The sequence below is a fragment of the Cuculus canorus genome, chromosome 21 (assembly GCF_017976375.1).
Source record: "Cuculus canorus isolate bCucCan1 chromosome 21, bCucCan1.pri, whole genome shotgun sequence".
Lineage (NCBI taxonomy): Eukaryota > Metazoa > Chordata > Aves > Cuculiformes > Cuculidae > Cuculus > Cuculus canorus.
In genome coordinates this window covers 8889854-8960111 of record NC_071421.1, presented here as the reverse complement: position 1 = coordinate 8960111, position 70258 = coordinate 8889854, and the positions used below count along the sequence as shown (strand labels likewise).

Below are 70258 nucleotides of genomic sequence, written 5' to 3'. Positions count from 1 at the left end.
CAGAGCTGTTTGGCCATGCTGATCTGCAGCTCCACAGCCTCAAGGCTCCAGCACCTGAGCCACCAGGGGCCTGCCCAGCGTGGGGTCTGCTCCCAGCTGGCCACATGCAGCACCAGTGGACCATCAGTGCTGCAGATCTGCCGTTCTGCTTTCCCATACGGAATGAGGCATGTGGGGACACATGAAGCAATTTGTCTCCCTCCTCCGGAAGGGTTGCAGAGCCAGGTGGTAAAAGGGGTCACGAATTGCAGAGCTCAGGAGGAAAGGAGAGAGCAGAATGAATGTGTGAGAGCTCAGAGCCCTCTCTGGCTGCCTGGTAGGAATGGCTCATCTTGCCTTGTGATTCCCAGTGCACTTTGTGCTTCAGAGCCCGTTTCACCAGAGTTTCACCAGAGATCGTCCTCTCCCAGAAAGATCCAAGTGGTTCAGTCATGTTAAATGCTTTCAAATTCTACCAAACTCCCCATCGCTGAAGATGAGGGCTCACATTTCATAGAATCACAGAATCATGGAATGATTTGGGTTGGAAAGGACCTCAAAGCCCATCCAGTTCCACACCCCTGCCATGGACAGGGACACCTCCCACTGGATCAGGGGGCTCAGAGCCCCATCCAACCTGGCCTTGAACCGCTCCAGGGATGGGGCAGCCACCACTGCTCTGGGCAACCTGGGCCATGGTCTCCACACCCTCACGGCAAAACATTTCTCCCTAAGATCTCATCTCAACCTCCCCTCTTGCAGCTCAAAAACTGTTCCCTCTCTCCCTATCCCTGCACTCCTTGAACAAGAGCCCCTCCCCAGCTCTCCTGTAGCCTCTTTCCATACTGGGAGGCACCAAGTCTCAGGGCAGAGAGGGACAGGAGCAGGAATGGGCTGGGGCGCCCATGCACAGGTTGGCCACAACGACACAGGCAGTCGACAGAGTAAAAAATAACTCCAGCATCTCTCTTTAATGCTATTTAGAATAACCTCCCTCTCCTCAATGGTGAAATTCCCAAAAGACAGGATCAATATTTATAAACGCTGTGACTTCCATCGCGTGGTGATTCCCAGGGCGAATCAGTGGGTCGGGCAGGGTTGCTGCGGCCGCAGCCGGGTCTGCATGCGTTAATGGTGTCGGTCGTTCGTGCTGCTCCTAGGGAGCAGGAAGGGCCAGGGCAGCCAGAGGAGGAGGTCTGGGCTGTGCAGGGAGGCTGCTGGGTGGGGGCAGCCCAGGCAAAGTCTAAATTTTCCTCCCACGTGGAAACATAATGAAGTTTTGAGGAAATTTGGTGCCAAGGCTGACCCAGTTGGGTTGAAGTTGCCAAGTAACGTTAGCCAGTGGCAAGTTGTTTTCCCGGGTTAGGAAGGGCTGTGGGCTTCTCTGTGGCAGCAGAGGGAGTGTGGGACACCTCCCAGACCCAGGAGACTGTCCCTATCCTCCTGTGTCCAAGAACCAGTGCTTTCCTCTTACCAGGATCCTGTCCTGCCCACATGGAGGAGAGTCAGAGTTCAGTGCCTCAGCTTTCGTGGAGATGACCAGTGCTTAAGCCGATAAGGAAAACTGCAAAGTAATAGCCATTTTGGGTCAATGTGAACTGCATTTTCTGGATTGGAAATTTTCCAAGCCACAAATCAGCCAGCAGACACGGTACCTGCCCAGCCCTGATCAGGACAGCTGTCTCTTCCCACCAGGCAGAGCCCCCATCCCCTCTCACTGCAGCCACAGTAGCACAGTGTGTTTTCTCGGGTAACGAAGCTGATTTTAATGATGTCTTTCCTTCCTCTCACATCTCACCATGCCCTCCACATGCAGCTGAGTGTGGGCTGCTGCAGAAAGCAGATGGGGGTTATATTTAACACCCAAACTGCCTTCACGGCTCAATCTTCAGCACAAACAAATGTGTCAGCAGATGGCAGGGACAACAAGCTGTGGCATGAGGATGGAGAGATGATTACCAGCAGCTCGAAAAAATGCTTTTCCCTAACAAAAATGATTCTTCTGCAACACTGCTTCCCAAAATATCCTCTTTGGCATTTGGACTGGGATATCCAAGGGATGGCATATGGGCTGCAGGTTGCTCTGTCTGCATCAGCTTGAGATAGGTCCCACCTTGCTGGATGCCAGTCATTATAGAATCACAGAATGGTTTGGGTTGGAAGGGATGTCAAAGCCACCTCCCCTCCCATTGGATCAGGGTGCTCAATGCCCTATCCAGCCTGGCCTTGAACAACACCAGACTTGAGGCAGCCGCCACTGCTCTGGCCAACATGGGCCAAGGCCTCCCCACCCTCACAGGAAAGCATTTCTGCCTAGGATCTCATCTCAATCTACCCTTTTACATCAGAACCTGTCCTACTTGGCCCCTGTCCATGATAAAGTACCCTTTTGAGGTGTTTGGGGCACTTGGAGGCTGGGAAGCATCCTCCTTCCAGGGGCACAGATTTACCTGTGTGGCTGAGTGATGGAGAACATCAAGCCTTTCTCCATTCTGCAGCTCAACCCTGCTTCCTGGAAAGGAGCTCACGATCGAAACCACGGCACTACCTTGGCACCATCAGGGGGCAGCAGTAGTGGGCAGCAGAGAAAGTAAAGCATGGTGGTGGGGTAGTCACCACACTTTCTGCTCCCAGCCAGCAGCAGACACTGGCGTGCAGCAGCCTGTGTGCACTGAACGCCAAAGAGGAGACTTGCAGGAGTCTGTCCCAGCAGGGATATGGTCCATGCAACAACTGGGTTGGGACGTGCAGTGGGACACGTGCCACAGGGGCAGTTTGGAGGGAGAGCAGCTAAATCCGCAGGCGAGCGCATGGCTGGAGCCCCGCCAGCACCTGCCACCCCTGGAAATAGCTCTCACGGAGAACTGGTTTGCAGGCATGGAGTCCTCATCCCTTGTGTTATTACGCAGCACACGATACACAAAACATGTTGGCAGCGGTCAGCCTGGGGAGAGCTGCAGCAAGGGAGGGAGCGAGATAAATAGGAAAACAAATCAGCACCTAGAAACAGAGCAAACGGACAACACGGAGGGACGCAGACCACTGGGGATGCTGGATTGCAGGCAAACCCATGCACATGCATGGAAGGAAAATCAGGCTGTGAGCAGAGCTGGCCACCAGGAGCAGAGAGAGGGGAAGGAAAGGATTTATTATCTATACAGGGATATGATTTCTAGAAGAACAGACTCTTCAGTCCAGGAATGGTGTTTGAAGCACTAGAACAGCTGAAAGAGGTGTTGATGGGTGCTGTCATCAGAAAAAACTAGAGTACGGAGATACTGTTTTTTGCCTAAAGCCAGGACACAGGAGGAGAAATAGATACTTGATTGTGGGGTGGGGAAATCTGCATCAGCGTGGGCAGCAAAGCAGAGGACGTAGGGAGATGCTGAGAGAAGCAGGAGAAATGTCATGACTTACAGTTACGAGAAATGATTGATAAGGAGTGCCAGTTGCACACATCTGAGACACTGCTGGGAGTGATATACATCGGACACAAGGGAAGAGAGGGGACAGAAAACTGTGGGTCTCTGGGCAGCAGCGGAGGAATTGCTCTGTGCTCAGTGCAGATTTCAGAGCAGGGATTCTGCCAAGCAGAAAATCACTGCTTTTCTAACAGAGCATCCACAGAGAGGAAGGGGGATGTGCTCAAGCAGAAAGGGAGCTGCTGACTGTGTCCTCTGGAAGGGGTTAAACTCACTGCAGTGCATACACCGAGCAACCCCCATCTCCATGAGGAAGCCCCTGCTGAGGAGCTGTGGAGATCAGCTCTGAGAAAACAGAGTTCAACTAAAATGAGCTGGGCTTAACTTGCATCACACATGCGACACTGGCACGGCTGGAAGGAGAGGCTCAAGGGTACCCAAGAGAGGTGGGGACTGAGGCAACACAATCACTTGTACGAGCAAGGCAGGCAAGATCCCAGAAACTCAACAGGACAGGCAGCAGCAGCTCCGACCAACAGGTGAGGGCTGAGTTCCGCGCCACATTTAGGGTGGGATTTTGCTTAAAAGAGGCCAGGCACTAACAGCAGGGGACCGAAGAGCTGACATCATAGACAGATGCTGAGGCATGCTGAGTTGAGGATGAGGGCATGCCTGGAGTGGTGCCAGGCCTGGATACTGATGCTCAGCTGAAGACAAGTGCTGTGCCCCATCCTGAAAGGAATCTCTGCAGCTTCCTGAAACTCCAGCCTGCCTGTGAAAAGACTGGAAGAAACCTAATCACATTGAGTAATGGACCACAGACATGTGATTGCTGCAATAGAACCACAGAGCCCAGGAACTGGACTTTTCAGAGGCAATTGGACTTTCCAGAAGCCGATGGAGAAAATGCACTGAAGATGTACTTTGGGAAGCCAATGTTCTCAATGTGTTCTGCTCAGACACTAGGCCACCACGCACAGCAACAGAGTGGGCAGCCTGGCATCCTGTGGGAACCTGCATAGAGATATCTTTCCTCACATCCCACACGGAAGGGAGCAGGAATGGCAGATGCCAAGGAGATGCTCCCCATGGGAATCATTGCAATAAAAAGCAACTAAGACAAAAGTCAAGGAAGCTGGTGAATGAGAAACTGCAAGAGAGCTTTAGGAAGTCGACGTGGGTGCCAGCAGTCCACCTCTTAGATGAAAAATCAAATTGGCTGGAGAAACACAGTGGTGAAATACTTCAAGCCCTTTTACAGCCCCTGCTTCTTAACGTGAAAGTCTCCTTCCCCAAAACACCTCAGCAGACTGAGTTTTGAGGGTAACTTAGCTGGAATAACTGAGCAGCCTACAGTCTACAACCCAGGGATGAGCTGGCAAAGGCAAGAGGATGGGGCAAAGTGGGGGACAGAGACTCTTCTGCCACAAAGCAGCTGCTCCCTGGGAGATGGGGGAAGGCCTGAGGGGGAGAGGAAATCTGGAGTTTGGGACCTGGAATGCACACTTTGCTTGGTAACTGTCAGTGGCTCCTCTGGGACAGCTTGAAGGGGTCGTGCATGGTGTTCCGCTCTGTTAGTAATTACTTTATGCCAGCACATATAAATAGCTATTCTGGCACAGCTTCCCAGCAGTGCTGCGTGCAGTCCTGCTGAGCCACTGTGGTGCTGACCCTCTCAGAGCCCAGCCTGCTCTGCCAGCTCCTTTGGAGGCCGATACCAGGAACACCAAGATCTGTGTTTGCAGATGGACAGGCTGCAAGTCCTTGCATCAACAGCACTTTGGAAACTTAGAGCATCTGTGCAGGTGAAGTGTATTTCCATGGGAACAAACTCGCTGCTTCCCCCTGAGAACTGATTGCACATCCTATCCCTTTCCCTGAAATCAGCCCCTCAAGACAGAAGCTCCGGGGCTGAAAGAGCGGTTAACTAGATGATATTCAGGGTCCCTTCCAACCCAAACCATTCTATCATTCTGTGATTAGAAGCGTGGAAGGGAGCGATGCTTGCAGGAAAAGGAAGATGAAAGAATCTCCATCACATGGTTTTCTCTGTCAAAGGGTTTGTCCGAACCAGGGTGTTTGTGCCAAATCCCTGGGAGCAGCCAGGTTGCCAGTGGAAGCCTGAGTCCTTGCAACACTGATGTGCAACTGCATGGTATGACATGAAACAAATTTCTCACCCCAGAAATCTGCCTCTTTCCAAACTCCAACAGTGCCCTCAAGTGCTCAAAGGAGAAGCCGCAAGCCAGGGATGGAGTTCGCTACTGCCCAGGCTGCTGTGCAGAGGAGAGGTTATGACCCAGGAGGGGAAAGATGGGGTTGCATGGCTTTGAGCTCAGCTCGCTGCTGTTCCTGCAAGTACTGAGCAGAAGTAGCTGCATCCCCTGTCCTACTTCTATTCCCCTGTGTGGGCAGTTCTGTGCCATGTGACAGCCCAGCGGGCACCAAGTGATGCTCCAAGAGAATCCAAAGCAGACCCGTGGTTTGCATTCCGGGAAAAGACGCACATGGCAAAAGCTTTTGAAAACAGTGTGGTTTGGATCCCAACCAGCCAGACCTCCTGGACTCATCTCTCCAGGAGACATGACCTCCTCTGGAGAGAAGACTGAGTCTCAGTATCCCAACTTCAGAGGGGGGATTGTTTCACCCCATCTGACTCCCTGCTGTGAGTTTTCCAAGCTGTGTGGACAGTTTTGGCACAGCAGGGCCGTCCTCACTCCTTCAGTGATCTGCGTCCCAGCAAAAGGGGCTCTTCCAGGGAAATGGACATACGGACTCTTTGGGTCTGTGAGAGCTATGCCTGCTCCCAGCGAGACAGTGGGAGTTGGAGCTACTCAACATGCTCATCTGGGCATCTTTGCATGATGCATAAGTGATCCTTGGCACAATGGTGTACTCAAAACCAGCTCACCTTGCTCAGGTCAGTGAATTGCCTGTGGCTTCCCTGGAGGGTGACCTGGTGGAGCTTTATCCTATGGTCCTACATTGGAGAACACCCCAATGGCACAGCTCCATTCGCCACTACCAGTTGTACTAAGGCTTTTTTGAGGGACAACAGAGCTTTGCCATGATGGGAATTGACAAAGGTATACTGGGACGCTGTTCTTGTCCTCTGTTTCCTCACCCATTTCCTTCTTTAGGGAGGTTATTCTTATCCTGGATCACAGCATTGGCTTGATTTGCACTGCATGACCCCAAACCCCGTTGAGTTAGCTGCAGAGGGCACAGAACCAGGCAGGCAGGAAAGAGAACATCTGAATGTGATTTTGTTCCTGCTGCCGGAGTATTGTGGGTCCATCATCCTGACCACCTCCAGCCCCTGAAGCAGAGCCTGCCTGGCTCCTCTGAAGGCACATTTGCTGTTCTCTCCTGTCACTTCACATCATGCTACTGTCCTGTCACCTCCACACAGCACCATCCTGCACCTCCTAGGCAGGAGACCACAGCTGCTCTCTCAGCAGGCTGCCTGCAGTCCCGTTGAACTGCAGACGCTGCCAAGGGTGCTGCAGTTTTGGCTCTGGAGCTGGTTTGAGCGAAGAGCCACCCTTTTGTCAGCATTTGCTTCACTGCCTTGATCCGGGTGGCGATGGGCATTCAGCTTTCTCCACTCTAATCCTGGTGAAAAGCTGCTACCACGGGTGCTGGCTGCAAGTGTTGGCTGGGAGAACCACAGCACAGAGCCAAAGCAGGCAGGCTCAGAAACACGGAGCCAAAACCTTATGCCCCCTTTTAACACCAGAGCTGCAAGTTCCTTCCCCAAGGACCAATTCCTAAGGTACCAGAGACATCAGGGCTCTTCTGTGCTGTCCTAGACTTTGCAGGAAAGGGTTTGCAGCTCTAGAGAAGGCACTTGCTGCAATGCAGAGCTCCTGCTCTGCTGGGGTTCATCACTGCCCCAGGTAGCACGAGATGGCCCTGCCAACCAGCGCAGGTCTGGCAATGATGAGGATGCTCTTCCTAGCAGAGCAGGCAGCACTCGCTGCCCTTCTCAGCGCTGCTCCTCTGCAACTGCCAGCCTATCCATGCAGCAGATGAGGAGCAGGTTTTTCATCTGACCCAGCCTGGCCATCACCTTCAGGACAGCTGCTGTCAGCAGACACAGAGCTAGAGCCAACAGGTACTTCTCAAGGACTCAGCACTAATGGATATTGATCATCACCAGCCTGGGATAAACCCATTCAGATCTGAGTCCAGCGCTTTCTCACAGAGACCTCTCCAGCACAGACAAAGAAGCACTCACAGGAAAACTAGTGGAGCAGGAATTGACAGCTGGCACAGAGACAACCAGTTGCAGGAGACTGGCAGAGGACTGCAGTCTGAGCAAGTCTTCCAGGAACCTCTTTCCAAGACTCCTCAGGAAAATGCCCTGCCCTGCTCTTCTTGCATCCACCAAAAGTGACCTTGAAAGCTGCTGCTGTGATGCTATTTCTACTCTAACAGCCAGAATAGCTGCCTGCACCACACACAGCTGAGGATACCAACCAAGAGGCATTTCCCTGGCAGAGTGCAGAGGCCCCAGAACAGTGCACCTCATCATGATGATGCACGTTGCTAATTAATGTCTATTTGTTTGCAGACTGATCTGCCCGATTACACACCAGTCTCAGAACATCATCCTCATCCCTGTGGAGACGGCTTGACAGTCGCCAGAACTCTCAATCTCAGGCACTGCCTGCAGCTCCACTGGGCCACACACAGCCTGGTCTCAAAGCTTCACCACTAAGGATATCGTTCCCCTCACCTCCATGAATTTATCCCAAAATTAGCACTTGTTTATGCAAATGAGTAAGCTCATTAGGTCTCCCCCTCAATCCATCAATAGATGGCAGCAGGCAGCCCCCTTCCAGGCAATGCCTGAACCTGCAGTTCCCTGCAGCCTGGCCAGTTTCTTATCTTTCTTCTTTTCCTCTTTTTTTCTTTTTTTCCATGCAAAACACAGCTAAACTTTTTCTGCTTCACCAGTGACGTGAGTCAGAGCTTCCTCTGGCACTGCAGAGCTGGTCACAAAGGGGTCAGCAGCACTCAGGTGAGTGTGCAGAGAGCAGAGAACGCCCACTGGATGGGAACACACAGCAGAGGGGTCACATCTGCTCCGGCCAGGGCATGATCCGTGCACACCTGTGACTTAGTGAGGCCAGGAGGGACACTTGGTGGCCTCTGGCTTTTCCTGCACCGGCTGGTTGGGTCAGTGCTGCTCTCTGGGGCCATCTGGAAGCTCTCAGAGCTGAAACGAAATGTACCCAGAGGCCCTCTCTGAGCTACAGGCTGGGTCAGATCACGCACACGGAGAGTAAACACGCTGAGAGCTCGGGGAGGAACTGAGAGAACCCCTCTGCACCAGTGTCTATCTATGCACACTGAGGTGCCCGGGAGAAACAGGGAGAATCCCTCCATGCCAGCATCCATCTGTGCACATCAAGGTCTCGGGGAGGAACTGTGACCCTTGCCATGGGCATGGATGTTTTCCACTGGATCAGGTTGCTTTAAGCTTCATCCAACCTGGCCTGGAACCCCTCCAGGGATGGGGCAGCCACCACTGCTCTGGGCAACCTGGGCCAGGGCCTCCCCACCCTCACAGCAAAACATTTATCCCCAAGATCTCATCTCAATCTCCGCTCTTGCAGCTCAAAACCATTCCCCTCATCCTGTCCTTGAACCTCGTGATCGAGTCCCTCCCCATCTTTCCTCCTGGAACCCCTTTCAGAACTAGAAGCTGCTTTAAAGCCTCCCACAGCCTTCTCTTCTCCAGGTTTAACAGCCCCAACTCTCTCAGTCTGTCCTCATACAGGAGGTGCTCCCACCCTTGGATCATCTCCGTGGTCTCCTCTGGACTCTCCCCAACAGTTCCATATCCTGCTTGTATTGAGGACTCCAGAACTGGACGCAGAGCTCCAGGTGGGGACTGATGAGAGCGGAGCAGAGGGGCAGAATCCCCTCCCTCGCCCTGCTGGTCCCACTGCTTTGGATGCAGCCCAGGACACGGTTGGTTTCTGGGTTGCGAGCGCACGTTGCCGGCTTATGTTGAGCTTCTCATCCCCCGGCAGTCCTTCTCCTCAGGACTGCTCCCAAACCATTCTCCACCCAGCCTGTGTTTCTGATTGTGTCAGGCACTGCACCCAGCTCTGCCCGAGGAGGACGATGCAGACAAGGCGGTTACCGGGGCTGAGGGGGCGTGGCCACAGACAGGGGCGTGGCCATAGGCAGGGAGTGGACCACAGTAGGGGCGTGGCCACAATCGAGGGGTGTGGTCACAGACAGGGGGTGGGGCCACAGAAGGGGCAGGGCACAGACAGGGGCGTGGCCACAGGCAGAGAGTGGGGCACAGCAAGGGGCGTGGCCACGATAGATGGGCGTAGCCACAGATGGGGCGGGGCCACAGAAGGGGCGGTACACAGACAGGGGCGTGGCCACAGGTAGAGAGTGGGGTACAGTAAGGGGCGTGGCCACAATCGAGTGGGCGGGGCACTGATGGGGCGGGGCAACAGACAAGGGGTGGGGCCACAGGCAAGGGGGGGTCACAGGCAGGAGGAGGGGCCACAGACAGCAGAAGAAGGGCAGTGGGCGGGGCAAAGGTGGGGTGGGGCACAGAGGGCGTGGCCACAAGCAGGGGCCAGGGCACGTACAGGGGAGGGACACAGATGCGGGATGACCACAGACAGGGGCGTGGCCACACACGGGGAGTGGCCATATATACAGGGCGGGGCACAGGTAGGGGCGAGGCACAGGCAGATGGGAGTGGCCACAGCGGCGCTCAGCCCTCACTGCGCGTGCGCAAGCTCCCGCGCCTGTACTTCAAGATGGCGCCGCGCGGGGGTGGGGCGGTCGCTCGCGAAGCTTCATCGTTCCGCGCCTCGCCGGCACCCGTACAGGTAACCATGGCGACGGGGCCTCGCGTCCCCAGCGGCCCGGCGGGACCGGCCTCGCGCCCCGAACCCATCTCCGGCTCCCCCGCGTCCCCCCGGCCCCGCTGCTCCGCCGGAACCGCGCCTCTCGCGGCACGAGGAGTTGTTCCCGTCGCAGAAGTGCGATGGGTTGATTTGTGTCAGAGTGGAGCTCAGTTTGGTCTGAGGGAGTGTGGCTTTGACAGGCAGCGGCCCTGGGAGAGCAGGATTTCTTTCCAACAGTGCTTTTCCAGACCCTGGGCGTTCTTTGGACTGGAGAAGTGTGGCTGTGCTGATCTCATGAGGTTCAAAAAGGCCAAGTACAAGTTCTTGCACCGGGGTCGGGGCAATCTCCGATTTCAGTACACGATGGGCGATGATGTGTTTGAGAGCTGCCCTGCGGAGAAGGATTTGGGGTGCTGGTCGATGAGAAGCTCGACATGAACTGGCAATGTGCACTCGTAGCCCAGAAAGCCAGCTGTATCCTGGGCTGCATCCAAAGCAGCGTGGCCAGCACGGTGAGGGCAGTGATTCTGCCCCTCTATATCTCTCTTGTGAGACCCCACCTGGAGTACTTTGCCCAGTTCTGGAATCCTCAACTTAAGAAGGATATAGAGCTGTTGGAATGGGTCCAGAGGAGGTCTGCAAAGATGATTCGAGGGCTGGAGCACCTTCCCTGCAAGGACAGGCTGAGAGAGTTGGGATTGTTCAGCCTGGAGAAGAGATGGCTTAGAGGAGATCTTATAGCGACCTTCCAGTACCTGAAAAGGGCCTACAGGAAAGCTGGAGAGGGACTGTTCATAAAGGCTTGTGGTGACAGGCGAGGGGGAACAGGTGTAAACTGGAGAGGAGCAGAGTTAGACTGGACATTAGGAAGAATTTCTTCATGAGAGTAGTGAGGCACTGGAACAGGTTCCCAAGGGAAGTTGTGGCTGCCCCATCCCTGGAGGTGTTCAAGGCCAGGTTGGATGTGGCTTGGGCAGCCTGATCCAGTGAGACGTGTCCCTGCTCATGGCAGGGGTTTGGAATTAGATGCTCTTTAAGGTCTCTTCCAACCCTAACTATTCTATGATTTTATGGTAACGGCCTGTGTTTAGTGTGATCTGTGCTGAGCAGAGGTGTCTGCTTGTGTAAACCCCTCTGTTTGGAATTTTCTTCCCATCTGAAATGCAAGGGCAGGCAGGGCTGGAACCAAAGCTCCAGATCTGGGAGAGATTTGACTGTTGTAAGGTTCATAATAACGTTAAAATAATTCTGATACAAGAAGTAGTTACTGTTAGAAAAAAGGATATATTTTGATTCAAGCTAAGGTAAAGTTTCATCTAAGGAATTGTGTTTTTTGAAAGTTAGAATGTCCCTCTGATACCATGGTTTCTTTGAAGCAGTGTGCAAAAACTCTGTTCATTATTGGGAGATGATAATGTCTTGTGTTCAGTCTGATCTGTGTTAAACAGATGTGTTTTCTGTAATCACCTCTGTTTACAGCCTTTCTCTATCTGAAATGCAAGGTCAAGCGGAGCTGGAGCCAAAGCTACAAATGTGCAAGAGATTTGACTGTTGTGAAGTTTGTAATAACTTGAAAATGAGTCCTGATACAAGAAGTAGTTGCTGTTACAAAAAAGTGGAATATTTTGATTTAAGCTAAATCAGAGTTCAGTTTCATCTGAGTAATTGTGGGTTTTTGACAGTTAGACAGAATGTCCCTCTGACAGCATATTTTCTTTTAAGCAGTGTTTCCTCATATATTTTTGATTCTTTGGAGTTGAAAACGCTTTGTGTTCAATATGATCTGTGCTGAACAGCTGTGTCTGCTTCTGTAATCCCCTCTGTCTGCAGTCTCTCCCCATCTCAAATGCAAGGTCAGGCAGAGCTGGAGCCAAAGCTCCAAATTAGCAGAGTTTTGACTGTTGTGAAATTCATAATGGCAGATTATAGCTCTGACAGTGTGGTTTTTTTTCAGACAGCGTTTTTCCAGACACTGTTCATTCTTTGGAGATGATAATGTCTTTTGTTCACTATGATCTGTGCTGAGCAGATGTGTCTTCTGCAGTCTCCTCTGTTTGCAGGCTTTCTCTATCTGAAATGCAGGGTTGGGCGTAGCTGCAGCCAGCTCCAAATGAGCAAGAGATTTGACTGTTGTGAAGTTCGTAATAGTAATAACATTAAAATGAGTCCCAGTACAAGAAGTAGTTGCTATTACAAAAAGCAGAATGTTTTTTATTTAAGCTAAAGTAGAGTTCGGTTTCATCTAAGTTTTTGTTTCAGTTTCATCGTTTTTTGAAAGTTAGACAGAATGTCAGAATGTCCCTCTGAGAGCATATTTTCTTTCTCTGACAGTGTTTGCTTTTAGACTGTGTTTTCCAGACACTGTTCATTCTTTGGAGATGATAACGCCTTGTGTTCAGTGCGGTCTGTGCTGAACAGAGGTATCTTCTTCTAAAATCATCTCTGCTTGGAGTCTCTCCCTGTCTCAAATGCAAGGTCAAGCAGAGAACTGGAGCCAGCTGCAAATGAGCAAGAGATTTGCCTGTTCTGAAGTTCATAATAACATTAAAATGAGCCCTTGGAAAGTAATGGAATATGCATAAGATTTCTGGGAAAATGTATACATCTGCATGTAAGTGGGAAATATATTCTGTAAGCAGCCTTTGACTCCTTGCATGTGGTTGATGGGGATCAGTACCTCCTGTTGCCCAGGGCCTGATAAAGGTTGCTTGCTTTCTAAAGCTCTGAAACATCTTAGAGAGCTGATTTGCTGGCATTTCTGTATCACCAGGAGCCAAAGCCTGTCTGTGGATGCTGCTCCCCGAGTTGCATCCCGGGCTGTGAGCCTCATGGGAAGGATTTAAAGGCAAGGGGAGAGGGAACGACCTCGCTGCTCTGTGCCTTTGGCTACATGTGAGTGTGTGCTTTCCCCCATAGCATTGCTGCAGTCTTAATGATATCAAAAATGCTGTAAAATCAACTCTCTAGGACGTTTTGGAGTTTTAGAAAGCAAGCATCCTTTATCAGGCCTGGGCAGTGTGATAGACTGATCTCCATCAATCATGTGCAGCGAGACAAAAGCTGGTTGCAGAATACATTTCCCACTTACATGCATGTGTGTAAATTCTCGCATAAATTTTATGCATATTCTGTTACTTTCCAAGGACTCGTTTTAATGTTATTCTGAACTTCACGACAATTAAAACTCTTGCTAATTTGGAACTGGCTCCAGCTCTGCCTGACCTTGCGTTTGAGATAGGGAAAGCCTGTAAACAGAGGTGATTATGGAAGCACATATCATACTTCACCCAAGATGTCATTATCTCCAAAGAATGAACAGTGTCTGGAAAAACACTGCGTAAAAGAAAACATACTGTCAGAGGGACATTCTGTCTCTCTTTCAAAAAATATAATTACTTAGATGAAACCTTATTTTAGCTTAGATCAAAAATATTCCAGTCTGTAATAGTAACCAGTTGTTGTAGCATTAGGGCGATGCGTGCGTGGGGGCACAAGGTGTCTGGTCCTGGAGTGGTTCAGGTGTTGCAGTAAGGAGCATTTGGACACTGGGAGAGGAGAAGCTCTCTGACCTCCTGTGGAGGGGACAGACACCTACTCTGGGTAAGGAATTTGGGCATAAAAATGTGAGGCTTTTTATGAAAAGACAATCTCTTTAAATCTTTCCCTGGGACTTAAATATGCTACTTACAGCTGTGGCCTTCTCCGTAAGACCAATGTGCCTTTGCGGCGATGAGGGCTGAGTCAGTATAGATGAGATCAATTTAGAAGTAGAAGTCAATGGCTTTTAGAACAGAACTGCCATGTAAATCAGTGATGAAGGATAAAAATAGATCAATTTGGCATGCGACATTATGCGTGAATAAAGATATCACAAATGAATTATGAGTGTCATCTTGGGCAGGCTAATTAAAAGGCGTTTCTTTACCCTACTTAGCTCTGGCTTATGTGTTTCTACTCTTGTTCTGAAGGTCCACCACTAAGCTAAGTTGCCCCCCAAGCCTTAGACAAACAGGGCACTGATCAGTTCATACCAAAAATAAATGCAAGTGAGAAGAAATTAAGAAAGTTGGGGACAGGACCTCCTTTGCTTTGGACTCCTGATCCTGTATGTGCGTGGGGATGAGTGGGTAGCAGACAGACCCACTGAGAGACAAATAAACATGCGTATGAGTGCACATTTCCAGCTCATGCTTAGCTTCCCATCCCTCAGCACTGGAAGTCCTTCTCTTGAGGGCTGCTCCCAATCCATTTTCCACCCAGCCCGGATTTGTGCTTGGGATTGACCCAACCCAGGTGCAGAACCTTGCACTTGGCTTTGTTGAACTCCATGGGGCTGACACAGCCTCACCTTTCGAGCGTGTCCATGTCCCTCTGAATCCATCCCTTCCCTCCAGTGTGTTCTTCCCCCCCCCCACCTTTACACCAGGTTTACAAGTTGCTCTTGATAAGCTCCGTTCTCCATCTGTGCATTGTGTTGCAGAACCTGTGCAGTGCTGGCAGCAGAGGGAGCGCAAGGCTGTCACTTTGTGCCATTATAAAGCAGAGAGACTGCATCACTTCAGTTCTTGGCCATGCAACAAGAGTTGCTGGCTTTTTTTGGAAAGCTGTGAAAAGCTGCCTGTGTGTGCAGCCCATGGAAGAATTTTAGGCGTGGAACACAACTTCAAGCTGGCCGCTGAGGTGCTACAAAGCAGTGCAGGGAGTAGCTTTTGGCATTATTTTGTGAATGCACCTTGTAGAAGCCCTTATGGCTTACGGCAGCAAGGGGTGTGTAGGATCCTCTTGCAAAGGCTGTGTTGCCATTCATTTTTTTTCTGTGCCTTGTGATGGACTGGCTGACAATGGGAGGCTCTGTGGCCTCCTCGGAACTGCCAGGGGGGCAGGATCTTCTCTCTCCAACTCTGGAGCAGCCTCTGCAGCCTTTAAGAGTGAAAGCACTCTGTCCTAAACTTTGATTATTTTTTGATGAACCTGGTGCCATGGGTGGCTTTAGAATCTGTTGAATCTAGATTGAATAATTATGTGAATAATGAAGGGAAGTAGTTTAATTTTGAAACTCCATTTCAGTTATGTTGATAGAACTGGGTATTGCTGTTTCCTCCTCTGTGAGAAACATTGTTGCTATTGACTGATCCTTTTCCTGTTCTAATGTAGCTCAAAGAAGGAGACATGATCCCTTCGAACTGTGAAGGGGTGCGAGGACAGAAATACCTGGGAAAAGGAAGGCAGTGGAAGTATTGGTTACCTGCTGACAGAGGGGTTCCCAGTTCAGCCCAGTCTCCTTGCTGGATCTCCTGAAAGCCGTCTAGGACGTGACTTGGAGATGTTACTCTTTAGTAACAGGTGATGGGACAAGAGGAAATGGCTTCAAGTTGTGCCAGGGAGGCTTAGATTGGATAGTGGGAAAAATGTCTTTACTGAAATAGTAGTGAAGCCCTGGCAGAGGCTGCCCAGCGCAGTGGGGGAGTCTCTGTCCCTGGAGGGGTTAAAAAACCATGCGGTCGTAGACTGGGAGTGTTGTGTTGATGGTTATACTGGATGATCTTGGAAGTCTTTTCCAACCTCAGTGATTCCGTGATTCTATGAAGGCAGACAAGTTCAGGTAAGACACGAGATGTGGGATTTAACAGTTAGGATAACTGAGACAGTGGAGGATCCGCCCTCTAAAATCGAGTTCTTGTGACTGAGCACCTTGCTGGAAGAGAAGCTTTTGCCATACCCAAGGTACTGAGTCCAGGAATCTGGGAGGCACTGTCGGATGAGGGATCAGATCGCTGGTAGTGGTTTCAATGAACACCTGGAGAGTGCTCTGAGAAGGGGCAGCTGCCCTGGGGATGGGTTTGCCCAAGCCCTTGTTAAAAATGTCTCTTCTCTTTGGCAGATCCTTGAGTTCTTGTAATTAAAGAAGCAAAATGTATTTAAACAAGAATGTTCAAACATTGAATTGCTCAGGACATGTTTTCCAGTGTGCTGAGTTGCTATGATAAAGATGAGGAGGTGCTGCGAGGTGGCTCAGAGCTTTCCTGCTTTGAGACATCATGGGCAAACGTGTCTTCCATATTGTTGCCAGGAACAGAGGGAGCAGACGGTGCTGCTGCTTCTTCTACCCTGACGTGGTGGAAGTGATAGGGTTTGTGCAGAAGGTTCTCAGTCTTCGAGGACATCCATGCTTCTTCCTTGTCCTTTTGTAGGAAGAGCCACAGCAGTCCCAGTCCCAGTTCCGTCTCAGATCCTGGAAGTCCTTCAGCTCCGGGGATGGAGTGGGTGGACTAGAACTGCTATTACATTGAGCCTGGCAGAGGAACCAGGTCTCTCTCTCTTCTCCCACGACCAGCAGCAGCTCTGCTGATGGCTGCCTGATGTCTTCTATTTACAGCGGAGTGGGAGGAGAGCAGAGCCTGTGTGTTTCATCGTCTGGGAGTGCAGGTGGCTGGCTCTGTGAATGGGTGAGGAGGCGGATCTGCTGCATGCCAGGAAGCAGAGAAGAGCTGAACCCAGATGCCCTTTGGTGGCAATGTGCCTGGAGAAGCTCTGGCTCCTGGGAAGCAGAAGGGTGGGGTGTCAGCGACTGCTTAGGTTTCCCTGCCTTCCAGAAAAGGACCCACCTCCCCTGTGCTCTTGCTTTGGAGGTTTCAAATGAGAGCAGGACACCTCAGCTATGAGGCGACGTTGAAACCGCCTGATGATTGAGTAACAAGTCATGCCGTACTGCTTCTTGGAAGCACAGGGGAGCTCTTGGCTGAGCAGGAGAGCTCTTGGGCACAGGTGGCACCCACCAACTGGTTTCTGAGCCATCGGTGGCTTTGGTGTGAACTGATGTCTCCTGGCTCCTCCTGTGCTCCCACAGCCACTGCAGATGGTGCCGTGCAGCAGGGCAGCTGGAGTCCTGTCTGCGTGTGGGCAGGAGGTTCTGCTTCTCACATCTAAACTCCAGAGGGGCTGGTGCCTCACGGGAGCAAGATGCCAGCTCAGCCTACCCAAGCGTCTGCTTGCAACTTACAATTTGATGCAGGCTAGGAATTGCTCAGAGCCTGCTTCGGACAAGGCAGAGCTTCAAGGTGATGTGTGAGCACTGGCTGATGGAACCTTGTGCCGACAGACAATGTTACTCCTGTTCCCTACGAGAGAGTAGGAACCTGGGTACAAAGATGTTAAGGAGTTGAAGGTCATGTAAATCATGTCCATCCAGGTGCTCTTCCGCTAGCTCTCCTGCTGTTTTGTTTTAGCATCATTGCCAGCACCAGTGTTAGGCATCCCTGTGTGTAGACAAGGCAGCAACATCTTTATCGTGTCTACCTTAGAAACCCCGGATATCCTGCTGATAACAACTTTGTTAGCAGATGTCCTATCTATTCTCCCTCCTGTGGTCAGGGCTGGGAGGAAGTGGAAGGGAGGCTCTGGTAGATGGGAGCAGGGCTGTGGACTTCTGCAAGAAATCACAGCTTGGGGGAAAAGACTCACAAGTGGCTGAGCTGGGACTAGGGTGCGGAAAAGGGAGGTGCTGAAGGCCTTGGACTTCAAGCAAGCTGCTCTCTCCAGCGTGCTCATGCCCCTGCTGATCTGAGCAGTGATGTGAGGAGGTAATGAAGTGATCCCAAACCACTTTGCACGTCCAAACCAACACCTCTGATTCTCCTGTTTGGTCTGAGCAGCTTGGCCTGCACTGCTTCCCAGACTCTTCAGCAGCCTGAATTCAGCATCAGTGCTGACCTGGAGAGCGTTTGCACCTTCTCGAGCTCTATTCAGGAGTTTCTTCTCCCTGTTTATAACTCCTGGGACTCAGCACTCGTTTCCAAGCTCTTTCTGAAGTGTATGTTTGCTCTAGTGCGATCAGCGGCTGAATCTGGGAAGGGTGAGTTCAGGAGAGGCTGTACCCCTGTACTCTTCTTACTGCGACTACCGAGCTGCAACAGAGCAAGCTGCGAGGAGGTGGAAGTGGAAAAGAAGGTTTTGCTTACTCTTCTTTTTGTCTTGCTACTGTCTGAGCAAGGTGCTAGTGGGATCCTCTGCTTTGCCATCAGCTGCGCTTTGTGAAGCAGCGTGGAGACCGCAGCAAGAGGAGGCTGGGGACTCTGGTGCCATGGAGCTCCCTGGTTACAGCTGGCAGCTCCTGCAGCAGCTGAGTGCCCTCTGCAAAGAGCAGCAGTTCTGCGATTTCACTGTCTTCATCTGGAATGTTCATTTCAGAGCACACAATGTGGTTTTGGCTGCTGCCAGCCTGGTTTTTAAATCCCTGTTGGACAGCATGGACACCATCTCCATCGATGCTTCTGTGGTGACCCCTGAGGAGTTTGCACTCCTGCTGGAGATGCTGTACAGTGGGAAACTCCCACTGGGGAAACACAATTTTACCAAAGTGATCTCCATGGCAGAGAGTCTGCAGATGTTTGATCTGGCTATTAGCTGCAAAAACCTCCTCAGGGACCTCATCAGCTGCTCAGCTCAGGACCAGGTAGTGCAAGAAGTCTCCGTCCAGGCAGGAGGCTCATCTGGAAACCCTGCTGAAGCCAATAACCTGCCCCAGACTGGAAAACCTGCTGGAGGGAAAACTCTTCTCCCTCAGAGAGTTTCCCCATCTCCTGGCCCTGTGGAAGCAGAAATGGAAGCAGATGTTTCTCCTTCTGGCCAGAAACTTGCCATGAATCACACCTGGATTCACCAGGATGCGATGCTGAGCGACTCCAGAGCCCTGCAGGAGGATTCAGGCTCTTGTCCGGATCAGCCTGCCCGTGCTGAGCAGAATGGTGGTGAAAGGGGAGCCTGCTGTGCCTCTTGGGCAGAAAGGAGGAGCAGGGGGTTTAGGTGAGACTTTACAGACCTGGGCACAGCATTACCTCTTATTTGCAGCTGTGTTGCCCCATGTTTTACCCTCACTCCCAGAGGAATCTTTTCCTCTGCGTTTATTCTTTTTCGCTTACCTTGGGGTGAAGGCAGCACTGAAATGGACCCCTTTTCAGCTGGGCATTTATTCCCCGGCACTGTGCAGTTCTCTTCTTCGGCCTTTGTGGTTGCTATGCTCTCCACACTTCACTAGGACTGTATGAGCAAAACTTTCCCTACCCATGTGTGGGATTGCATCTGGTGTGCACTGGCATCCGTGTTAGTGCTGGATGGGAGACTGATAAGGCAAAACATGGCCCAGTGATTGAACAGTGCTGCTGCTACCTTATCCCTTAGAGTCTTGATCAGCATGGGAGGAAAACAGACTGTACTGCGTTTAAAATAAATGTTCCATTTATAACCAGCGTTAAATAAACTGTTGGTTCTCCCCCCAGGCTGCGCGATGTCTTTAGAAGGGATTTGTGAATCACAGTTTCCCTATCAGAGCTGATGTGCTGGTGACAAACTGATGCCTTTCAATAACATCCAGCTTTCTGCGAATCCCTTCAATTACCAAATAACTCATCTTGTTTCTCTCGCACAGCAGCGAAGAGCAGAAGCTGTCAACTGGATTTCTTTTTTCGATATGAAAGTGTTTTCGCTAAGGCCCTTTCTGATGCCCAAGCTGTGCTGAAAAGACTGGAAGAGGGCAAAGAAATGGATGCCTCTCAGAAGGAGGTAGGTGTGTTGAGCTGGGGATGTGGCACAAGGTTTTTCTTCCCCTTGCTGCAGGCTGGAATTATTTGTCCCTTCTTAGGAAATTGTTTTGTGGGAAACTGGGGCTCTGGTGCCTAGTTGTTTGAAAGGCAGCATGTGCTCACCTGAGCAGCACCCCGGAGAGATGCGACTGGAAAAATGAGCTGCTTGTGCGTGTAGGTAAAGAAGTAACCGTCCTGTCCCGATGACATCTCTGCTGTGTTGGAGGTGAGATCCAGTGCTGATTTCTGTCCTCATGTTGATGGCATTTGCTTTGGGAAGTGTATCGACTTGTAAAGGGCTTGCATACCAGATCCCAAAATAGACTTTCTGAGCCCTGGGTGAGGGCCTGTCGCAGAGCATCTGCTCCGCTCTGCTCGTGGGAGCGTTGGAGGGAGTTACGGGTGCCAGCCTGCTGCTTCTGCTGATGATGCCTCGCTTCAGTCATCACTGATGAGCAATGCTGTTGGTTGGGTACCTGAGCCTGGGGCTTGGCTAAGGCTGAAGGATACTTTGGGCTCTGAACAATGGTAACTGCCCTGCCGGCTCAGAGCTGCCCTGGAAACAGCAGGCTACATCCTGGTTGATGTGGCAAGGACACAAAGCTTGGAAATGATTGCAGTGGGTCCAGGTGGGCAGTCACAGCTGCTGTGGGATGGCAGGGCAGGGTCTGCAAGAAGAGCTGTGGCAGCGTGGAGTGAGAGTGGGACTGGACTGGCTCACCTCGCCCTGGCTGTTTCTGGTGGAACACGGTTCACACCAGGCTGCGGGAACAGCCTTGCCTGCCTTTTCTGTACATGGAACAATGAGAATGTGGTTGGTTGATTGCCGACTCTTCAGTGGCTCTGTGGTAAAGCCAACAAATGCTGTTCTGCAGGCTGGGGAGGCTGCCATGCCCTCTGGGTTCCCATGCTGCCTGGCTGGGAAGCTGGCTGGATACCAGTCACTTGGGCCCTCCAGTCCTAGTGTGACCGTGGAACATGGGACATCTTGGCTATGGTGCCATTCTGTTTTTAAAAACACAAGGCAACACCTTCATTAGTGAAAAGACCTATATGACAGCAGGGAGCAGATTTCCCGTGTGTCAGGGAGTGCAGTTTTCTTTTTTGCTGAGCCTTTCAGTGGAAGCCCACGGTCTCATGGCTGCTGACCTTCTTGGTGATGTTGAACTGAATATCCCTGGGGTTTTAGGAGAGAGATGCGGGTGCTAATTTGTTTTTGTAGTAGCAAGCCTGGGCATGGACAGGGTGACAAGAGCCTGTGAGTGCATTGCTTTCAGCAATGATTAGGTTTTGGTATGTGTCTTTGTCACCATGACCAGAAAAAATGTCAGGTTTAAGGGTTTACCTGTTCTGTGCCTCAGCAATTGGAGCAGAGCTGCGGAGGGCCTTGTGTGAGGGGAACAGGCTCTGCCAGAATGGATCTGACAGCTTCTTGCACCCACGCCAAGAGGCATCACCCCTGCTGGCGTGCTGTCTCTTGCCTGCATGTGCTGCCTCCGTGGTCCCAGGTCAGAACTACTCCACCAAAGTGCCCCATCAGGCACACTGCCAGCTTCTGCTCTGCACAACAGCCCCTTTCCCTGTCTCTGCAGTCACTGTTCATAGAATCAAAGAACCATGGAATGGTTTGTGTGGAAAGGGACCTCAAAGTCCATCCAGTTCCAGTCCCTGCCTTGGACAGGGACACCTCCTGCTGGATCAGGGGGCTCAAAGCCCCATCCGGCCTGTCCTTGAACACCTCCAGGGATGGGGCAGCCACCACTGCTCTGGGTAACCTGGGCCAGGGCCTCCCCATCTTCACAGCAAACATTTCTCCCTAAGATCTCATCTCAATCTCCCCTCTTTCAGCTCAAATCCATTCCCCTCATCCTATCCCTGCACTCCCTGATCAAGAGCCCCTCCCCAGCTTTCCTGGAAGCCCTTTCCATACTGCAAGCTGTTCTAAGATATCCTGGAGCCTTCTCTTCTCCAGGTTGAACAACCGCAACTCTCCCAGCCTGTCTTTGTAGGGGAGGTGCTCCAGCCCTCAGATCATCTCCGTGGTCTCCTCTGGGCTCGCTCCAACAGCTCCATGTCCTTCCTGTGTTGAGGACTCCAGAAGTGAACACAGGGGTCCATGTGGGGTCTCACCAGAGTGAAGCAGAGGGGCAGATTCCCCTCCCTGGCCCTCCTGCTCCCACTGCTTTGGATGCAGCCCTGGACAAAGTTGGTTCCTAGGCTGCAAGTGCACATTTCCAGCTCACGTTGAGTTTCTCGTCCCCCAGCACCCCAAGTCCTTCTCCTCAGGGCTGCTCCCAATCCATTCTCTGTCCTGCCTCGATTTGTGCTTGGGATTGCCCTGACCCAGGTGCAAGAAGCTCTTTGTTCCTGTCTCTCTATCCCCTCCCAGATGCAGCTGGTGAGGTTGGTGAGGTTCACAGACCTGCTCCTGGCCCTTTGTGCTCCCAGCAGGAACCAGGTGAGTGGCTGTGGAGTTCAGCAGCAGTTTGGGTTTCTGACCACAAACTGGCAGCTGGGTGATTTTTCTGCAGCTATAAATAAATGCTGAATAAATGAGAAATGGATTTTCTTTAAAGCCTTCCCCCAAAAAATCACTTCTCAGCTGTGACAAGCATGGAAAGCATCAGCCCCAGGGCAGGGGGCCAGGCTGCAGTCGCTCTGAGCATAGGGCTCAGCCAGACCCATCCCTCTCTGAGCTCTGAGCAGGCTCTGTGGGTGCTGTTTCCAGCAGACAAAGGAGCTTTTCCTCTCAAGGGCTTGGTGTTTTCTTGGGGGACAGTGGTGTGTTTTTAAAAGTCCTGCTTAAAGGGCACGTTCAGCTCCAAATAGCCGAGGTTGTGCCAGTGGGAGGCATCACCCCCGCACCCCCCCTTTGTGTTTTTGTATTATTTTGCCGGTCATTTGCTCACAGGCCCCTTGGTGCCTTGAGGCCAGCAGAAGTCAGTCTGGAAGCCGCTGAGATGCTGTTTCTTTGCACAAAGCAGCCTTGCTGGGCATGCTTGCCCTGCCTGGGGGAGAAATCATAGAATTACAGAATCACGAAGCTTGGAAACGACCTCTCAGTTCATCCAATCCAACCATCAGCCCAACCCCACTGTGCCTTATAAACTGTGTCCCAAAGTGCCGTGGACACACGTATTGTGAACCTCTCCAGGGATGGAGAGTCCACCACTGCCCTGGGCAGCCTCTGCCCAGGCTTCAACACTCTGGTAAGGAAATTTTTCCTGATACGTAGTCTAAACCTCCCCTGGCACAGCGTGAGGCCATTTCCTCTTGTCCTGCCACTTGTTATGTAGGAGAAGAGCCCGACACCCAGTTCACCACAACCTCTGTCCCAGGACCTGCTCCAGGAAAGGAGAGTGTGGTCATGGGGGTGCTGGGCTCTGCTCCCAAGTGACAGGCAATGGGACGAGCAAAAACTGCCTCAAGTTGTGCCAGAGGAGGTTTAGATCGGAGAGCAGGAAGAAAATCTTCAATATAAAGGTTCTCAAGGCACTGGTAGAGGCTGCCCAGGGAGGAGGTGGAGTCCCCATCCCTGAAGGAGTTTAAGAGGGGTTGATGTGATGCTCAGGAGTGGTTCAGTAGTAGACAGGTACAGTTGGACTCAATGATCTCAAAGGTCTTTTCCAACCAAATGATACTATGATTCTATTCTTTGTTCCTTTGCTCATGAGCTCGTGCCTGTCTGGGTTCCCTGTTCCCCGCAGTGCTCCTGTCCACACCCCTCTGGTGGTGGTGAGCCTCCCAGAGGCAGTCTGTAAGGCTGGGCAGTTTTTCACCAAGTAGGTTTGTGGTGTAGGGCTTGCTTTTTGTGAGAATTATTGCCTGCCTCCAACTTTGATGTTCCATTCTGCTCCTCTGGCTGAAAACTGCTGCCAAGTTGCTTTTCTGTTCAGAGAGATGCGATTTTGGGGCTGGTTTTGTTTTGGAGTCTCTCTGTATCTCGCATAAACTATTCCTGTCTAATTTGGTTCTGGCTCAGATGAAACCTGCTTGGAAATGAGAACAAGACTGAAATTGCAGTAATTTGGAGAAGCGCAGAAGAGCTTTGCTGGTGTCAGGTCTCATCTTCCTGGGCTCTCTTAGAGAAACTCAATTCAAATCATTGCACAGCTCATTTGTTTCCCCTGCTCTGGGTTCAGATGAAGTGGGGGAGCATTGCTTCTCTCGCGTAGAATAAATGTCACCGTGCTTGTGGATCATTTCCATTGCCTATGGGCCTGTCCAATTATTGTCGTCCTTCATTTGCAACTGCAGGGATTCTGGATGGGATAGAAGAAAGAAGTTTCCCGTTATTTTCTGCATCTTTAGTAGGAGCGATGACTTGTGAAGTTGGGGGGGTGTTCATAGTAGCAGAGGAGGAGAACTTCCCCCCTTATTCTGGTGTACTTGGTGGAATTGGCACTGAGCCTTTTCTCCTCTTGTGTGGAGCAAGCTGGGGTCAGTGTCTCCACGGAGCCATCCTGGTACTGGGGTCTCCTTAAGTCATGTATGAATGCAGGCTTCAAAAAAACCCACTTTGGATTTCTTATCCAGCAATGGGAATGTGGTTTTCTCCAAAAGTTGCATGCATGGTGGTTTTGAATCAACCTCTTTGTGTGGTCAGAGCCCTGTAGTTCATGGAGTCATGGAATAGTTTGTGTGGGAAGGAACCTCAAAGCCCATCCAGTTCCACACCCCTGCCATGGGCATGGACACCTCCCACTGGATCAGGGTGCTCAGAGCCCCATCCAACCTGGCCTTGAACCCCTCCAGGGATGGGGCAGCCACCACTGCTCTGGGCAACCTGAGCCAGGGACTCCCCACCCTCACAGGAAAACATTTCTCCCTAAGATCTCATCTCAATCTCCCCTCGTGCAGGTAGAAACCGTTTCCCCTCATCCTCTCCCTGCACTCTCTGACCCAGAGCCCCTCCCCAGCTTTCCTGGAGCCCCTTTCAGTACTGGAAGTTGCTCCCTGCAGCCTTCTCTTCTTCAGGCTGAACAACCTCAGCTCTCTCAACCTGTCCTTGTGCTGGAGGTGCTGCAGCCTGTGGATCAACTCTGTGGCCTCCTCTGGTCTCTCTCTAACATTCTTGTTGGATTCCTGGTCAGAGCTTGCCCCAAGCTGAATGGGGAGTTTTGAGGCGAAGTGGTAGGGTTGTGACCATTGAGTTGGAAATGTTGTAGCTACCAGACCTGACTGCCTGATTGGGACCAAACACCTTGGTGGATGCTGAACCTGTTTGGTGGCACAGCTCAAGCTTAAGCCAGGTCTTGTTGACTCTGTTTCCTTGCTGGGAGAGCCTGTCGCCTGCTACAGTCTGGAAGCTGAACATGTACTGGTTTGTGACAATGTGGCCGTGAAGGGATTTGCAAGCGTCGCAGGCAGTGAGAGCATCATGGGTCGGGCTGTACCACCTGGGCACGCTACAGCTCAGGGGAAGCTGGGATTCCAGCTAATATCAGGATCTTTGGGAATTGTTAGTGCTTCCAAGTCAGACTGAAATGCGTTGTGTGCTTGTTCATAACAGTGCTAAAAGGCTGCTGTTCCCACTGAGCACTGGGTCTAAGGAAAGGGCTCCCAGACAGAGACTATAAATAGCAGAGCCCTTCAGCTTCTGAAAGCATGTTCCATTAACCAGAGCCATGTGTTGCCCGGAGCTCAGGGGAGCGGTGCTGAGAGGAGTGGGATTAAAGAAGTAAAATAATATCATGGCAATACAAGTTCCTTCTCATTCATCTGAGTGCAAACTGGTTCTGGACAGGGTGCTGAGCACCTTTAGGCTGGTAAGAGTCAAGAGATACTGTGTTTTACAGGATCGTTTTGATCCAGAAGGGGCCAGGCATGCAAACCTGGGGAACGAACATGATCTGGTTATCAAGGCTCATTACAAATTAATGTTTGCATTAAAAAAATACCTTTTAGTTCGTTCTTCAGTGCATCTGCGGCATCTCCATTCTTTCTTTCTAACAGACCTATGCCTCTGTTTGGCAGGAAAAATGCTGTTAGCAGGAGGAGCTGGGACTCCTGCAGTCCCCTCTGCGGATGCTCCCTGCAAGAGGTCACCGCGCTGTCTGCACTGACCTAATCCATCAGCCTTTACACCTGCAGGAGGAGCAAGGCCCCGTCCCCCGGCGCGGCCCCGAGCAGTTGCATTCAGTCTTTTTATCATCGGAACAGAAATGACAATGACAGCAGAAAATGGTGGCACGCGGGAGCCGGGCTGAGCTCCCCACTTCAAAGGGGCTTTTATAGCATCCCTGGAGTCTGGAATAAAGGACGCCTGCTCCAAAAGGCTGCCATCTCTCCTGGAGAGCCGAGGAGCCAGTGTCTTCAGGGGCAATATTTACAGCATTAAAGGGCTCCGGGGAAATGGGAGCAAGAGTTGCAGCTTATTTCTTTTCCTTTCATTTCCCTAACTGCTCAGACACGTTTTGCCTCTGGTTGCTGTTTTGGGTCACTGGAGTGGATTTTTGAGCTCTGGGCGTGATTGCCAGGCATGCTGAGAGCTCGTGACACTCTGAGTTTGCGTGCCTTCTCTCCAGAGCTTTCTAGGAGATATAGGTCCATGGTGACCTAAGGAAGAGAATTCCTGAAAGTCCCACTTAAAATGCCACCTGCTTTCTGTGCCAGTGATATCCTTACTCCACGGTGACATCTGAGAACCCCCACCCTAGACTTGGCCTTCCAAAGTCACAGTGTTTAAACTGTGTTTTGTTAGATCCCTCAGGTTTACTGGCATTTGGCTGTGAGGGGAAGAAATTAAGAGCTGTTTGGTTCTGGAAGCAGTTACATGTTGTGCGACTTGGTGGATGAGAAGCTCAGCAACGTGCGCTCACAGCCCAGCAACCAACCGTGTACTGGACTGCATCCAAATTCCCCACTGCTTCCTTCCATTGTGCCAGCTTGGCCAGGGAGGGGTTCTGCTCCTCTGCTCTGCTCTGGTGAGACCCCACCTGAAGCCCCATCTCCAGTTCTGGAGTCCTCAGCACAGGAAGGACATGAAGCTGTTGGAGTCAGTCCAGAGGAGGCCATGGAGATGATGCGAAGGCTGGAGCACCTCCTGTATGAGGCCAGGCTGGGAGAGTTGGGGTTGTTCAGTCTGGACAAGAGAAGGCTGCAGGCAGACCTTAGAGCAGCTTCCAGTACTGAAAGGGGCTTCAGGAAAGCTGGGGAGAGGGGAAATGGCTCAGGCTGCCCAGAGCAGTGGTGCCTGCCCTATCCCTAGAGTTGTTGAAGGCCAGGGTGGATGGGGCTTGGAGCCCCCTGATCCTGTGGGAGGTGTCCTTGCCCATGGCAGGGGATTGGGACTGGATGAGCTTTGAGGTCCCTTCCAACTCAAACCATTCCATGTTTTTGTGACTTCAGTAAAGGCCAGGGCTGGCAAGGAGAATGCTGCCCTCCTCCCCACAGCCAGCGCCCACAGCTCGAGTTCAACACCGTGTGTCTATTTGGTTATTTTTTTTATGTTGTTCAATTTTTTGTTTACTGAACAGAACCCCCAGGATTTGGTTTTCTCTCTCCATTTGTGCAGGGTGTTGGCTGTGTTGTTAGAACCTTCCCTGCATTTGCCTGTTCTGTCGTAGGCTCTTCCTGCCTGACTGGCGGAGACAGGGGAGCAGTTGCTGTTTGAGAAGCTGCTGAGCAAGGTGAAGGATGCTCCGACACTGGAAGCTTTTTCAAGACACGAATCTCAAGCTGAGACCAGCTTTGCTGGTGGGGGAAGGAAGCAGTGTGGAAGCCCTGCAGCGAACAGGTATGGAAGTCGGTGCAGCCTCTGGCAAAGGGAGCAGGCAGCCTTACAGACAAAGCAGTTCCCCAGAAACCCTGTATCCTTGCTCGGGTGCAGGAGGCTTATTCCCTGCTGGCCAAGGCCCTTGAGCATTTCCGTCCCGCAGCAGTGGGGTGCGGGCAGCACAGGGTTCTCCCTGCTGCTGCCTGGAGGGCTGGATCGATGGCTGCGCAGCCAGCATGGCTCGGAGTGCAGCTGAGCCTCGGGATTGAAAGCTCCTGTCTTACTTGAGTCTGACACAAAGCAGTGGCCTTGCAAACCTGATGTTAACCTCCAGCTTGCTTTCTGGCTTTGTGCTCTCTTAGATAAATGAGACGTTTTCCTTTCATAGAGTTTAAAGAGAATAGCAAAGTGGTTTCCTCTGCTGCTTGTGCTTGCAATGAGCTTTGCTATTCACTTAGATCTTTCACAGAATCCCCCTCGCTTCAGGAGCCTGTCAGTTCCTTGTTTCTTCTCTTGTGTTTCTGAGTCCTTTTCCCCCCAGAGAGCACAGACGAGGGAGAGATGCTGACCGCTCGCTTGCTGGGGCACGGGGAGGAGCTGATCCAGAGCGTGACACAGCTGAGCCCCATCGTAGCATTCCTGGAGTCAGCAGAGGAAGGATTCCTGACTGCCTCAGAGAAGCGGGTAAAATAATCTGAAATAAGGTAAACTCTGTGGGGGAGAGGCGGGGCTGGAGTGTCTGCAAGGCACTGTCTTCCTGCGTGGTTTGCCAAATGATGTCCTTATAGCCTCACCTGGCAATTTCCCCTTCCCATTGTGCAGCACAGACTATACGTTTGTGGTGTCTCAGGTCCTCCTGCAGAGAACTGTGGGAATAGCGAGAGCTGAGCTGTGAAAATGACCTCGGGGCTAGGCTGAACCCTGCGTGACGCAGTGTCACGCTGACCCTGGTGTAAGGCTTGGGGCAGAGGAGGCGCCTGGCATTCCTTGTGGGCCCTGCAAACGCCTTTCTGTGAGCCTGGAGAAGGGTCTGTACTGGGGTTTGGTATCAGCAGAACCACTAAAACCTCTGTGCCACCTGTCTGCTAGTGACATCCTTGTGGACGTGGTCATCAGCTTACCTTTCAGTTGCTGCTCCTGGCTTTAACTCTTAACTCCTCTCACACAATTGCCTGCGAGAGTAGTGCATCCACTACCTGGCTGGGGTTTTTGGGCAGTGTTCAATGCAGTGGTTGGTGGGAGGACTTTTACTTTCCTGTAAGCAATCACATTGTGTGGTCTGATTTGCAGGAGCCTTAAAGAACAGAATATTGTGTATAACCTGCTTTCCTTTGTGTTTCGGGGGTAGCTGGCTGTACCCTGTCTGTGCAGCTGAACCTTGCAGAGTACCCTAGCATTGGGCACACAAGCTCACAGACCTCCTGTCCTGGTTTGCCCTGTCAGTCATTTCCCTGGATGCAGGATTATGTGAGTGCGAAGCACGGTTGTGCTCAGTGGCTTGAATGATGCCAGCGTTCTGTTGGAGTGAGCAGGTGGACTGGGAACCTCTGCTCATCCTGTAAGGCCCTCATTTACTGTCTTGCTCCTTTGTCTGTGGTCCCTGAACAAGTGTCCATCATGGAGCATCTCCAAGTGCAGGCAGGGCAGCCAAAGACACTGCTGCCAGAAGAGGCCTCCTCCTTGTCCTTGTGCGCTGGGCTGTGACTAGTGGTTCATGGATTTTCCTCTCAAGAAGCAGCAGTGCTGAGCCTGGAAGGGGGATGTGAGAGGAGAAGGCGAGGTATGAATGCAGCATAGGTCTCGGCATCTGCCGGGGATGTTGTTTGTGTCAGCAGAACCCCACGCAGGGCTGCATGGAGCTGAGCTCCCAGCCACGAGAGCTGCTCCAGTACTGCAAAGATCAGAATTTGTCATATATAGAATGGTTTGGGTTGGAAGGGACCTTAAAGATTGTCAAGTTCCAACCCCCTGCCATGACCAGAGGGACACCTCCCACTAGATCCAGTTGCTCCAAGCCCCATCCAACCTGGCCAGAGACTCCCCACCTTCACAGGAAAACATTTCTCCCTAAGATCTCATCTCAATCTCCCCTCTTTCGGCTCAAAATCATTCCCCTCATCCTTTCCCCGCACTCCCTGATCAAGAGCCCCTCCACAGCTTTCCTGCAGCCCCTTTCAGTACTGGAAGCTGCTCTAAGGTCTCCCCACAGACTTCTCTTCTCCAGGCTGAACAACCCCAACTGTCTCAGTGTGTCCTTGTACAAGAGATGCTCCAGCCCTCTGGACTCGCTCCAACAGCTCCATGTCCTTCCTGTGCTGAGGACTCCAGAATTGGACGCAGGGCTCCGGGTGGGGTCTCACCAGAGCAGAGCAGAGGAGCAGAACCCCCTCCCTTGCCCTGCTGGCACAATGGAAGGGAGCAGTGGGGAGTCTGCTTGTGTTGTAGTGCTGCCGTTCTAAAGGCTGCACCTTTCCCCGTGCTTTTCTTTTTGTCTTTATTGAATTAGGTGGTTAAAATGCAGCCAGTTTTTATCTCCTTCCCCATTGAAACAACCCCCCCCCAGCAATAAGCCATACCCCAAACCATTCTGCAATCGTAATTCTGCTCCTTGGGCACAGGATTCAGCCTTTAATTGCATCATCATTTACTCCAGGACTCCTGCCTCGCCTGGTGCTGTTATTCGGTATTTCCTTTTATCCTCCTCAGTCACTGCGTGTTCCGGTTGCTGCAGAGCCTCTAAACCCTGCTCGGAATACAAAATCCCTCTTCTCTCTAGGGGATCCCTTTCTGCTCTGGTTTTAGCCCACAGGGTCCCAGCAAATAACGACTGCATTTGGGGTATGCTCTGACAAGTCTGGGTGCGCAGCTTTTGCTCTGGTCTGGCACAGGAAAATAAGACAGAAATTGCGAAGTGGAGGCTGACATGGAGGAGTCCCTTTTTTCAGGCTTGTATTATTTGTTTGAGTTTTTTTTCCTCCAGAAAAGTGGAAAAGTGCTTAATGATTTCAGCAGTTCAGCTGATTAAAGCTGGGATTGTGGCATGCGTGCAGGCAACATCTCTGGCGTCTTGGCTGCATTACTGGGAAAATGAACATGGAATTAGCAGCCCCCTCTGCAAATTTTGTCCTACCTGATTCCTCTACCGTTGCACAAGAGCTCCAGGCTGGCAGAGATCAGATCCAGCTCTCCAAAGATTCCTGAAGATGAAGTTTCCTTTGTCTTCTCCCAGTCATTCCCTCATCAGCTGTGTCTTGCACAGTTGCAAGACAAGTGTGAGTGTTAGTTGTAGCAGCCTCTTTTCTGTGCAGCTGGCTTATTTCTGTGCCTGGGCCAAGCTCTATGTGGAGCAAATCTTGTTTTCTTTACTCGTAAACCAGTCTCTGTGTTTCAAGGTCTCTTTGTCAGTCTCTGCTTTTCTGGGGGACTTTTAACCTAGGATTTCTGGGATTTGAATGCTTAACTTTCTGGCTTTATTAGTGTTTCTGTGCCATGGGTGGAAGGTTTGGGGGTGGTTTGCGTGCAGGTTCTCACTTTAGGGAGAGAAACTTGCATTGATGGGAAGAGCAGGTGCCCTCCTGTGTGTGGTGGCCCATGGCTTAAGTCATTGCAGAGTTCAGAGTGACTGGTCCACAGTACAACTGGCAGAAACACTGTCCTCTCCTTCTGTTCCTTCTAGAGAGGACTTGGGCATTTTGAGCCATGTGCCTTCCCTTTCCCTTTGGCTCCAGCGTGTATACGGATCGATATTCAATCCAAACGCCTTCAGAGCTAGGGTGGGTGTGAAGGACAACATGAGTGTGGCTGCTGGCTGTTGCAGGAGCAATCCGAATGGGATGCACCAGGGGATGAAGGTGTTTTGCTGCAGGCAGAGCAGGGGGATGTTCTCTGTCTCACCTGGTTGTGGTCAAAATGAGTTTCATAATATCAGCACTGCACCACCACTGCCAGAGCCGTTACTTCTAGACTTGAGCTGATTGTGCAAGGTTCAACAACACCCAGTGTTGGGTCCTGCACTTGGGTCACAACAACCCTAGGCAATCCTCCAGGCTACAGGAAGAGTGGGAAGTACCAGGGAGGAAAGTACCTGGGGATGTTGTTTGATAGTGATTGACATGAGCCAGCAGTGGCACAGGTGTCCAAGAAGGCCAACAGCATCCTGGTGTGGATCACCCATGGTGTGGCCAGCAGCAGCAGGGAAGGGATCATCCCCTTGCACTCAGCGCTGGTGAGGCTGCACCTGGAATCTTGAGTTCAGTTTTGGGCCCTCAGTACAAGAAAGGCATTGAGGGGCTGGAGTGCATCTGGAGGAGGACATCAGAGATAGTGAAGAGTCTGGAGCCCAGGGGTTCTGGGAGCGGCTGAGGGCCCTGGGGCTGTTTAGCCTGGAGAAGAAGAGGCTGAGGGGAGACCTCATCACTCTCTGCAGCTCCAGGAAAGGGGGCCATGGTGAGGTGGGTGCTGGTCTCTTCTCCCAAGTAACAAGTGATGGGACAATGGGAAATGGCCTCAAGTTATGCCAGGGGAGGTTTAGATTGGATATTGGGAAAAATGTCTTTACTAGAAGAGTGGTGAAGGCCTGTCAGAGGCTGCCCAGAGCAGTGGTGGAGTCTACATCCCTGGAGGAGTTCAAAAACCATGTGGCTGTGGCGCATGGGAACATGGTTTAGCAGGCATGGTGGGGTTGGGCTGGTTGGACAGGATGAGCTTAGAGTTCTTTTCCAGCCTCAATGATTCCATGATTCTGTGCCTGTTGACTCTGCCTGGGAGCAGTGGATGAGAGAGCACGAGCTCCCCAAAAAGACGCTGCTCTTGTAGTCCTTTTTGTGTTCTCTTAAAAGATGACTTTAGACTGAGCAGTCCCTAGCCAGCTCGGTGTGAATTGGATGGGAGGATGCGTCAACAGGGTCACTGATAGATTTGGCTGTTAAAGGAGATATTTTAAAAATCAGAGAAACTCATTAATGAGATCGGCTGCTCGGGTGGGCACAGGAGGAGCTGTTGGATGAGTTTCTTTTATGTTGAAGGTAGGAAAACTGTCTGAAGTTTGCATCCTCAACGAGAGAGGAGAGTTTGTGTGGCAGTTATAGACCTGAGTGAAGGAATAATTTAAGGAAGAGTATTGGGACCTGCAGGGAATGGTAGAAACGTCTGCCAGGCAAAGAAATGTCCTTTAGAGGAACAAAGAAAGTTTTGTGGTACATCATGCTGCTAGGCATCGCTGTGTGTGTTGAGAGAAGCAATAAATATTTGTCTTATCAAGGAAACGAAAAGAAAATGAGGAGAGCTGACCCTCAAACTCGACTAAGCCCAGGGAGAAATCCAGGATTGAGGTGGAAACAGGCATTTCCTGCAGCTGAAGTGGAACCATGGCACAAAGGGCATCCCCCCACGTACCAGAGGGGCCAACGCACAGCTCAGAGAGCGACAGCAAGGTTTATGACTGTGTTTTCCAAGTTGAGAGTGATCCCTACGATTGATGACCACAGACACAGCAGCAGTGACTGGCTGTGTAGGGGCTCAGAAATGCATGGTGGGAGCTGAATCGCTGAGTGTGAGCAAAACCATAGATAAAATGCAGCAAGGGGTGTTGAGGTAAATTGTTTCTGCCTGACCTGGAATCTTTATTTGATGAGATAAAAATGGGTTTTTCTGCCTCAATCTAGACTTGAGCAAAGCGTTTGAATTTCCTGTGAGGAAATTGTTAAACTAGAGGAAGCAGTGAGATCAAAAAAGGGTCTGTCTTCTTGGAGAGAACCAAAGGCTGGGCTGACAGATTCATACACATTCATAGAACCCTAGAAAGGTTTGGGTTGGAAGGGACCTCAAAGCCCAGCCAGTTCCACACCCCTGCCATGGGCAGAGATAACTCCCACTGGATCAGGGGCTCCAAGCCCCATCCAACCCGGCCTTGAACCCCTCCAGGGATGGGGCAGCCACCACTGCTCTGGGCAACCTGGGCCAGGGCCTCCCCACCCTCACAGCAAAACATTTCTCCCTAAGATCTCATCTCAGTCTCCCGTCTTTCAGCTCAAAACCCTTCCCCCTCATCCTCTCTCTGCACTCCCTGATCAAGAGCCCCTCCCCAGCTTTCCTGGAGCCCCTTTCAGTACTGGAAGCTGCTCTAAGGTCTCCCTGCAGCCTTCTCTTCTCCAGGCTGAACAACCCAAACTCTCTTAGGCTTGGAGCAAAGTTACTGATGGGATTCTTGGCACTTACTTGATATTAACAGTAATGTTAATGACCCAAAAATCTCAAAGCATGCTCAGCAAAGCTCGCTGATGAGCAAGCCCAGGATCTTCTGTCCACCTGAAGGAGGATCTGCAAGATGGAGGAGAATTACACGGTTGGAGAACTAAGCAGCGAAGACTGCATGACATGGTAGAGTGAAGGGCGTGTGTTCAGGTGCAGTAGCGAGAACTGAGAATTAAGAGCTTGTCTGAAATTTGTGTGTGCAGTTCCAGTCTTGTCAAAAAAGGTCAATTTGTGTTGAAGGAGATCCAGGTCTGCATCCATGAGGTCAGGGGAGGGGCTGTTTCACAAGAGGTGCTGCCTGATTGAGACAAGTGATACGAAGACTGAAAGGGACTATGATTGTGCTCTCATAAAGAAATTGGAAAGGAAGGGTGGTTAGCACCTCAGAGAGTTGAGAAGGGGTTTTGAGCTAAGAGATAATGCTGGCACCTGAACAAATGGGTACACACCAGCCATGAATAAATTGAAGCTGAAAATTAGAAGAATTGGCAGGGGAACGAAGCTGTGGAAGAGCTCTCCAAGCAGGGAAAGGCAGCAAAAACGTACCTGGCTTTAGGACTGATCTTAATAGATTCATTAATGAGACTGGGCAGTGCTGGGGGCTGCAGGGAACCGGGCTGGTGACCTCAGAGCTTCTGCCACCCTACGTTTCTAATGCTGAGGAGCACGCCATTGGCAGAGAGAGCTCAACCCATTTCTCAGCTGGCTTTTCCTGGTGGGAGCTATGCAGGTATTGTTGTAGCACACTAGAGCTTTTCCAAGCTGCAGTAATTGCATCTCACATAGGAGACATCTCATGTCACCTTGTCAGAGAAATAAGCATTCAACTGATAAGATGCTTATTTAAATGAGTATTTTAAATGTGTCTATCCCTGTCTTAAAATGCCATGCAAAAAATTGGAGAAAGGAGGGAAAAGAGGCCCCAATTTAAAAAATATTTGCTAAAAATATGGAATGAAATATTGTTTGGAGCCCCGTCTCCAAGTCTTTTTTTTTTGTTCCCTTTGAAACAGGATTTTTTGCTGTCAGCTCCCTCCAAGAGCTGCACTTGGGGTGGAACCCACCTCCTCATGTAGCCTTCAAGGTGTTTCCAGGTATTCCTGGGACTCTGTAATGCCTCTGCATGAATCATGGAATGGTTTGGGTTGGAAGGGAACTTTTAAAGCTCATTCAATTCCAAACCCTGCCTTGGGCAGGGACACCCCACACTGGAGCAGGCTGCTTCAAGCCCCATCCAACCTGGCCTTGAACACCTCCAGGGATGAGGCAGCCACAGCTTCTCTGGGCAACCTGGGCAACATCCTTTTCTCTAAATTTGAGAGATATGGATTTGATGGGTGGATTTGGTTTGGTGATTAAGAAATTGGTTAGGTGGTTGTATTCAGAGAGTAGTGGTCAACTGCTCTAAGTCCAAGTGGAGATCCATGACCAGTGGTGTCCCACAGGGGTCTGTACTGGGACCAGTGCTGTTTAATATCTTCATCAATGATATAGACAGTGAGATTGAGTGCACCCTCAGCAAGTTTGCAGATGACACCAAGCTGAGTGGTGTAGTTGTCACACCAGAAGGATGGGACATCATCCAGAGGGCCCTAGACAAGCTGGAGAGGTGGGGCTGTGTGAACCTCATGAGGTTCAACAAGGCCAAGCGCAAGATCCTACACTTGGGTCAGGGTAATCTGCAGTTTCAATACAGGCTGAGGGATGATGTAATTGAGAGCAGCCCTGAGGAGAAAGACTTGGTGTCATTGATTTTCTGGAAGCAGTGAATCTGGATTTATTGCAGTGCTATGATACTGTTCCTGTTCCTCTGATCTCTAGACAAATCCAAGAAATTGTAGGAAGCACTCACAAAGAACTTCTTGGCTGTTTCTTTGTCACAGGTGGTCCTGGACTGCTGTGGAGTCAGTTCTCGGAGGGAAGCCGTAGACATTCTGCTGAGGAAAGTGAATGAGGAGAAAACCCTGTAAGCAGAAAGTCTGACCAGACTCCTGGGGGCTGTGAAAGTGTCCTTCCCTGGTCTCCAGCTTCTGCCAGACAACGTGGTGGCAGCAGCAAAAGTCTTTGATAGCAGAGGTATGGATATGCTGAACTTCAAATGCTTGGGAACTTAGTTCAGGGAATTGCCAGGAAGTTGGAACACTTGCCTGGAGTTCAGTGCGCTCTTACGATCTCACCGTCATGTAAGGGAGTGGAATGGACATTTTATGCCAACAAAATTGATCTGGGAGTGCTGGGGTAGGAGGACAATGCCAGCAAGAATGCACTGAAATGAGCAGTGTTGGGCAGAAAACTGTTGGGCTCCTTCCTTGAGTCTGACACTGAAACTGCGATGTCATATCTGGAAAACAGGAGCACTGTTCCCTCCAATGTGAACTTACTTTTGTTTTTCACTCACCTAAAAGCAGCAGCCTGTGTCTCCATAAAAGAGAACAATTTTCCCTTAGTAGAACCTTCGTAGGTGAGGGCATCTTTGCCAAGCCCCGCTCCATTGGTGACTTTAACTCACGGTACTTGCTGGCTTTGAAAACGAATAGCTAAAACTTGCCCAAAGCTGTGGATGTCTGGAAATTAAGCACAGGCAATGTCTTACCTGGCTTCAGTCTTGGTGAGTTCCTTGTGATGGAGGGAGATTGTGGGCTGTGCGTTGGCTTGGGTTGTGTCTCTGTACATCGTGTTGTGGAGCAGAGTGTGCTGATGAGCATCCCACACTCGGTGTCCCGATCAGACACTGTTCTATGGGACAGCCAGTCCTCCTCTTGTTTCGGTGGGCTTTTATAGTTTGTTGCCTGCCAGTGGTGGGTCAAGGGCTCGTGTGTCCCCGTCTATTGGCTGGTGGCATAGCTTTCCAAGTCTGGGTGGGTTGAAGCGTGCTCTGAGCCGCTTGGATAGAGCAGCAAATTTCACCAGCTCTGAAGGCACTTAAAAATTAAAAACTAAATTAACATGCAGTGAAATGTAAATGAGTATTTAATAGAAAGCAAAACTGTGCTCATAATGCTGATAATTTCCTCTGCAGAGAGCGTTCCCGACAGGCACTTTGCTTTGTCATTTGTTAAGCACGATTGCTTTCTTGAAGCACCAGACTCCCAGCATGGTTCATTATCGTGTGGTAATGCCCCGTCCAAGGAGGAGCATGACTTAATTACACAGAGCTGCTGCTCCGCAAATTGCAGCTTGAACAAACAGCAGCACAAATATTTCTTATCATGGAAATGAAGAGGGAGAGAATGATTTGAGCCACTGGTGACAGCCTATGCTGGGTGTCTTGTGAGGGGGCACCTTCCAGTAGACCAGGCTGCTTAAGGCCCTATCCAAGCCTGTCCTTGGTAGCTCAAATGTTCTTCTGTTGATCGTTCCCACAGTCTGCCCTTGCCTCCTATGTCATTCTGGAAAGCTGTCTTCTCTTACCCAGCACTGTATCCTCTGGGTCCCAGAGCCTGGGTTTTCTTTTCCCAAAGCTGTGTGTTTTCAGCTACTTTGGTCCCAAGCAGTGTTGGGGGAGGAATAGATTTCTCCTTTTGGCCCTGGACTGGAATGATTCAAAGCCATGATCACCCATACAACGACCTCACACAGGTGTCTTCCATGAGCTGTAGTTGCTTGGATTGGTTTCTCCTACAGAAGCTTCCAAATGCATCTTCTCTAATTTAGTAACTTGAAGAGTGGAAAAACTCCTTTCAGATTAATCTATTTGGCAATTTCCAGTTTTATTTACCTCCCATCCACGTTCAGAGGATGCCACGAAGACGATCCAAGGGCTGAAGCACCTCCCATCTGAGGACAGGCTGAGAGAGTTGGGTTTTTCTGCCTGGAGAAGAGAAGGCTGTGGGGAGACCTTAGAGCATCTCCAGTATGGAATGGGGCACCAGGAAAGCTGGGGAGGGGCTCTTGATCACAGAGTGCAGGGATAGGATGAGGGGAATGGTTTTCAGCTGCAAGAGGGGAGATTGAGATGAGATCTTAGGGAGAAATGTTTTCTTGTCAGGGTGATGAGGGCCTGGCCCAGATTTCTGGAGAAGGGGTGGCTGCTCCGTCCTTGGAGGTGTTCATGGCCAGGTTGGATGGGGCTCTGAACCCCCTGATCCAGTGGGAGGTGTCCCTGCCCATGGCAGTGGGCTTGAACTGTATGGGCTTTGAGGTCCCTTCCCACCCAAACTATTCCATGATTCCATGATAAATTACTTTTACTACAAAATGGATTTTTGCCCCCAAGTCTCTTCATTATTTTGAATAAATGCTGTTCCCCTTCTTGTGCTTTGTGCTCTGACGCTGGGGGGTCTTCAAAGGGCTGTGGGATTTCTCTGCAGTGATTGTTTCTCTGATCCTTTGGGGCAAACCTCAGCAGACCCACCTTGGAATTAGATATGGAAGGAGGAAGGAATGAGGTTACACTTGCATTTTTCTGGTGTAAGAGAGAGAAGGGGTTTTCACTGTCTTTGCAGTCACAAGTCTGGATTGTGTGCCCTTAACATTTGCACCAAGGACAACTAAGCCTGTGAGGCTCTTGATTACCTTGGAGCATCTGGGTGTTTGCAAAAAGTTAGTGTGCTCGATAGTCACACCCCGCTGAGATGGAGCACGTCACAGAGCTGCTTCTTGGTGCTCTCCCTTACAGACCTCTTTCAACAAAGCTACAATTAACAGTCAGTAATGGGGTCTCCATGATTCCAAGGCATCAGAAGAAGCTGATGAACATTTCAAGGTGTTCTCTTCGCAAACAAGGCCACATGCTTTCCAGCTGAAAACTGAGATTTTCTTCTCAAGGGCTCAACTGGAACTGAGATTCAGAAGGAGTTTGGACGCCAGAGATCTATTTCTGTAGGTGTGTGCATGCAGAGGGTTTTCTGTGTTGTCTTGGATTTGGAGAAGTTCTGATTTGAAATGTTTGTTGTCTACTTGAAGGTGAATCCCGGTGTCCTAAGTGTTAATGACTTAGCTACCTACCCTGGCTTTTTTTGGTGTCCCCTAGCTCTTCCACTTTTAGGAAGTCGCTGCAAGCTGAAACTGTTCTTATTTTCAGTCACTTGCGTTCAGTCAAATAACAGACCAGAGGGCTATTGAGCCAAACTGTTGGGGAATGCAGAGGAAACTTAGTGGAGCTCCTCATGGACACCCAGACACTGCTGCAGATGTCTCTGCTGCACAGAGCCTGGTTCCTGCTCTGGATGGAGAAACCTGGATTCTTGGTGCCTGGTACATCCAGCTGCTTGTTACGTGGCTGTCCTTGAGTGAGGCAAATTCTGCCTAGAAATGCCTGTTCCTCTGCATACATCACAAGGAGAGAGGTCTGACACGGAGAGAGAAGATCATGGAGTCCAGCTCCTGTCCCTGCTCAAGACACCACAACATTCACACCGTGGGGCTGAGGGTGCTGGCCAAACTATTCTGGAATCTTGTCAGGCTTTGTGTGGCAACTGCTTTGCTGGGATCTGTTCCAGTGCTCCACCACCCTCTGGGGGAAGAACCTTCTCCTAATATCCAGCCTAACCCTCCCCTGGCATCTTCCTGCCGTTCCCTCGGGTCCAGAGAGAAGAGCTCAGTGCCTACTCCTCCTCCTCCCCCTGTAAGGAAGCTGCAGAGTGCAATGAGGTCTCCCCTCAGTCGCCTCCAGACTGGACAGACCAAGGGACTTCAGCTGCTGCTCACAGGCTTCCCCTCTAAACCCTTCCCCAATGCCATGCCTTCCTCTGGATGCTCTCCAGCACCTTTAAATCCTTTTTATCCTGTGGTGCCCAAATCCTGAGCCTTGGAAGAAGCGTGCCTGCCTTTTAAGGTTATCACTGTCTCTGTCATCAACATGTGTTGTAAAATGTGGTCTTCTCACTCAGAGCTGGACCAGCAGTGAGGAGGGAGCTGTGCTTGTGTTTTGTGCTGGATGTCAGTGCTGCAGCTGGTGTAAGCAAAGCTTGACTGGAGTTATTTGCTGTTCCCTACACCCTGAAGAAGTCACTCGTTCTGTTAACAGCTCAGCTTCAGGAGGGGGCTGGGCAGAGCTAAGTAAAGTGAAGGACTTCGGGTTCTTCTTGGTTCTCCTTTTGGTTTACTTCTTATTTTCCTCTTCAGTAGCCACCAGTGAGAGCACAGCCATTGAGATCATCCTGCACCACAGCAAGCTGATCTCGGAGTCCATCCACCAGCGAACGGACCTGAAGGACTTGGCTGCAGGAGAGGCAGGCCTTATGGAAGCAGTAAGAGAGGTAAGAGGAGATGCCCTTGGAGCACTGAAATCAAAGAACATATCCATCCAATACTGGAGGTGCCCCTCTGGTGAAGTGGGAGTGTGTTGGGTTTGTTCAGCCTGGAGAAGAGAAGGCTCCAGGGAGACCTTTGAGCAGCTTCCAGCACTGAAAGGGGCTCCAGGAATGCTGGGGAGGGGCTTTTGATCAGGGAGTGCAGGGAGAGGATGAGGAGGAACAATATTCAGCTGAAAGAGGGAAGATCGAGATGAGATCTTAGGGAGAAATGTTTTCTGTGAGGGTGGAAAGGCCCTGGCCCAGGTTGCCCAGAGCAGTGGTGGCTGCCCCATCCCTGGAGGTGCTCAAGGCCAGGTTGGATGGGGCTTTGAGCAACCTGATCCAGTGGGAAGTGGAACTGGATGGGCTTTAGGGTCCCTTCTGACCAAAACCATTGGATGATTCCATGATCTCGAGGAGTGAGAGACATCCAGGCATGCACAGATCCTCACCTCGGTTCTCCCTGCTGTGGCAGCTGAAGCATGTTTGGATTTGAAGGGAGAGAAAAGCCCAGAGAGCTGTGCATGAAAGACAGGTTTCTGAGTTAGGTGAACTGTAATGCTACGAGATGTGTAGAAGCCGCTCTTTCCATGGAAATGGAGTTTTAAGTGAGCTGATACCAAAACAGCCTCATCAAGGTCCCACAGCAGCAGGGGATGGTGCATACTGTACGAGTCTGGCAAAAATACGAACGAAACATATGCAGAGAGCAATAACCACATGTGATACCCCACCCTGAGTGGTGGGATGCGTTGTAGCTGAGCCGAGTTGTATCTCTGCACCCGGCGTTTGAAGGAAGAATGCTGAACAGAATTTGGGCTTTAATGAAAGAGGTAACAAAGACCTGGGAAGCGAGCTGCAGGTTTGCATTCTCTTGAAAAGGATGCAAATGTGACTCGCTTATTCTGTTTGCTTGCATAAGATTTTATGGCATCCAGATTCCTTGCACTGCAGAGCCCACTGGGATGCACACAGTGTCAATGTTCTCTGAGCACAGGCGCTAGTTTGGTTCAATACATCCCTCTTTACTCATTAGCTTACGGCATGATGTGGAGATTCCAGCAGGTTGCGAGGCCATTGGAGTGAGCAGCTTGGTGGTAATGTCTCATTACTTTTTAGGGTAGGAGGTGTCTGAAAATTTGGGTCAGGACCATGAGTATCTTTAGGAATGACTACAAGCCTCCTGGCTTTGGCACTCACCTTCGTTTCATGTTTGATGGGTGAAGCCAATGTTCCTTGCATGCTGGGAAGGAGCAGGGAGTGGCCTGCCCCTGGATCACCCTCCGCACTCTGGGTTCTTCAGCTTGCCCATGTTACTGAGCAGTGCGGCAGTGCTGCAGGGATGAGAGGCGGGGCTGGGTGATGGGAGCAGCATGTGTGTAGAAGAAGCTGAGGCCTTGGATCACTGCTCAGGCTGCAGGGCTTAGGGCTGAGAGCACAGGCTCTGCTCCTCATTCTTGACGCGGTGGCCTTGGTCTTATTGCGAGATGTCCTACGCTGTGGTTTCATTGTTCATGCTTGGTTCAGATCTAGGTCCTCTCTTCTAACTCGGGGCACCAAGAGCTGCCACCAATCCGGTTGGCTCTTTCACCCCATTGTGGCTCTGATGAGGATTTCCAAAGAAAAGGTGATTCCTTCTTATCTGCCATCCCGTCTCTGCCTCCTGCCGATGCTGCAGGCACCCGTCTGACACCCCTTCATCCTCTCAGACCAGGGGATGTGCCAGGGCTGATGCCCTGATGGAGGAGGTGAGGAACAAGAATTGCAGGTGCCTGTGAATGTTCAGCCCACCTTGGCTCCTGGACACCTCGCAAAGCTTAGCAGTGAGGGATGGCAGAGTCAGCAGGATTGCTCAGGCAGATGCCTCCTCTGGCACCAGTATCAAAGAGAGCAGAGGGCCGTTACTAAGTGTCTTTGCAGGATTTCAAGCCAAGGTTGAGATACAATCAAGCAAGAAGCAACATCAAAAACAAGAGCCCTGGAAAAATGGTATTTACTTTGCCAACACGCATATTCTGTATGAATTGTGCAGAGGAGGACTGCCAGTTACCAGCTCCTTGTTGGCATTCTGCAGATCTTCACACTTAACTTCCATATCTTAGTGTCCAGGTCAGGCTCCTCAGCTCTAGTGTCACTGCTCACCAGCCCTAAATGTCGCGTGTGACTTTGTGGATCAGTTGCCATGGGGATCTTGGCATGAGATGAGAATGAGAACTGTGGGCCTCATGTTTGAAGGATGTGAGCTTCCACTTGAAATGGAGGAGATCTTGCATTTCAGAAGAACATATGTGCCACACGGAGGTGGTACAGTTTGCATTTCCAGTTGAAAGCAACAGTTTTTACATCTCCACTGAAGAAAAAGAAAAGAAAAAAAACCTGGTATTTAATTTCCTGAGTTAGAGCACTTGGAAAGCACCAGGCATCCATATGGAGGAAAGTGCCTGCATCCATTCGCAAACACAGTCAGCATCATCAGAGTAATGGGTTGGGTTCTTTGGTGGAGGTACAATATGGAATCTGTTGGCTTCTTCCCAGGTCCCTTCTGCAGTGGGAGGACGTTCATGGTCGGCAACTGCTGCTTGCAAGGATGAGATTTGGCTCTTATAGCCAACTCCATAACTTCCTCTCTAGCCAGCTGCTCTCCAGGTCTCCGTACTGTCACTGCTTGGGCCATCATGATTGTCAAGCTATGCCTCACTTTCAAATCTCAGAAATGTGCTGAGATATCCCGCGAAAAGACTTTTCCTCTCTGTACTCTGGTGTTTAGGAAAGACAGTATCCAACTTAGGCCTGAGTCAGCCTCTGGAACCGCTAATCCATAGGGTCTGCAAGCAAAATGTTATTCTCCCCTACAAAGATTCTGGGTTAGAACCCACCATGTGTGTCAGCAACCATCGGAATGGCCTTCAAAACGCAAAGGGGTAGGTGGGGAGATAGGTGGTCATACACCAGGAGATCTTCTGCTTCTGGGGTCTGATATTGATGATGAATTGCAAGGAGGGCAGAGCAGACTCAGCAGACAATATACAAAAGAGATAGAGAACTTGGTATGAAATAAACTCCAAAGTAAGAAAGATATGGAAGTGTTGGAACGGGTCGGTGGGAGGCCATTGGGATGATCAAGGGCTGGAGCACCTTCTGTGTGAGTACAGGCTGAGAGGGTCAAGGTTGTTCAGCCTGGAGAAGAGAAGGTTGCAAGGAGACCTTAGAGCAGCTTCCAGTACTGGAAGGGGCTCCGGGAAAGCTGGGGAGGGGCTAGGATGAGGGGGAATGGCTTTGTATTGGAAAGGGGAGGACTTAGATTAGACATTAGGAAGAAATTCTTCATGATGAAGGTGGAGAGGCCCCATTCCTGGCAGTGTTCAAGGCCAGGTTGGATGGGGCTTTGAGCCCCTGATCTAGTGGGCGGTGTCCCTACTCGTGGCAGGGGGTTGAAACGGAATGGGCTTTGAGGTCCCTTCTGACCCAAACCATTCCATGATCTTAGGATTTTTCCAGTCTATTAGAACGTGCCCCTGGTTTCTGGTTGGTTGGAATCCAGGGCAGTAGGACTGTGCAGGGAGGACACATTGAGCAATTCCCATTGCAAGGATGGGCGAAATGAAGTTTTGCAAGCATGGAATTCCTTGTGCACTGGCAAAAGGAGAAATCTGCACTGGTTTCCATGGCCACAGAGCTGCGTGGTTCTCATTATAGCAAAGAAGCAAAATAGATCTGTTTGTGTTTTGATTCCTTCCATGTGTGCATTCCCTGTGGGTCTTTGCTATAGATTGAGATCCTGGGTGAATTTTCCAGCTCGTGCTTTTTGAGATGGTGGTGTTACAGGGACTCAGAAAAGCATTAGGCTGCGTAAGAAGTGAATGTAATGAGAGATTTCAAATAGCTCAGGGCCCTCACCGGGAGTCTCAAAGGCGTTGTAGGAGGATTAGCTGTTCCCTTTCAAAGCGTTGGTGTTTGTGAAGCGTTCCTGAGATGTCTTGTAATTAAGGTTGTGTTTCTACTCTTAATGGCTGCCTTGGACAGGTTCACCCGAGGATCAGATCTTCCATCGTTTTATCATGGTCGTGTGTGAGCAGCAGGCAGGTGCTTGGAAGCAACTATTGTTCCTGTTTGGGAAAAACCTTTTTGGAAAATCTGGCCTTGGCTCTTGCCATCCAATCCAGCCCCTGGTTTCTTCCCTGGGTGGAGAAACTCAAGGACTGCTCTTCTATGCATCACACCGTGCATGGCCATGGCCACTTTGGGCAGAGCCACATGCCTCTGTTGTAGTGGGACACTGTGTCTCATGTGTGCCTCTTCTTGCTGTGCTGGGCCAACTGTCTGTGTAGGAACATTCAGGAGGCTGAGGAGCTGGTGCCCCATCCTACCGGTCGCCACCAAAAAAGGAGTTACTTTTTCTGCAGGTCTCTTGATTGAGGGAAGTGGGGAGAAACCTGGGATCAGGAAGTGGAAGGTGGATGGTGAATCCCAAGTTGAAGCTCTAGACAAAGATGAAGACAAGGCAGGAGTTGCCAGTGCTGAGGATCTGAAGGAACTCCCAAGAGAAAGCATCTTCCAAGAAGGCTTTTGTCTTAAAATCCTGCAATAAGTCCTTCCACTTCTATAGCCGCCTGAAGATTCACATGAAACATTTTTGGATGTCCAGAGTAAAGCAAATCCGGTGTAAGGAGTGCAGCGAGGTCAAATCAACAATGAAGGAGCTGGGGAAGCATCAGCTGGAGGTCCATAGGATGGTGGGGATGGCCAAGAAGAAGAAACGTCTTCCAGTGACTTGTGACATCTGTGGCTGCAAGTTTGCTCATGCCTCAGGTAGGGTTGGTGGGAGAGGGTGGGAGCAGGGGTGTTTGATCAGAAGTCCGGACAATGCAGCTCTGTGAGCACCGTGTGGAGAAACATGGCTCAGCTCATTTCTCCTGTCCTACAGAGCATGATCATTTTCTGATTAGTTCTTCCCTAATTGCTTTTCCACATGGCTTATTAAGGAAAAGGGGGGTTGACAGGCAGATCTAAAGCCTCCAGAAATAACCAAGCTGTTCCAGTTGTGCGGCTGGTTTAGGGGTGGGTAAGGGCAGTTGAGTCTCTTTGCCCTTCTTGTGGCACCTCATGATATCCTGGTGGACCTCTGGGCTGGAGGACACTACTGGACTGCCAGTGTATCCAGTGGGCTGTTGGACCTCCATGCTGGGTGAAGAGTTGGGTGCAGCTGACACTGAGTGCTCTTAGTGTCCCCCCCATGCCTCCCCAGGGATGCAGTATCACAAGATGATGGAACACTTTGACGAGAAGCCCTTCTCCTTTGAGGAGTGCGGGGCCAAGTTTGCAGCCAACTCCACGCTGAAGAACCACCTGCATTTGCACTCGGGGGACCAGCGCTTCATGTGCAAGCATTGCCTGAAGACCTTCATGCACGCCTCGGCCCTCACATACCACAACCAAGGAGCACTTTACCTGCCTTGTTTCAGGTGCTGTTCCCCACTCTGTCTCTCCCCCATCCTCTTCTGCAAGTCCTCGCTTTAGCTCCCTCTTAACTGCTTGCTCTCTGTGAAGGGGCTCTCTTTCTTTCTCTGCCTTATCATAGAGTGATGGAACCTTAAAGATCATCCCATTTCACCCCCTGCCATGGGCAGAGTCACCTGCAACTGGATCAGGGGCTCCAAGCCCCATCCAACCTGGCCTTGATCCCCTCCAGGGATGGGGCAGCCACCAATGCTCTGGGCAACCTGGGCCAGGGCCTTCCCACCCTCACAGCAAAACATTTCTCCCTAAGATCTCATCTCAGTCTCCCGTCCTTCAGCTCAAAACCCTTCCCCCTCATCCTCTCCCTGCACTCCCTGATCAAGAGCCACCACTTCTCTGGGCAGCCTGGGCCAGTGCCTCCACACCCTGATCCTCTCCTACAGTGGGTGGTTCTTTGCTCTCTCAGTCTCTTGCCTTCGTCTTCTGCACCTTCTTGCTCCTGAGTTGCTCTTCTCTGTCCCCTCACACCTGAACTCCTGCGATGTGGCTTTCTCCATCTGTTTAACCTGCTTTCTCCGATCCCTCCCTCTGCCTGAATTGCACATAGGTTTTCATCCCAGTGCTTCTCCTGCCCCCACCCCCAGCCTCTTCCGCTCCCTGGGAGCTGGGCAGTTGGTTTTGAATGTGAGACCTGCCAGCAGCTTGTACCTCCAAAAGCATGTGGTACCTCCAGATACTAGAGATCAATGGTAATTTAGCGTTCCCTGTGCAGGTGTGAGTTTTTCAAGGACTTCTAGGCCCTTATTGGCCTTATGCTGAGATGCTCTGGCTGTCCCAGGAAAGCCTGGGCAGTTTCCAACCTTTCCCTTCTCCCTGTGATGCTGGGGGTAGTCCAGGTGGAGCTCCTGTCCATTGGGTGTGGGCTCTCACCCTGGTGTCCCTGCAGGGAAGATGTACGCCTGCCAGTACTGCAACGCTGTGTTTGCCCAGTCCATGGAGCTGTCACTGCGTGTCTGGACGAGGGACAAGCCATATGTCTGCCGGGAGTGTGGGAAAGGCTTTCACCAGGCCAATGGGCTCTCCATCCACCTCCGCAACTTGGTGAGTGTGGCCAACTGCCTCCCAGGCCCAGTGTGCAAAACAGGGCTTCTGCAGGGTCGGAATGGACCCATCAGTGCCAGCAGAGACTCATGTAGGTGTGACTGGAGCCTGCAGGCTGGATGGGTGTCTCATGGGTTTTTCCCTCACAAGAAGAACAAGACTCAGTAGGGATTTGATGCTTTCGGTGGGGTTGTCCAAAAGAAAATGGTGGGGCTGGCTTCCAGCCAACCATAAGGTGCTGGGAAACAACCATGGGAAGCTGCAGGTCAGCAGGAACAGCAACATCTGCATGCAAAGGCAAAACTCCAGTGCTGGCTTGCGTCTGGGAAGTAACAAGCTTTTATTTTCCTTTTCTTCCCTCCTTCTGTGAATTCTCTTCTTAATTCTCTTCTTTTTATCCTTGATTTCTTTGCCCTCTGTTACATTTTTGTAACATTTCTGCACAGATATTGAAGAACCCTACGACTGCAAAAAGTGCCGGATGAGCTTTGCCACCTTGCAGGAGAACCACAAACACATCCATGAAGCCCACTCCTGGGAATACCACCCCTGCCCTACTTGCTCCAAAGTCTTCAGTGCTCCATCACTCCTGGAGTGCCATGTAGTGACCCACAGTGGAGGAAAGCCCTTTACCTGTGAGAGCTGTGACGAAGTTTAGCAGGTAAGCTAGTGCAGCCAGGATTTGGTCCCATGGGCCAGAGGTTGCCAGTGCCTGCTCCTGCACCAGGATGTCTCCTCTCCATGCACACCAAGTGCAGCCGTTTGTGGTCAGCAGAAGATATAATTGCACAGAGGGGACAGAATCCATAGGGAAAAGGCAGGTCCATGGAGAGAGGTGGGTTGTGACTGCAAAGGGCTGCCTACCTGCCCATCTGGACCCTCAGGAAGCGCTTCCACCCAAGTTTCTAGCTGCCAAAAAGGGTAGGAGTACAAATACTTGTGTTGCACATGGCTCAGTGGGAGTGTGCGAGAACAAAATTCCACACCAAAAGGAGACCTGCAGCGAGATGAGATGAGATGAGGTGAGGGACTCAGTAATGTTCAGCTCTTCAGGGGCAACAGAGAAACAGAAGTGAGGTCTTAGCTGTTGTCCTGTGGGAGGATAAGCAGGTCAACAACCCCACTGTTCCTGTTGTTTTCCACGTGATTTCTTGCTGTCATGATGAACCTGGAGCAGCTTTGGATTGTAATGGTGATTTGATCCTTATCATTGCAGCAGTTGTCGGAGTTATGGTATCACAACAGGACCCATCACTCTGATGTCTTTGCAGCTTAGAATCACTGCTCCTCCAAGTTCTCTTCCCTGCAGTGCAGCTCCTGTGATAAAATCTTCTCCAGCACTGCTGCTCACCAGAAGCATGTCAAGGTGGAGCACGCAGGTAATGTGAGTGAACAGAAACACGTGGCAACTGCTGGGAGAGATGTAATAATAACTGATAGTATAAGGCTGCACTTCCCATTTGCCTGCAAATCATGGTAGAGTCTTTGTATCCTGAGATGGACAAGCCTCATCTCGGCATCTTTCAGCTCACTTGCTCTTGGCCCCTCCTTTTCCTGCCTTATCTCCAAAGATGCTCCTCATTTTAAGGACATGTAGCTGTTGGAGCAAGTCCAGAGGAGGCCATTGAGATGTTCCAAGGGCTGGATCCTCCTGTACGAGAACAAGCTGAGAGAGCTGGGTTTGTTCAGCCTGGAGAAGAGAAAACTCCAGTGAGACCTTGAGGAGCTGATACCTTGAGTTCTGAAAGGGGCTCCAGGAAAGCTGGGGGTGGACACTTGATCAAGGAGTGCAGGGATAGGATGAGGGGGAATGGTTTTCAGCTACAAGAGGGGAGATTAAGATGAGATCATGGGGAGAAATATTTTACTATGAGGGTGGGGAGTCCCTGGCCAGGGTTGCCCAGAGAGATGGTGGCTGCCACATCCCTGGAGGTGTTCAAGGCCGGGTTGGATGGGGCTTTGAGCAGCCTGATCCACAGTGGGAGGTGTCCCTGCCCATGACAGAGGGTTAGAGCTGGATGGGATTTAAGGTCCCTTCCGACCCAAACCATTCCGTGGTTCTATAGCTGTGTGCATATGTGCTTTACAGAGCTCTGCTCCAGAAGGTGTCTTGTAGAAGATGTTGGGCGCACACTTTTCTCTTCTTGGTCTTGTTCACAGATGTGAAGTTCTATGAGTGTGCAACGTGCAAGGAGCTGTTCCCCACGCTGGCACTCCTTCAGGTCCATGTGAAGTGCAGGCACTCAGGTCTGATACATTTTTTGTTGTCTATGTTAATCTTGCGAGCAATGACTGCTCCTCTCGGTGGTTGATCTCTGAGTTCTGACTGGGAGAGTAAAGATAGGCACAGTAAAGAAGCAGAGCGTGAGGAGACAGAAGATATGGATGAACTAGAAAAGCACTGGTTTTGGTGAGTCTGGGACATGTTTGTTCGGTTTTGGAGCAACTGGAATCAAGGAGGGATCTGGATTTGCTTGTTATAGCAGAGGAGAGAGCCAAGTGTGGGTGAGGAGACATCAGCACAGAAAAATGAAGAACTGAACCCTGGGGGGGGGGTGGGCTTTGTGGAAAACAGAGCTGGTGGGAGACTGGAGAAGAGGGGAGCTGAGCTCTAGAAGGATGAGAGAGGGAACTTGGGTGTGGGCAGACAACGTCTAGGGCTCTCTGGCAGGTGGGCTATTTGGACAGGGTGAACCGGAAGCCCAGCCCAGCCCCAGTGCTGTGCTTGGGATGGCAGAAGAGCAGGTGGATAAAGAGACATTGGATGGTGCAAGCCAACACCAGCCTGGAGAGTGAGGAAGAAGACCAAGACATGGCTCTGAGAGGAGAGAGCCCCTGGAGTGAATAATAGATCTGCAGTAGTGGAATCGGGAGGTGCCAGCCAGGCCAACAAGGAGCAGTGCTGGGTGGTGTGAGGGAATGGGGAAAAGAGACGTTTATGAGAAGGGGTAGTGCAGCTAAAATCGGATACACCAGCCTAGTTTCTGAAAGCCAGGGCTGCAGGGAGCCAGAGCTAAAATCGACCTGAACAGCTCCAGTCTGACAGCCAGAGGTGAAGGCAGAAGGGACCCCGGCACATGCTGTGCCCTGAGTCCCTGGTAGGTTTTAGCCCTGCGTATCCTGGCTGGTGGCAGCTCCTTGGGCTGCTCTGGCTGTTGCAGCCCAGGCTCAGGGCAGCACTTCTGTCCCCAGCCCTTTTGCTGCTTCTACTGCTCAGCATCATTCCTCTTCGCAGGGGCCCTGCAGAACCATGTCACCAGCGAGCACTTAAAGCAGACGGAGAGCACCTTCACCTGCGAGCTCTGTGGGGAGCTCTTCCCTTCCCAGAGTGAGCTGGAGGAGCACCACAGTGTGGAGCATCCCAAGGTCCTCTTCTCCCAAGCCACCACAGCCCAGATTGTGCAGGTAAAGACTGCTCTGTGCTGCAGCCTCTGCGGTTGTTCATCTATCCTCCTCCTCCAACCCTCTTATTCTTCCCGAATCCACCCTGTTTCTCCTGTCACGCCTTCTGCTCTCCGATTCCCTTTTCTTAGAGGGATCCAGGATGCAAGTCCCAAAGCCCACAGTGCCCTGAGATTTCTGTGCTAGCATGAGGTGGAGGGGATCAGCTCAGTCATGGGTTTCAGGAGCTCATGAGAAGGGCCTGGCAGTGTGTGCAGAGGTGCCTGGTTACTCAGAAGCTGTTAAAACTCTGAGGACACACCCTGTGGTATTATAACTGTTCTGTTGGAGGCCAAATGCTGGGCTTGAACCCGGACTCTTTCTCTTCAGTTTGTCAGCCACCAGAGGAGGCTCCTTGGGTGAGGAATCCCAGTGTGTGTGATTCCCGGGGCTGGCATTCCTCCAGTGGGTAATCACAGAGGGTTTATTGTCTATCACTGCTTATGGAGCTAAATGATAGCAATTTTGTGGAGAGAAATATTTAAATGACTCTCTGTCTTCTGTTTTGCATCATGAGTTTGTGTGGTTTGGTGTTTCTCATTAGTCTCACACCTACTGTAATCTTAGACCTCTGGCGTGAAGCTAAACGTTATCACAAGAGCTGACGCTGGGGAAGATGTGGGTAGCAAAGTGTGGTGGGGAAGCAGTGCTGGGTCTCACTCTCACTCTCACATCTCTTCCACACAGATGATTCAGATGTCGGAGCAAGAAGCAGTAGAGCACATCATCTCTTTGGATGAGGTCCACGTTCCTGGCTCTCAAGATTTTATGATGTTGCCTAAATCCCAAGTGAGTGAAGCCGGGTTCAAGCTGATGACAGTGACCATGAAGAACTTGTTGGATGACAAAGTCACTCTGATTTGTGAAGAACCCAAGTGAGAGCGAGCAGGAGCCCATGCATGGCATGTGGTGGCCACAGGACTGTTTTGGGAGCTGTATCTCATCCTGCTGCTCTAGCAGGGAGATTCCAGGTCTCTTTGGGAAAGCAGCCCGGATGTGTGATGCTGCAAGAGAAACAGCGGGCAGCAAGCACAGCATGGCCAAGGGCAGAAGAGGCTTACAGACATTCACAAGGGCCTGGGAAGTCTCCCTGCAGTCAGTGGCTGCTGGCTCGAGTGAGCTGCACCACCCGTCCTTCCCAGCTCACAACAAATAAAGCAGCAGAGGAAAAGATTGGAACTGCATGTGTTCACGTGTGCTCCTCTGCTACCATGCAGAATGTGGAGGGGAGGAAACCAGTGCAGGACAAAGTCAGGGTGATGGGGATATAAGCAACCAAAGAAAAAGCTGTTCTGAGAATTCGGGGTATAGATTTTGATAGTGAATCTGTGATGTGCTCACGGCTTCCTCTGTGGGGTAAGGACTGCTTTGTTTCTTCTCTTGCTGTTCCCTGCCTGTGTGCCAGCTAGAAAAGTCCCTCAACGCAGAACTGACATTTGAGCCTCTCTGCTCAAGCAGAGACTTCTTGGGCAGTTGTGCTAAGTGGCTTCAGAGCTGTTTAGGTTCTTGCCTTGTGGAGCACGCTCTGATCCCATCGACGTTTTTGCTGCAGCTGTCCAATACAAAGAAGGATCACAGGCAGAGCTGGGCATCCACATCCTCTTTGCTAGCAAACAACCTTGAAATCTCCCACCCCTCCTCTGCTTCACCAAGAAGATGCTGAAGCTGCGACCTCTGAGAAAGGAAAAGGAGCTTTGCCGGTGTGCCAGGGCCCTTTGTTATTGCTCAGTGGATTGATACTAATGAAGGTATTTCCAGAGGGACCTTGACAGGCTGGAGAAGTGGGCATATGCAAACCTCATGGAGTTCAAGAAGGCCAAGGGCAAGGTCTTGCACCTGGGTCTGGGCAATGCCAAGCACAAATCAAGGCTGGGTGGAGAATGGATTTGGAGCAGCCCTGAGGAGAAGGAGTGCTGGGGGATGAGAAGCTTGACATGAATCAGAAATGTGTGCTCACAGCCCAGAAACCAACTGTGTCCTGGGCAGCACCCAAAGCAGTGGGACCAGCAGGACCAGGGAGGGGATTCTGCTCCACTCTGGTGAGTGCTTACCTGGAGCCCTGCATCTGTTTCTGGAGTCCTCAGCACCAGGAAGGACATGGAGCTGTTGGAGAGAGTCCAGAGGAGGCCACGGGGATGATCTGAGTGCTGTAGCAGCTCCAGTGCGAGGACAGGCTGAGAGAGTTGGAGTTGTTCAGCCTGGAGAAGAGAAGGCTGTGGGGAGACCTTAGAGCAGCTTCCAGTACTGAAAGGGGCTCTGGGAGGAACTTGATCAGGGGATTCAGAGATAGAATGAGGGGAATTTTTAGCTGAAAAGGGGGAGATTGAGATGAGATCTTGGGGAGAAATGTTTTGCTGTGAGGGTGGAGAGGCCCTGGCCTGGCTTGCCCAGAGCAGTGGTGGCTGCCCCATCCCTGGAGGGGTTCAAGGCCAGGTTGGATGGGGCTTTGAGCATCCTGATCCAGTGGCAGGTGTTTGGAACTGGATGGGCTTTGAGATCCCTTCCATCCCAAACCATTCTTTGATTCTTTCTGAGTGTGCCAGAGCTGCTGTGACTGCACAGAGCTGTTCCCCAGGGCACATGGGACATTGCTTTGTATGATGGAGTCAGATGCCAAAGGTAAAAATTGTTTCTGTGGTACCAGCACAACGCAACTGCTTCATTGCAGCACGCCGGCCCCTTTAAGGCTGAATTTCGTAAAGCTTTTTTATCTGTAGTTTCCTAAAATATAATCTGATAATTAATGGTTTGCTGAATCCATTATGAAGTGCAATTAGAGAGATGCAGGGTTCCTGTGGCTCCGAGGGGACCGGTACCATTTATCTTCCTTTTCCCTCATGCCAAAAGGTTGAACTGTGCCACGGCGATATTTCCATACCGAGCGGTGATCCTTGCAGCCCAAGCCCCTGCAGTGAGCAGTGCCCGTTCCATCACACTGCTTGGAGCCACAGGAGCGCAGGAGATGAGCGGGTTGGAGTTCTCCAGCAGCATTTTGTGCTTGCTGCTCCCAGCACTGGAGCACAGGAGCGGCTGAGGTGGCTGTGGCAGGAGATGGTTTCTTGTTCCTCTTACAACTTAGAGCAAAGTGACCAACAAAGGGTGACCCCAGGAGAGGCGCTGGGTGGAACTGATATCCCACAAGACATTTTTGTGCATGTGACACAAGTGTGTGACCCTCTGGAAGTGTTGCATGAGTCTTGCAGTGTTCCCATCTATCTTTTCCCTGGCTGCGTGCACGGTTTGTCCCCCAGGCTTTGTGGGAACACTGGAATGGAGGAAGCATGAGGTTAAGTTGCCACTGAATCCAGGAATGACCAGGAGATGGTGCTCAAGGTCTTGAGGATTAGTGCTAGTGGCCAGGTGCCTCTGCACCTTTGCTGAAGCTCTTCTCAGCCTTCCCAAGCCTTATCCGGCTCCTGGGCTAGCAGGTGCAGAGAGACCTTGAGCTACTGCCAAGCTGAAGGACAGCTTCAAGCCATGGGTAGGACACCTCCATGTCCTGGGTATCTCAGCTTAAGGAAGAGTCTGAAACTGGGCTGTGGCCGCCTGTGGAGAAGGTAAAACACATCTGTTATTGAGATAGAGCAGGAAAAGTGCCTGGGATCCCCCTTGGCCGGGAGGAGAGCAGAGGAGGAACTGCTGAAGACCACTTTACACCTGCCTAGACATAGCATAGCTGAGTGTGGCTTTTAGAATAAGCGCAGGTATAATGATAGAACAGGCAAGTACATCTTGATGGTCTCAGAGCAGATAGATATTTTGGGAGATAAGCTGGAAATGTTGTCCCACAGGCTGTAGAAGATGGAAGTTTTTCCCTCTTTTCCAAGTCCGCGGGGGCTGGGAGATGGAGAAATTGTACACGGACTGAATGTGTGCTCTGGAGCAGGGGATGAATTGTCCAGGCAGTGCTTTGCAGATGCCCTAGCCTTGATTTGAGAGCCAGTATCTGCAGGGAGTGCGAGATGGAGCTGATCTCCCTTTCCTCCTGAAAAACTCTGGAGGAAGAGTAAAAGTTTAGGGAGATGTTGCCTTAGTTGTGGCACTCTCCTTTGGCAGAGGGAGCTTGGATAGAAACGAATGTACAAGTGGTATTTGACTTTGATCAATTTTGTCCTTGTTTAGCGAGTGCTGTCACCATTGAAGGGGAACGGTGTAAACCGCACATCAGGTGCAGCTCACACTCATGTGTCCCGTTTAGGACCATCCATCCTGCCTTTGTGCCCAGCGAGAGCCTGTGCAGATGTGTACTGGGCAGGGTCCTGCCTGCAGCAGGTACTCGGTGAGATCTGCGGCTGCAGAGACCATCGAGCACCTCCCATGCCATTAGGAGGAGAGAATAACTTGAATGCCCCTGTTCCAGTTCCTTCTTGATGGATGAAATATGTACAGCAGTGCAAACTGTAGTGTTGGCAACACCTATGTCCTACCTAGGAGGAGTTTCTCAGGGCACATCCTGGGCTGGCAGGCCCAGCATGGAAGGTGTTGATCGCTGGAAACTTCTTGTGCTGCAGGTTCTTTATTTCTTTGTAAAAATGAAAACTGGAGAATGAAAAATGTGGCTGCAAAAGGTCGGGGAGGAAAAATGCTTGTTTCTGACAATGTGATTTTTCATAGAATCATGGAATGGGTTGGGTTGGAAGGGACCTCAAAGCCCATCCAGTTCCACCCCCTGCCATGGGCAGGGACACCTCCCACTGGATCAGGGGGCTCAAAGCCCCATCCTTAAACACCTCCAGGGATGGGGCAGCCACCACTGCTTTGGGCAACCTGGGCCAGGGCCTCCCCACCCTCACAGCAAAACATTTCTCTGTAAGATCTCATCTCAATCTCCCCCTTTTCTGCTGAAAAATGTTCCCCTCATTCTATCCCTGCACTCCCAAATAATGACACCGCTCGTGACTGTTAGGAATTGACTCTTCACAACTTTCCTTCTGACCCTGTGTCTCTCCTGTTTATTGACGGAACCTTTAGAAAAGCCTGGATGCCACTGGATACAGCAGCCACTGGGAGCGGCCTGGCTTGGCGTTTCCCGATGCAAGGTGTAATTTTTCAGCCCAAGGGTTTTGTATTTACACAGTTTGTGCAAATACTGTGCTCTGGGTTTTGGGGTTTTTTTGTTTGTTTCAGTCCAACCCAGTTAGATGGGCCTTGAGCCCCCTGATCCAGTGGGAGGTGACCCTGCGCATCGCAGAGGGGTTGGAGTTAGATGATCTTTAAGATCCCTTCCAACTCAAACCATAATATGATTCAACCCCTCTGAGACTGGATGCAAAGATGCTGCTGCCTTGCCAGGAGTGAGGGATGGAGGTGGGAGGTGCACAGGGAGATCTTGGACATTGCTTGAAGCATCTCTTGGAGGAGCAGAGCAGGAGGGCAGGTAGTGGTGGCCCAGAAACCTGTGTGAGCCTGGTGAGCCCTGGCAGCTCCTGCCTGCTGGCCAATGCCGATGTCTTGGCAGAATTTGTTATCACACTGGCGCGCTGCCAGCCAGTCCCCAACAAACTCAAGCACTGGAAAATGCAAGTGGTGTTTTGAATGGGCTCCAGCTCAGCAAACGCTGTGCTGGTTTCGCAGGGCAGAGATGAGACACTTCAGCAGCCAGAGGGAATTCCCTCTCCCAAATATCAAGACCTGGAGTGCTTTTCTGGGAGCTGGGCTCAGTAACTGTTTGTAAAGGGAAGGAGGAGGCCAGTGGATGGAGAGGACTCGCCTGCCTCTCCCGTATCTCTTAATGCCTCTCATCTCACACAGCCGACCATACAGTGCCTCACTGCAGTAAATTGCCCCAATTCCTAATTCCCTCCATTAAAACAGTAATTCCTCATCTCAGGTCTACAGGCAGCCTTTCACACATCGTGAGAGCACAAGCAGAAGTTCTTGCTTTGCCTTCCCTGCACCAGTTATGATCTGTTAAAAGCAGGGAAGCTGCCCAGGTTTCTAATCATATTTAAGCAAACCTAAAACAGTGAGCGAGCTCTTAATCCACTTAATACAAACCACGTGGGTGCTGTGGGGCACCCGCTCTACATTGCTCTCATCTCCAAACGGGAGTGGGGCCAGGAAGCACCCCTGAATTGGATCCTGGCCTCTGTTTGCTGTGACCCGCAATGAAACAGAAAGTCCTTGCTGGCAAAGTATGTGGGCAAGGCAGAGGCTGGAGCAGCAATAAAAAGCAGTGGGGATCCAAATTGCCTGGCACACGGGTGCGGTTGAGCTGTGCATATCTCAGCATCACTAAATGTCAGGCTGCTATTGGAGAGATATCTGGCCACGCAGAGAGAGGAGGGGACCAGGGTCAGGATGTCTGAAAGCATCGCAAGGTCTCCTGGCCGTACCTGGAGCTGTGCGGAGCCGTGAGCGGTGGTTGGGGGCTTTAGTAGCTGCTGTTGGCAGGAGTGGTGGGGTGTTTACAGCTGCCCCTGCTCTGAGCAGTGCGGTGATGGGATGTCATTCTCGTACAGCCACTCGCCCACAGTGACGTGTGACAAGTAAATGACAAACTGCAGGCTGGGCAGGCAACAACTGACAGCACAAGCCCAAGGCTGGAAAGGCTGCTTTACTGGAGCTGTGATTGCTCCACGTTGCTGTGGAGGGGCCTGGGAGCAGCCGTAGTCACCCCCTACCCCGGCCAAGAGACTGCGCTTGCTTCTGTCTCTGTACCCCAGCAAAGGCAAAGCGCTGCGGGGCAGCAGCACTGGTGAGGGTCCATCTGGAGAGAGCACAAGCGCTTGGATTTGCCTTATTTCCCTTTCCCTCTTGGACACCCTTGAGATGTCCAGCACTGCAGGTGGTGCAGACAGTGACCTTTTCACTTCTAACGGAAGCAGCCTCTGCCTGGCTCGCTCCCGTGGAGCACAGGGTCTAGTTTGTTGGCTGATATTTCCTTCCTCCCCTGGATCGGGGTACTTGGAGCCCTTCAGCATATGGGAAGCCTGGTCTGGACAGGCTGTCTTCTTGCATTCTTCTCTGTGCCTCCCAGACCTTCTCCCGCTGCCCCAGAGCCCCTTGCAGATGGGGAGGGCTGGCCAGGATGGCTCTGTTTACACATCCTTGCTTGGAGCATGAAGTAGCTGCCAACAAATGGCTCAGGTTTGTCCAGATAGATTAGATCTACCTTTACACTAGGCAAAATCACCTCAGCCCACAGGTCTTCCAGCCACTGGAGGTTTCTTGCCAGAGCTAGAGTTTGCCCTCCTCCTCTTGGCTGTAATAAGGTGAGCAGAGCCCTTCCTGAGGTTTCAAATTGCCTGTGGAGATAATCCGGGCCCCTCCAGCTGTGCAGGACCAGCTGACGGGCACGGTGATGGCTTTCCTTGACATGTGAATCTGTCTCTCTCTGCCCAAGGAGGCCAAGGCCATATGCCACCTACTCCATGGCACTGGCTTTCTTGGCCAGCACTTTGGCAGGGAAGGGTTGAGCTCAGGTCTTTGTCATCCACCCTTATCCCTCTGCTCTGCTGTGCTTCAGCTGGACAGGGTTGCCCTGCAGGTTCATAGAACCATAGAATCATTAGGTTGGAAAAGACGTTTGAGATCATCAGTTCCAACCATACCTGTCCACTAATAATTCATACCCCTAAGCACTTCATCCACCCATCTTTTAAATACCTCCAGGGACAGGGACTCCACCATCTCCCTAGGGAGCCTCTGCCAGTGCTTGATAACCCTTTTGGTGAAGAATTTTTTTCCTAGTGTCCAATCTAAATTTCCCCTGATGCAGCTTAAGGCCATTCCCTCTCATCCTATCACCTGTCACTTGGGAGAAGAGACCAACACTCACCTCTCTACAACCTCCTTTTATGTAGTTGTAGTGAGCAATGAAGTCTCCCCTCAGCCTCCTCCAAGCTAAACACCCCCAGCTCCCTCAGGCCTTCCACCCGCCTTGCCTGGGGCTTTGTCATCACCTAGAGCATCTTCCACAAAGACCATCCCATGGAGATGATGCATCTTGATGTACATTTGCCATCAGCTGAGCTTCATGCAGGGCTTTGCTGTCTGTAGAGACTCCACATGGATGCACATCTGGAAAGTCTCCATCTGCTGGTAAATATCTCCTGCACTGCAGGAGTCACGGGGAGGGCTCTGTGCTGGGTGGTGGACGGGTGAGATGGCTGGAAGGACCCCTGGGTGATTCCAAACATGTGGGTAGTTCTCCTTATCCAACTTGTGTTGCTGTCACTTGTTCCAGCCCAGAGGTGACAATTGAGACAGCTTTTAGAGCAGGGCCTGCAATTGGTACTTAATGCTACAATAACACTACGTTTGTTTAGCCCATCGCACTTCAAAGCTTAAGTTGTTCCTTTTGTCTCCGAGCATTTAATAGCTGCTGTTATCGAGCTGCCCAGCAACACACTGGGCTCTTTCCAGCGCGGTTATAGATGATAGTGAATCTGGCGATACGCAGGAGTAGGTCAGATGATCCCTACGGTGTGTGTGAACTTCCATTTATCAACACCACGTTTCCCTTGCAGCGAAACCGGTCTCTGTTAGCAGTGAATTCCCTCCACAGCTCCCTACAGCCTCTCTCATCGACTAACCCAGATAATCCTCTGCTATCTGCCACATCTCAGTAGATCTATTAAACACACAGAACTTCTGGTGTCCTTGTGCGTAACCGGGCTAGGCTGTAAGATTTTAAATCCCCTTGTGCGGAATATTGTCAAAGTTTTATTGGAAGTCTAAATAAATAAACCCCTTTTACTCATCTATTCCTCGGTGTTTTGGGAGGCCTTGTCTTTTTTAGAGGGGAGGTGTTGGAGCTCCCTTATTGTCTTGGTTAGGATCAGGGGTGATGGGGCAGAGGTTAGGAGGTGATACAGTGGATCATGGAACCATAGAATGGGTTGGGTTGGAAGGGACCGTAAAGCCCATCCCGGTGGTTGGGTGTGGGATCCCAGGAGCTTTGCACAGCTGGGGTTGGTCTGCCAGGATCAAGACAGGCAGGGCTTCCGTTAGGGATTCCCAGTCACTTACGTCCATGCTGAAGAAACCAAACCTTTAGCCTTGCTACGTGTTCAAATGCTCTTTGCCTGTGTCCTTCGGGAATATTCACAGGCGATGTCAACCTTGGTTGGGCTCTGTCCTCTCCTCCACCTTGTCCTAGGAGGGCCAGCAGAGCAAGCAGCGCCGATCGTGCTGGCATTTCTCGTTACTTGTGTGTGGGTACCTGTCCCCCCCCTTCCCTTTTCTCACCGCAAAAGGCTCTACGGCTCGTGCATGCCAATGCAGACATTGCAGGAGGATGATTCAGCACACGGCGCAGAATTGCAGGTGCCTGAGAGATTATTCTGAGCATCTCGAAGCAGCGCTGGGAAGTGACAGGGTGACCAGGGTCCCTGCACTCCTGCCTGTGTCAGACTCCTTCCCAGGTGTGTCTGAGCCGAGTAGGACACGGCCCTGGGACAGCCCGGCATGCTGTCCACCGCTGTGTTCCTGCCTGACTGCTTTCCTTCTGCCAAAGCTCTGCAGCCCCTCAGGGATGCTGAACTCCCCTTTCCCGTCTGCGCAGCCGGCAGCTCCCCTCGCCAAAGCGATCAAACACCATTGCCAACATCCAGGTCACAAGCGCATCCCTGGGGCTGGACTGATGCCCTGTGATGCCCAGGGGAGAGGTCTCCTGTTGGGACCAATCGCTTCCCCTGGGCTGGGGAGGATTACTGAGACCCGTAATTTGAGGGGTCCCTAATTGGTGTTGGTGTAAGTGTGAAAGCAGATGGGTGTCTCCTGCAATGGGAAGCGGAGTCTGAAAGCAACTGGGATCAGTGGCTGCGGGGCAGGGGGATAAATGCACCCAGCAGCGGGCGATGGGCTCCAACAGGGGCTGGAAGACCTGCCTGACCCCTGGGGACACTGCCCGAGCCCTTAGGGCTCCAACATTGGCAACTCCAGTGCTCCTGGATCTCCCAGAGCAGCTTTGCTGGCTTGGCCCTTTGCCCTCCATGAGTCTTCTCCACTGGTGTCCTGCAGGAACCCACACTGATGGGGTTTGGACATCGCACGTGAGCTGCTGGGGGTCGGAGCCAGGCAGTTCAACCTTCGAGGTCCCTGTGCTGTGGGGACAGTCCCCATAGAGCCACAGAATGGGTTGGAAGGGACCTCAAAACCCATCCAGTTCCAAGCCCCTGTCATGGGCAGGGACACCTCTCACTGGATCAGGTTGCTCAAAGCCCCATCCAACCTGGCGTTGAACCCCTCCAGGGATGGGGCAGCCACCACTGCTCTGGGCAACCTGGGCCAGAGCCTCCCCACCTGAACAGCAAAACATTTCTCCGTAAAATCTCATCTCAAATCTCCCAATCCATTCTCCTCCTGGCCTCTCCCTGCTTATCAGTGGGTTGCTCCACTTTGTTCTGGCCCTGCCTGCCAGGCCATGCTCCTCCCTGCCTTCACTGAGCTCTCTTTGCAGGTTTCCCTCTGTGCTCTGTGCTTGGGACTGCATGGATTGGGCAGACCTGGGCCAGTTTTCCGCTCCCAACCCTGTGCGAGTCTGGACTCGGTGATCCTTGTGGGTTCCTTCCACACAGGACATTCCATGACTCTATGATTGGGCGCCTTGATCCAGTGGGAGCTGTTGCTGATGTGGCAGGGGGATGGAACTGAATGGGCTTTGAGGTCCCATCTTACCCAAACCATTCCATGATTCTATCCTGGCCAGAAGGATTGCCAGCCAGATGCCTTGTCTTGGCATCGGTGGCCAGTGGCATTGGTGCCAAGCCAAGGGGATCCAGATTGAAACTCCCCTGGAGCAACAGGCAGGAGTGCCGCCGGCACCAGGGGTGGTTTGGAGGGCATCTCCTGGGCTGCAAAGGGCCCTGGTCCACCTGTCTGCTCCAACGGCAAAGGGGGAGCACAGGGGAGAGCTCACGTGAGGCTGCATCGCTACCCGGCCTCAGAGGAGGAGCAGTGGCGGAGCGGCTGTTGCTGGGCAGGATGATGGAACGAGAGGATTATGACGAGCGGTGTCACAGGGAGCGCTTTCCCCCCAGCTGGTTTGTTTCTTTTTTTTATAAGCTCAGATAATGCAGAGCACATCCATGGAGTTTTCCTCTCAGATTCCCCCCAAACCCCTTTCGTCTGTGATGAAGCCTGAGCCGCTGCCAGCACAGAATTCTTTCTTTCGTTTCTTTTTTTTAAGTTGTTAACACCTGAAACGCGGGGGTTCAGGAGAGAGCGACCTTCGGTGTCGGTTATAATCTCCCTGCACGAGGCTCTAATATCCCTTGCTCACACGAATGCAAACACCCAGCTTCCTCCAGAGCATCCTTCAAGAAAATCGATGAGGAAATGGGATTTGCCACGCAGGCCCAGCTCGCTCAGGGTCCTCTCTTCAAAAGTGACCGATCTCCTGCTCCAAAGGTGAAATCCTCTGCCACCCACACAAAGGCTTCTGCGGCAGCCTGATGGGCAAAGAAACCCTTTCAATGCCCCATCAGCTTTGAAGGAAATGGTTTGGTCACTCCTGCTGGAAGGACAAACCATGGTACACGGCTGCAATGCCTTTGAGTGCTGGCAGCCAAGGGGCCAACCATGTCCTGAGTGCATCCAGCACGGCATCGCCAGCCGGATGAGGGATGGGGTTGATCCCGCTCTGCTCCTAACTGGGATGGCCCCACCTTGAGCTCTGGGGGCAGCTTTGGGCACCACAGGATAAAAAGGGTCTAAAGGTGCTGGAGAGCATCCAAGGAGGGCACAGAGTTGGGGAAGGGTTTAGAGGGGAAGCGTGTGAGGAGCATCTGAAGTCCCTTGGTCTGTCCAGCCTGGAGGAGACTGAGGGGAGACCTCATCGTGCTCTGCAGCTTCCTCACATGGGGAGGAGGAGGAGCAGGTGCTGAGCTCTTCTCTCTGGACCTGAGAGAATGGCAGGAAGATGCCAGGGGAGGGTTAGATGGGACATCAGGAGAAGGTTCTTCCCCCAGAGGGTGGTGGAACACTGGAACAGCTCCCAGGGAAGCAGTCGCAGTGCCAAAGTGCCAATATTCCAGAAGCATTTGGCCAGTGCCCTCAGACACAGGGTGTGAATATTGGGGTGTCCTGAGCAGGGACAAGAGCTGGACTCCGTGATCCTTGTGGGTTCCTTCCACTCAGGACTTTCCATGACTCTATGATTGGGCACCTTGATCCAGTGGGAGGTGTCCCTGCCCATGGCAGAGGGGTGGAACTGGATGGGCTTTGAGGTCCCATCTTACTGAAGTCATTCCATGATTCTATGTTTATCTGACCTTGCAGCTTCCACGAGTACCCAGACATCATGCTGGATACCAGCGTTGCAGTTTTGGGGATTTGGGTTTGTTGTCACTAGGTAGATCCTACAAACAGTGGGACCACACATCTCAGCAGTGCATCACAGTGTACACCCTAACAGGTATCAGCACCTCTTTCTTCGTGTCCAGCCTTTGTGCCAGCTGTGGCTCTTTGCCAGCCCGATGCTGTCCTTTCAGGCATTTCCTTTCTTTGAGAAACCTGGTCTTGCTCGATAACACTTGATGCCATCTCCCTTTCCCTTGGCAGGTTCGAGCATCTTCCCATCCTCGACCGCACCTCGAATACTGTGTTCAGTTCTGGGCCCCTCACCACAAGAAGGATGTTGAGGCTCTGGAGGGTGTCCAGAGAAGAGCAACGAAGCTGGTGAGGGGCTGGAGAACGTCTGATGAGGAGCGGCTGAGAGAGCTGGGGGTGTTTAGCCTGGAGAAGAGGAGGCTGAGGGGAGACCTTATTGCCCTCTACAGCTGCCTGAAAGGAGGTTGTGGAGAGGAGGGAGCTGAGCTCTTCTCCCAAGTGACAGGGGACAGGACAAGAGGGAATGGCCTGAAGCTCCGCCAGGGGAGGGTCAGACTGGACATCAGAAAAATTTTTTCACAGAAAGGGTCATCGGGCACTGGAACAGCTGCCCAGGGAGGGGGTGGAGTCACCATCCCTGGAGGTATTTAAAAGATGGTAGATGAAGTGCTCAAGGACATGGTTTAGTGGTTGATAGGAGTGGTTGGACTTGATGATCCAAGAGGTTTTTTCCAACCTGGTGATTCTATCATTCTATTCTGCATTGTTGCTGCGGCTCCAAACCACGCACTCCATCTGTGCCGGGGATGCGGCGTCTCTTGCTGCCTGCAGGCACGTCCCAGCATTTGCAGAGTTGTCTTAACTTTGCCCTTCTGCCTTCTGTTCACCAGCTTCCAGATCTGCCCTTTCTGGTTTTTTTGACATGCTGCTGTCTCCAGGGCCTCTGCAGCTTCAGGATGGTCTCTGCCCTCAAAGCCAGGACATTCCCACCCTGGGTGAGCTCCAGTTTGGCCTCAGTGGGACTTTTGGAAACTCCTGCTGCCAAGGTGAGCAGCCCGGCCATTGTCCCTTGCTTGTCCAAGCTGTCATGCATGTAGGTCACTGCTATTCCACACAGGAACCAGGCAGCAGGTTAACTCCACTAAAAAATGAAGAGACACTTTCTTGCCTCTCCCAATTCCTGCAAGTCCCCCCTGTATCTTATTGTAAATATGACTTGGACCCGGTTCTGGAGGTACTAAAATGTTGTGTCCCTCCACCACTGCAGGCTGAACAACCCCAACTCTCTCAGCCTGTCCTCGTACAGGAGGTGCTCCAGCCCTCAGATCATCTCCATGTCCTCTCGACTCACTCCAACAGCTCCATGTCCTTCCTGTGCTGAGCACTCCAGAACTGGACACAGGGCTCCAGGTGGGGTCTCACCAGGGTGGAGCAGAGGGGCAGAATCCTCTCCCTCGCCCTGCTGGTCCCACTGGTTTGGATGCAGCCCAGGACACGGCTGGCTTGACTTTATTTCTTTTAGCCATCACAGTGCCTAAAAAGTGGGGGCCACAGAGGATGCTGACTCCCTGTCCGTCATGGAACAGGTCTGCCAAACCGTCTCTGCTGTCCCACCACCACTGCACTGTCACTGCCTGCACCTGCTGTGGGCAAATCCAGTCCACTCGCAAGGTTTCCTCTCCCACCGGGCACACGGAGGCGTGCAGATCTCTTAATGACAGCTGAGATTTGTGAATATTGACTTCATTATTCAGTGATTAAAACATTCCAGCCTCATTGCGGCACGGGGGTGCATGAATGATTTATTGTATTGCATTTGGATTCAACACCTTCGCAAACTTTAAAAGCAGTTCGCGCCGTGGATTCTGCTGAAATCTGGAATTTAAATCTTAACATTTAGTAGCTTGTTGGCTTGAAAGGGAGAAAAACGGGCTTGGATGCACCATGGAGGAACAAAGCCTTAAGGAGCCTTGATGAAGCGACCGTAACGCAGCCCAGTGCCTGGATGTCCCTGTGGCCAAGGAGCCCGTGGTGGCCCTGGGGGGACGGCATCATCTCACACATGACAGGAGACCGGTGCGTGGCACGGCTGCTCTGACCCTCTGTCACTCTTCTCGAGGCAGCTTTTGTCTCTTCCAATGTGATGACTCCTGGGAGCAAGGGGGGTTTCCAAGAGCGTTCCTGGGCCATGGGATCTCCCTCCCCAGCACTTCTTTCCATGCCACTGCTCCATCTGCCCTTGTCCATCTGTCCAAACAGAGCATCTCAACCCTTTCTTTTGCTTCTCTTGTGTCAGACACTCCCAAGTGAGACACAATCCCATCTTTGCTGTCTCTGCAGGGCATCCAGCGTGATGAGCATCCGTCTCCATCCTCTGCCTCACCTGCTATTATCAGCAAACACTTTGAGACCGTTTTGCCTGAATCTCTTATGCACAGCGGGGTTCCTCATCGATCACTTCATTCCTTACCTTTGCTCTTAGGAGACCCCTGACGCTGCGGCTTTGCCTCCTGCCTGCGTCCTGAGACGTGGAGGAGGGACAGTGAGATCTGCCCTTGATGCCAGGTGTTGCAGGGAGTTGAAGGAGAAGAGGGATGGTTCACTCCAGACGTTTTCATTGCAGGATCTGCCCTTTGAAGTGACGGTTACGACAGCCTCAGCCCCCAGGGACCCTCTGGTCCCCATTGGCTGTGTTGTCCCTGTTATCCCCTCTCCCTTCTCAACCCAATTACCTGTTTGCTTAAGGTACCACAAAGCTCACTTGATAAGTTTACCTAATTGCTTTACTTCAGTTAATTACTTCTTGGATGAATGAGAAAGCAACATGAAGTCACGTTGTATTTGTCACTTCGGTTACTGTCCAGGGAGTGGGGACCTTTCTCCAGGCTGAACAGCCTCAGGTCCCTCAAACTACTCCAACAACCCCTGGGCTCCAGACCCTTCCCCAGCTCTGTTCCCTTCTCTAGATGCACTCCAGCCCCTCACTGTCTTTCTTGTAGTGAGGGACCCAAAACTGAACCCAGGATTCGAGGTGCAGGGGATTGGTTCTTTCCTTGCTCCTGCTGGCCACCCCATGGCTGATCCAAGCCAAGATGCTGCTGGTCTTCTTGGCCACCTGGGCCACTGCTGGTTCATGTTCAGCTACTGTTGACTAACACCCCCAGGTCCTTCTCCGCCAGGCAGCTTTCCAGCCAGTCCTCTACAAGCCTGGAGCGCTGCACAGGGTTGTTGTGTCCCAAGTGCAGGACCTGGCACTTGGTCTCGTTGAACCTCATCCTGTTGGTCACAGCCCATGAACCCACCCTGTCCAGGTCCCTCTATAGAGCCTCTCTGCCCTCCAGCAGATCAACACTCCCTCCCAGAAAATCGACATTCACTCCCCAGTCTGACATACAGTCACGGGAGGTGAAGTCAGGTTTGTTGCCCAGTGCGCAGGTGATGAGCGCGGTTCCCCGCGATGTGGGCTGCAAGGATCCACCTTCTGCCTTCACCTATGGATGGGGAAAGAGGTGGCCTGGGTGGCTCCAGCCTGTCCTGCCTGGGGAGTGGCTCCATGGGGAATCACTCCACAGGGACAGCCAGCAGCCACATCCAGCCTCACGCAAGATGAAACTCATCCCGTGCTCTGGCTGTGGTGGGGGCCAGTTTGCAGCCCCCGGTGACTTCCTCGAATCCTGTTTGCTGGGAGTTGGAGGATGCTGGGCTGAGGCCTCTCCTGCTAAATGAGGTTGGCAGTGATTGTCAGAGCTTGAACTCACTTCTTTTTTTTGGAGGTGGGATTTTTTTTTCCCCTTCTTTTTGCATCTGAAAGGATTCGAGGCAGTAGTTTGGCTCATGAAAAGCTTTCCTGGGGAGTGTCTGCCTGCTGGACTTGGGGGGAATGCCCCGGAGAAAACGCCTCCCACTCCAGTGAAATCTTCCTCCCGTGACCTGCGCTGGGAGGTGAACTTTTGTGTGAGAGAAAGATAATCCCCTTTGCTCACCGGGACTGAAGCCTCTGTGATAAAAGCTTTATTCAAGATCAAAGACATATGCTGCCTTTTTTTTCCCTCCCTCTTATTTTTTTTTTTTTCCAACTACTACCTTAAACAAAAAGTTTGGTTTATGCCAGATTGAAGCTCCCAGTGGTGACAGCTCCAGAGCTCATCTTCCCACCGATGCCGGCGAGGAGCAGGACGGTGCTGCCATGTAAGGCACCGTGACTATTATCCCACCACAAAGAGGTTTTGGGAGCTCAGCTCTGTTCCTCGCTGCACAAAACCACTTAGGGTTCAGGTTCCCTTTCAGCCTGGGAATTAGCAGGCAGCTGGGGGGAGGCGGAGAAGCCTGGGGAATGGTTCACAATTAATCTTGCTCAGCAGTTTTGGCTGCGGGAGAGTCCGGCGGAGGCTTTGCTCAGGACTCTGCTCAGCCTCCTGTGATGGAAATGACCCAAAGGGCTTTTCTCGGCACTGAGCGGTCCATGGGGGTCGGTGATGTGGCAGTTTGCACTTCAAAAGCTGTGAGCTGGGCTTCCAAAACTGTCAGCTCAGCTACAAATTGCAGGGTTGTTTCTTCATTATCAGAGCCCCAGAACGGGGACACTTTCTGTTGCTGTCTTCCCACCTGCGGGATTTTTCCCTGCAGCAATCCGGGCTGCTGCCTACAAACAGGCCAACAGTGTCCTGGGCTGCGTCCCGAGCAGTGGGACCAGCAGGTGAGGGAGGGGATTCTGCCTCTCTGCTCCGCTCTGGTGAGACCCCACCTGGAGCCCTGCATCCAGCTCTGGAGTCCTCAGCGCAGGAAGGACATGGAGCTGTTGGAGTAAGTTCAGAGAAGGCCATGGAGATGATCCAAGGGTTGGAGTACCTCCTGTATGAGGACAGACTGAGAGAGTTGGGGTTGTTCACCCTCGAGAAGAAAAGGCTGTGGGGAGACCTTAGAGCATCTTCCAGTACTGAGAGAGGCTCCAGGAAAGCTGGGGAGGGGCTCTTGGTCAGGGATAGGATGAGGGGAATGGTTTTGAGCTGCAAGAGGGGAGATTGCGATAAGATCTTACGGCGAAATGTTTTGCTGTGAGGGTGGGGAGGCCCTGGCCCAGGTTGCCCAGAGCAGTGGTGGCTGCGCCATCCCTGGAGGTGTTGAAAGCCAAGTTGGATGGGGCTTTGAGCCCCTTGTTCCAGTGGGAGGTGTCCCTGCTCCTATAAGGGGGGTTTGGACAGGATGACCTCTAAAGGTCTCTTCCAACCCAAAGCATTCTATGATCCTGGATATCCTATGACGAAGAGCGAATGCCTCTTTCCAGGTGCTGGGTGCTCTGTGTCAACCCCCACATCCTCCGAACACCCTGTACTGTGGGGTGTCCTGTACCTGAGGGCATTTTGTGTGGTTGGATATTGCAGAGCCCTCAGCCACAGGACACCCCTCATGGTGGGACACCCCAACACACGCACCGTGTCTCCTGACACGTGTAGCTGTCAGACTTCCCATACCCCATCCTGCCGTGCAGAAGGGCAGCTCATGTGAGAAGCTCGATTGCCAGGGTTTCGCAATTCAGAGAGTGAAACCAATCTCTCATAACCCAGCTTTCACCCTGGTGCTGATTTCCGCCTCGCAGCCAAGTCCTCATGTGTGTAAAATAGCAGAGATTCCCTCACTGACTTTCACCGCAACATCCTCTCTGCGTTTAGGCCTTTGTAGAATGAAGGATCACAGGTCGAACTGTGTGCTCAGGATAACTCCTCTGAAGCTAATGGACTTATTCTGGTCCCTCGTTTCTGAGCTAAGCTCAGCAGACCTGGACTCAGTAGGAAAAAAAAAACCAAACCCTCCAGGAATGCAATTCACTGTCAAAAGCGACACATTTTGCACGGAGATAAATCTCACTCCTCTGGCTTCTGCGAGGATGGTTCCTCAGCTCCTCCTTGGCTCTCCGGGCACTGCTGGGCAGGCAGCCCTCGAGTCCTGTCCCAGCTCCGCTGCCCCTGGAGATGGAGCACAGTGGTGGGTTCCACCTGTGCTAGGCAAGGGATGGCAGGTGATGTTTGCCAGATGGTTCTGGTGAAAATCTGTTGGTTTACTTTTCAGCTGAAAGAGGAGAGATTGAGATGAGATCTTAGGGGAAAATGTTTTGCTGTGAGGGTGGGGAGGCCCTGGCCCAGGTTGCCCAGAGCAGTGGTGGCTGCCCCATCCCTGGAGGGGTTCCAGGCCAGGCTGGATGGGGCTTGGAGCCCCTGATCCAGTGGGAGGTGTCCCTGCCCATGGCAAGGGAGTGGAACTGGATGGGCTTTGAGGTCCCTTCCATCTCAAGACATTCCTTGATTCTGTTGTTCAATGATTTAGAGAATCTGGCGTCACCCTGATGTATCTGCTCTGCAGCATCCCTCCAGCTAGGTCGGGCACACCTGTCTCACCAGATCAGCATTAAGGGTAGAGCTGATAGGATGTCACCACCTGCTTTTTGAAGCCTCCTTTACCTTCTGCTCCTGCTACACAACTTTCCCCGGCACCCACAAGCAGATGCCAACGTAGCATCACTGAGAAGATGGCCACTGAGATTGAAATGAGGGAAGGAGGAAGCCCAGGACACTGCCTGAGTTTGGAATCTCATGGCCCAAGCAGAGAGAAGGGGTTAATCCACACAGATCTAGGGAAAGGGGACAACTTTCCCTGTGCAGCCTATGAAGACCATGGCCATATTGTAGGTTGCTACTGACAAATGATTTTGGAGAGGCTGAGATTGGGATTTTTCCTTGATCCGTGGTGGGCACAGGTCAGCAAACGCTTCACTGAAACTCAATACAGAGTGGAGAGGAAAATCAGCATCCCTTTAGAGTTCCTCTAGAGTCAGAGGACGCTTGGTCCCACTGACGTTTTGCAGGGTGCTACCTTGCGTCTTGAGGTCTGTCTGGGTGGCAACTGAGTTGGGCTAGTTCCCAGAGCTTGGGGAGGGTTTTCCTTTCCTGGGAAGAAGGCTTAGGAGGTTGTTAATGTGGAGAAGAGCTTCCCCTGAGGGCTGGGCCAACACTGAGCTCTTCTGCTCTGTCTTGTCTGGTGGAGCGATGTCCCACTCTGTGCTGTGCAGCACCTTGTGCCAGCGCGGCTGCCAAGGACGTGGCCACAAGCCAAGCAGAGCTGGCTGAGAGCTGTCAGGGAAGAGGTGGGTGGCGGAGAAGGGCAGGGCCCAGACCTCTTCCGAGGGAAATTGTCCTTTTCTTTAGAGTCAAAGCTCCACCGTGGAAGGGGTCGTTCTGGACACGGGGGGAACCAGCAGCACAGCAGCTGATGGAAGTGCACTCTCACTGGGTAATCCAAGAGCTCTAATGATCTGCCTTTGATCTCCTATTCAACAGGGAGATTTATTACAGCTTTCATTTAAAGTCAGAACTGATGGATTTCAGTGGACCTGTCGAGTGGCTACAATCTGGAGGCATTTATCTTTCAGGAGGAAGAGACAGTCTCTTCTCTTTGTCTCTTTGAAATGACGGAGGGAGACACGGTACCCAGCTAGTGAGGGTCAAACGATACCTGCTGCACGGCAGCAAGGTCTGCCTTGCTCAGGGCAGGCTCCCTGCTCCATCTGTGGCACAGCAGCTGCTTCAGTGGCCTTTCTGCTCTGGCACAAAGTTAACCTGCGTAATACATGTTGCTCTCCTTCTTCCCTGCTTTTGCAGACTGCCCAGAGGGGCTGAGATCCAGCATCACAGGACAGAGCTCCCAGGACACCTTCCCTGCAGCCAAGCACTGCTCTGGATCTGGAATATGACCCTGCTTCTCTAACAGAAGGTGGTCCAAAAACCTGGTGTCCAAACCTTTCTCTCCTCGCTTGGGTTGTGAAGGGACCTTTGCTGTATTTAAACTATTTTCCTCACTTTTGCCAAAACCAACATGTTTCACTTCCAACTGCTGGAGGGGACTGGAAGGAGCCTTTTTC

General features: G+C 51.6%; 1 protein-coding gene across 1 annotated transcript; it reads left to right on the top strand.

Annotated features, from left to right (window-relative positions):
* The first annotated feature begins 14894 nt into the window (after positions 1-14894).
* On the top strand, positions 14895-61175 carry ZBTB40 (zinc finger and BTB domain containing 40). Its single transcript, XM_054085456.1, is given in 18 exon segments — positions 14895-19030; positions 19032-19090; positions 19713-19846; positions 27435-27517; positions 27519-27604; positions 28125-28267; positions 35719-35911; positions 39902-40035; positions 43841-43853; positions 44475-44605; positions 44607-44880; positions 45317-45517; positions 46469-46633; positions 47076-47290; positions 47846-48008; positions 48790-48876; positions 49865-50034; positions 50758-61175. Coding segments are annotated over 18 exon segments (3105 nt in total). The 5' UTR covers positions 14895-18368; the 3' UTR covers positions 50950-61175.
* The last annotated feature ends 9083 nt before the right edge of the window (positions 61176-70258 follow it).